At 38.4% G+C, this 72,089-nt stretch overlaps 1 protein-coding gene and 1 pseudogene across 1 annotated transcript; both read right to left on the minus strand.

Annotated features, from left to right (window-relative positions):
- Positions 1-21,136: 21,136 nt before the first annotated feature.
- LOC139716997 (carbamoyl-phosphate synthase [ammonia], mitochondrial-like) lies at positions 21,137-25,941 on the minus strand. Its single transcript, XM_071628514.1, has 4 exons — positions 25,762-25,941; positions 24,185-24,300; positions 22,694-22,823; positions 21,137-21,256 (listed from the first exon to the last, which is right to left on the minus strand). The coding sequence occupies exons 1-4, from the start codon at positions 25,939-25,941 to the stop codon at positions 21,155-21,157; spliced, it is 528 nt and encodes a 175-aa protein (XP_071484615.1). The 3' UTR covers positions 21,137-21,154.
- A 16,089-nt stretch (positions 25,942-42,030) lies between these two features.
- LOC139716998 (uncharacterized) lies at positions 42,031-47,196 on the minus strand (annotated as a pseudogene).
- Positions 47,197-72,089: the final 24,893 nt, after the last annotated feature.

Below are 72,089 nucleotides of genomic sequence, written 5' to 3' on the forward strand. Positions count from 1 at the left end.
ATCTCACCATTTAGAAGGAAATACGTGTGAATTTCCGGTTTTGGCGGCCATTTTGGCGGCCATCTTGAATATCTCAAAACCCTCAAGGATGCAAGAGTTGCATCATCCAGATTCGGATTCAGCACCCTCGAAATAGGGTAAAACCATCAATTGTTTTCAATATCTCACCATTTAGAAGGAAATACGTGTGAATTTCCGGTTTTGGCGGCCATTTTGGCGGCCATCTTGAATATCTCAAAACCCTCAAGAATGCAAGAGTTGCATCATCCAGATTCGGATTCAGCACCCCCGAAGTAGGGTAAAACCATCAAAAAACATTTGGTGGACGGTAAAACAAGGTTAGGCCCAAAAAGTGGCTTTGGCACCCAGACTAATAGCAAACGAAAATGCGCAACAGAGACACTGATCTTCGACAGAAGCGTGTCAAGAGAAACAGATGATAGTTGTGGAGAAAAAAACGTGATATTGTAGCGTCTGAAAGGAGAAAAGCAAGGAAATGAAGGGACGAGTGAACAGGAATAAGACAGAAATTCATGTCTTTGACTCTTTTGGCGAAAGCGTAGATGGCAGCAGACATCCAAAAGATTACAATTTAGTCTTCAAAGAGGAGAAAAAGTGAGTAAGTTTGTATGTGAGAAAGAAGGCCAAATGGCTAGTTGTGTACTGTAGAGTCATACGACTGCAATAGAAAGGACTTCAGTCTCCTCTTGAAAGAATGTATGGATGGGGCGTTTTTTATATCATGATTCAGAGAATTCCAATAATTTGGGCCTATTCAAATAAGTGTATTTTTAGCAAGGATCGTGCGTAAGAGGGGTAAATAAAATTCATTGGAACGCCTAGTGGGATATTCATGAAATGATTGGTTTTTTTTAGGAACATAGAATCAAAAATAGATGGAAGCAAATTGTTACAATACTTGTACATAAATTGACCTAAATGATACGAAAACAGATCTTTAATTTTTAAGAGCTTATTAGAGGCAAACAACGTGTTCAAAGATTATACATCACAATCTGGGATTAATGTACCCTAATCCTAAATAATCCTATCCCATAACCTGTTCATAATGTCCTATCACCTCTACCTATACTACATCCTATTCCCGATTGATGAAACTATATCACATTCTTTTATATTCCAGAAAAATGTTGTAATGCATGAAGACATGGTTACTAAAATGAAATCACCTTAATTAGGCCTATTAACAAATTGAAATACCTCTTCATAACACAATTTGAAATTGTGAATAACTGAACAATAACTAGGTAAGTTTGTTTTTAACACAGAAAGCTTGAACCCAGCATAAATCTTTAGATTTCGATGTCTTTTATCTATTTCCACTAGTTTTCAAATCTTGTATTTTCTTGTTTGAATATTCATAGATAAGCATGATATTCATGATCAAGAAACCAATGACGAACACGTAGCGAACCAAATAAAAAGTTTTTTAAATGTTCATTAGTCGACGTAGCAGACTTAATAAAAACGTTATGTGGACGTTTATAAAGGACGAAGACGTAACATACATAAACGAGACATGAAAACTCGTCACATTGAGGACGAGTTAGGTGATACGCTTGTGGTCATCAGATGACAGTCATCTGTGATCGACAAAGAAAAGAATGTGATATAGGCACCTTGAAGTTATATTGAGCGTGCATGCGAAACCGTTTCTGTAACCACTCGGCCACGGGTCATCCACGGAAATGGTAAGACAGAAAAACAACAACAATGTATAGATATAACGGGGGGAAAGTCAATGCCCACTCAACTAACGCGGCCGTGTGAACATCTATTGCATTGCTAGACGGAAAAGCGGCCTTGTAACGACTGAGGTCGCTATACCATTTCTGGCAACTTGGGAAAAATACGTCCCGCAGACATAAAACCTATAATCGGCTGGTTTTGATACCTTGCCTTTAATCACAATTTTCAGTGTAATGACGTCATCAAATTACAAAACAATGACATGGTCTTGAAAGAAAATTGTTCAAAGTACAACACCTCAGTCGTCGTCATTACATACTATGATCGGTTTGACAAAGTCAACCTGCAAAATTTTGCTGCAGTCGAAGCAATGTGGTCTCCAACACACAAAAAAGAGGAATATGGCGTGTGTGTGTGTCTGTGTGTGTGTATAGGTGCGTTTATATACGAACGTGATTTCTACATGGACGAATATGTAATACAAAATTGAAGAAAAAAAAACAGTAAAGTAGCTAAGTATTTTGTTTCGTGATCTTGTGAGGTTCGAACCCGCAACCTCACGTCTCTGAGACGTCGCCTTTAACCACTCGGCGACACGTCTCGACGGGAAAATATGGGGAACGTTATGGACTTGAAAGACAGTTGTTCAATATATAACACATTCATCATACGTTGTCAGTTTGCTATTGACATGACGATCTATCACATGAATATGAGGGAGGCATTAGTACCTGTATGAAATTATTATAGGCATGGTTATCAAATTGCCCTAAAATATCCTTATAATTGCCTTATTTTTACACACAGTTACGCTATCCCTTTAAACTCGTCACAGTTTAATTAGAATCATTAACATCATACATTAGTACCATATTCAGTTCCATAGCTGATCACGTTTGCTAATCAATTAAGAGTAATTGTCTAGAATGTGTCATATGGCCAACCTGTATACACACGTATATACACACACACAATGCTAAATGTATGTATCAAACATCTGTAACACAGCTTTGAACTAACTATAGGAATTATCGCTGCACTTATCATCCATACTTTTTATCACTATCTGAAACTCCACAAAAACCACTAATTGACAAATAATCATCAATACAGAAGACTGAATACCTTTTTTACAATGTATAGCTTGTTACATGTATAAATCAGCACAAAGTAACCACGACTACATTGTGTTACTGAATTGATATGAACAAATTTCATTTTGTTACAGTATACTGCATCAGTTTGAAAAGCCCAACCTGCAAAACTATAATTTTGCAGCAGACGAAGTAATGCAGTCTCCAACGCAAAACAAAGGTATACTGTGTGAGTGTGTGCGTATAGGTGTGTTTACATGCAAACGTGATTTCTACATGGACGAAGGTGTAGTACTCCATTGAAGAAAAAAAGTTTAAAAAAAATTATTATTTTCTTTCGTGCTCTTGTGAGGATCGAACCCGTACGTGTGCAACCTCACGTTTCTAAGACGACGCCTCTAACCACTCGGCCATACGTCTCGACGAGAAAATTAGAGGAACGTAAGCTTATGTACGTGAAAGATGAATCACGAATCGTTTGGTCCGCATTCCATTCTCATTTTCAGTTTTAAATTGCAAAATTGTCAACCTCATGAGGAGATTTCAAAGAATAAAATGCATGATTACTGCAGCTTATTGTCACATCTACAACATAAATAAGTTTCAGAGGAAATGAAGCAAAATCAGCTGAGATAAAGGTGCTTAAACGTTGTCAAGTCAATGCATGGTTTCTAAAAAAATCACCTCCCATAGACAATACACGTAAACTTGTCCGATTTTGCGTCTTTACCTTTAAACACAATTTAAAGCATGATGACGTCATCAAATTTCAAAACCATGACATGGACTTGAAAGGCAAATGTTCAAAGTACAACATATCTGAATTTGGGATAATATTGAGCTTAAACAACAGAGATACGAGCAAATGAATGTCAGAAACAGTACCTCAAAAAAATTAATTCCACTTTTTTGATTTCAGATGACGATATGATGACGTCATAATGTAATTATGGAAATAATGATACTTGAAACGTCAAGTCCAATTTATATGCTTTTGTAATATGCAATAAAAACATAGGGTCACCTGACGTTTTAAAGAGCTATGGCGAAATAAACAAAGACATGTTTTTTCACTATATTTGCACATAGACGCGCAGGCGAAATTTGAACTTTGACGCAAGTGCATTGCTTTGTTATTTGTAGGAATCGATTAGAAATCAATGGATATTGTTGCTCAAAGTATCAGGAATCCAAATCTGTCAAAAAAAGTGTATTTTCATGTTGCTGACGCGCTGTGCGCGCGAAAATGCGCGGACGGACGCGCACGCGCAAAATTGTTTGAAACGCATAAAATTGTCTGAAACTTCGAGATTTCCCATTGGAAAGTTGTTTTGAGCCTTTTAAAATTTTGACGCGCGCTTACGCGCACTTAATGATGTCCTAGGTAATTAGCATCAAAAGAAGTAAGATAGAACGTGACCTGAACTTTATGTCCACAAAAAATGATACAGAAATGACCTTTAGTTATGAAGTTATGATCGATCATGTAACATGGTCCAAAAATCACAAAATGGCGCCTAGACGACGTCATAGATATGTTACTGTCATGAAAACCTTATTGTGGCTAGATATTGTCATGAGACATGTTCCCTGAAAATGTCATGTTATTCCGTAATGTCATTCTTGAGATATTGATGACACAAAATTGTCCAGAAAGAAAGAAGAATAAAAAGAAACGAGACATGAAAACTCGTCACATTGAGGACGAGTTAGGTGATACGCTTGTGGTCATCAGATGACAGTCATCTGTGATCGACAAAGAAAAGAATGTGATATAGGCACCTTGAAGTTATATTGAGCGTGCATGCAAAACCGTTTCTCTAACCACTCGGCCACGGGACATCCCCGGAAATGGTAAGGCAAAAAAGAAATGTATAGATATTACAGGGGGAAAAAGTCAATGCCCACTCAACAATCGTGGCCGCGTGAACATGTATTGCATTGCTAGAGGGAAATGTGGCCTTGTAACGACTGATGTCGCTATGCCATCTCTTGCAACTTGGGAAAAATACGCGCCGTAGACATAAAGCCTATAATCGGCTGGTTTTGATACCTTGCCTTTAATCACAATTTTCAGTGTGATGACGTCATCAAAAAGTACAAAACAATGACATGGTCTTGAAAGACAATTGTTCAAAGTACAACACCTCCGTCGTCGTCATTACATACTATGATCGGTTTGACAAAGTCAGCCTGCAAAATTTTGCAGCAGTCGAAGCAATGTGGTCTCCAACACAAAAAAGAGGGATATGGCGTGTGTGTGTGTGTGTCTGTGTGTGTATAGGTGCGTTTTTATACGAACGTGATTTCTACATGGACGAATATGTAATACAAAATTGAAGAAAAAAAAGTAAAATAGCTAAGTATTTTGTTTCGTGATCTTGTGGGGTTCGAACCCGCAACCTCACGTCTCTGAGACGTCGCCTTTAACCACTCGGCCATACGTCTCGGCGAGAAAATATGAGGAACGTAAACTTATGTATGTGAAAGATGAATCGGGAATTGTTTTGTCCACATTCCATTCTCATTTTCAGTTTTAAACTGCAAAATTGTCAACCTGATGATGAGATTTCAAAAAATAAAATGCATGATTACTGAAGCTTATTGTCTCAGCTACAACATACTTAAGTCTCAGAGGAAATGAAGCAAAATCAGCTGAGATAAAGGTGCTTAAACGTTGTCAAGTCAATGCATAGTTTAAAAAAAAAATCACCTCCCATAGACATAACACGTAAACTCGTCCGATTTTGCATCTTTACCTTTAATCACAATTTAAGGTATTATGACGTCATCAAATTTCAAAACCATGACTTGGACTTAAAAGGCAAATGTTCAAAGTACAACATATCTGAATTTGGGATAATATTGAGCTTAAACAACAGAGATACGAGCAAATGAATGTCAGAAACAGTACCTCAAAAAATTAATTCCACTTTTTTGATTTCAGATGATGATATGATGACGTCATGAGTTTTCCTGGCAATATTGATACTTGAAACGTTATTTCCAATTCATATGCTTTTGTAATATGCAATAAAAACATAGGGTCACCTGACGTTTTAAAGAGCTATGGCGAAATAAACAAAGACATGTTTTTCGCTATATTTCCACATAGACGCGCACACGAAATTTCAACTTTGACGCCAGCGCATTCCTTTGTTATAGGTCGAAATTGATCGGAAATCAATGGATATTAATACTTAATGTATCAGGAATCCAAATCTGTCAAAAAATGTGCATTTTCATGTTGCTTACGCGCACTGCGCGCAGAAATGCGCGGACGGACGCGAACGCGCGGAACGCTTAAAATTGTCTGAAACTTCGAGATTTCCCATTGGGAAGTTGTTTTGAGCCTTTAAAAAGTTTGACGCGCGCGTACGCGCGCGTAAAGGTGTCCTTGGTAATTAGCTTTACAAAGTAAGATAGAGCGTGACCTGAACTTTATGTCCACCGAAAATGATACAGAAATGTCCTTTAGTTATGAAGTTATGATCGATCATTTAACATGTCCGAAAATCACAAAATGGCGCCTAGATGACGTCATAGATACGTTACTGTCATGAAAACCTTATTGTGGCTAGATATTGTCATGAGACATGTTGACTGAAAATGTCATGTTATTCCGTCATGTCAATGTTGAGATATTCACGACACAAAATGTGCCAGAAAGAAAGAAGAATAAAAAGAAAGAAAGGAAGATTTTGACAAACACAATAGGTGATACGCTAAAAGCGTATCACCTAATAAAGAGAGATTTTGACAATCACAATAGGTGATACGCTGATAGCGTATCACCTAATAAAACGTTTGTAACGTGCATTGACATTTTCAAAACGTTTTCCAAAAACATGTGCTTTGCGGTAAATGCTAATTCCCAACTTTGACGTTGTATGTACGTTTTAAAAACGTCGTTTTTATACGAAGACATACGGAACCTAAAAAAAAAAAGAATCTTCAGAAAACAATCTGAAAACGTTATGTGTTTGCGGGGAAGTCATTTCGAGCATTCAAAAATGTTGTTATGCCTGCATGTGGGTGTTAAAATAGCCTGAGTGATCATTATTATGCATGAAGATTACATATTTATGATGTGAACTTTATGCCTAAAGAAAATGATATGGTAATGATGTTTAGTTATTAAGGTATGAACAGTTATTGTCAAGAAAACACATTGTCTCCTTAATTAAAAATTGTAACCCTGCACATTTGATCTCTGAGAAGAAACATACATGTTGTGTACACATTAGCTGTTTCTGTAAAGGGTTATTTTATTTAGGGATGGAGGAATATAATTTCCATTACCAAGTAACACCACAGTTAAGCAAGAAACTATCTTTTCTTTCTCTTTCATTATAGTTATACAGGATATAACACAAAATCACTGCTTCTGACAATTCCTCGTGCTCTCAATGGTTAACCACCTTATTTTTTAAAGGTGGTCTTTGTAACATAGTTGTATTTAATTGCACAATTTTGATTTTGTAAGCTTTAAGCAAGCAATCACTTTATCTGACATCATAACTGCAGTGTACAATATGAAATTGTGACCACATGGTAAAGATCAGTTAGTTTAATATATCGTTGTATGGCAATTATACCAGCGCTTGGCACATGTGCAAAAGAAAACTGTGAGGGACTGTTTCATCAGCTTTGCTCGCCATGAAACAGGAAAATCAGTCCATCAGAAAAGAGGATAACTTCTTAAACTCTGGAAGTGTAATGAAAGAAATACACCATACAACATGTGTGTTCCAGTAATGTAATTTATTTTCTCTTATTTTTTTTTTCATGGAGGGGGATGTAGGTGCTAATTGGAACATTATTGCATTAGATATCCTGTTAATGTTTCTATTCGGTGTAAAACTTTTATCACACATTTGGATCTGTTGCAGTATGCCTGCGTGACCAACTTTTCATTACTACACTTCCAGGGTAAGCAAAGTCTAGTCCCATCATCATTGTTTTTTGTGTTTTTTTACATATATGCCTTTACTGTATGTGAAGAGATGATTGCAGGAACATGTTCAGTGTACAGTTCTTAATTTGTCATCAGTCATTGTATTATGTCAATAGTTGAAGTCAGATTATACTATTCTTTCATTTTCTTCTTCCTCTTTCCATAATCTTTTCATCTTATATTTAGGGAGCAGAAGCCACAGATAAATGTCAGCTAATGGAAGTGCTCATCTTTATTTTCTTGGAAGTGTCATTAAGATCACTGAGCTGGAGAAAAGAGGTGACCAAATTCCTGTCAACCAAATGTCCTGCACTACTAGGTGCTATATACACGGGGCTAGAGCTGCTCAAGAGAGGTGTGGCATGACGATGACTGTGATTGTACTTACCCAAACACAACATTCCCACAAAAGACACCGACAGCTGCAGAACATCGGTGATGGTTTGCCAAATGTGGAAAAGTGATTAATCAAGACCATAGAAATGAAAATCAGCAACCAGTCTCAAGCCCCATGATACATGTATTTTGGTCTGCTCCCAACATTTCATTCTAAAGGCACTGCAAATGTTTTGATGGTAAATGATATATTTCTTAAAAGGGGACCTCCGGATGATTTTCAAACTTTTACATTTGAACAGCTATAAATCAGCTAAACTGAGTACAGAGTTTCAGAATTTATAGTGATTGGGATGAGGAATGAGAATGTTTTCAAAATTTATAACAAATTGCAATGAACAAAGATGATGACATGGCAGCCTCACCATAAGAATGCACGAGTTGGGGCTCACGGGAGCAGAACAAAAGAAGAAGGCATGCACAGATTCTTTACAGGTGAACTTGTTGAGCAAGTGGTATTGTAATGGAATTGCACTGCTACAATTTATTGGTTTCTCTGCTCAAGGACCACAACAAATTCCACGAATCTATACATTGATCTGTTGATTTATGTACTACATGATGTGAAATTATGAAAATCGTCCGGAATGTCCCTTTAAAGACAAAAAAGGATGGGAAATTGAAAACTCTCTGGAGCAATAAGGTTGGCAAGTATTAGTGTTACAGAGCATAGAATAATAATTCCATGTTCAACAGAATGTAACACTAAAGAACATGTAAGAATGATGACGGTTCAATTGTGTTTTTTTTTGTGTACATATGTATGTATAGATATGTATATATTTATTTATTGAAAAAAACAAACCTCTTGTACCGCATCATGTTTTACACACACACACACACAAAAATATATATATATATATATATTTTTGCAAGTTCGTATTTTTCATACAAGAGTGTAATAGAATCAAGTGAAATAAATATACATTATATCATACTGAAGAAAATTTCATTTTATTTCATGTTGGAAGGGTAACATATAGGGAACCTGGTTCTAGATGTCTTTATGCCTAATGTGAATGGTCATGTTTTCTCTTGTAAGATTTTCGAGAAAAAAAATGCCAAAAGATTGAAAGATACAAAAGATTAAACGTAGGGCCTACACCATGGCTTTGTCTTTAAATGAGAGACAGAATCGGTGAATTAAATCGCCCAATAGAGTCTTCAAAATGTTTCGAAGGGGAACATAGATATGAGTGGCCACAAGAGTGATTAAAGATTTGCTGTGTCTCCATCAGCCCCAAATTTTCTCGATCCCATCATACTGGGGAAACCATTTTTGAACCGTATGCTGAGATTAGCTGTGTAATGATGCAATGTGAGCATGTTACAATTATTCGGGGCTAATTTCCCAAGTGAGCTGGTTTTCGAGCTAAATGAAGATGCACATTCAAAACGTCGCGCTTTTTAAAAAACAAAATTAAAAAAAAAAACTTTGGTCTGATGAAGACATATACCTCTTGGCGATAATTCATGCCCCGTGTTGTCTGTCAGTTGGCCAGCCACCAGCAAGGTACAATATGTGTGCACCGCTATGGCCCAATATATTGTAATATTATGTATTTAAATAGGAATTATGATAGCAACCATGATCCGTTAAACGCTGAGGTTGTAGTTCTTGCGGCAAAGCGCTTTGGCTAGTATTTCGCATTTTCATCATTACTCAATTAAAAACATGTCATTACATCATTATTTCACCCATTTCTTATGCGTTTGTGTATATTTTAGAGCAAAAATCAAAAGTTTTGCGGCCATAATACAAATGGTTCAGACCCTAATTTCTTTTACATCATGGCAGTTGTATTTGTGTTGTTTGTCCTTAAGGGGTTGAAATACAAAATTAATATATTTTAAAGCTAAGTTAACAAGATTTCAGAATGTCATTTTGTTGGTACAATAGATTATGTAGATCGATTTCATTATTCAAGACTTTATGCTTTTTGAACTTTTGTCAGAATTTCTATTTTTATGAAAAGTTTGATAGTTTTATATGACACTGCTTGCCCTTGGCCTTTCCAGTCATATACTTTTTGTTTGTTTGCTTTGTTTTGTTTTGTTTTCACTAAGCAGTATATATACTAAAGGTTTGATACTAGGCTTACCATGTAATGACGAGTGCAAAAAAAAGAAGAGAATAAAGTAAAGATTGTGGTGGCTACTATTTTGTCAAGCAAGGCAAACCAGTATTCATTCAATTTAGCCATGACTCATTTGTGCAATGACTAAAAAATGTAAATACTTAATTTTCTGTTGCATATTCTCCATCATATCCCCTTTTGAAACTTTAATTATGGACATGAACAGTTTGGGTATGATGCCGAAAAAATAATACAAATCTGCTGTTCAGAGTGTAATGGAAATAGCAGATAGTTCAGAGTAGCTAATCTGATTCTCCTCTCGCCCACTACGATTGTATACTAATACAGTGGACTCCCATTATAACGAAGTCCTCGGGACCGGCAGATTTTAGCTCACCTGGGCCGAAGGCTCAAGTGAGCTATTGCGATCGTTCTTCGTCCGGCGTCCGCTGTGCGTTGTGTGTCGTGCGTTGTGCGTCGTCCGTCTTGCGTCATGCGTACACTTTTTTACGTTTTCATCTTCTTGAAAACCTCAAGGCCGATTTTCACCAAACTTGGAGGAAGCATCCCTAGGGGGTTAGGATCTCTCCTTTTTTCAAATGGGCACCATGGCCCACACAAGGCCCCCCCCCCAAAAAAAAAAAAAATGAATAAGGAATCTTTAAAACTCTTCTTTTCTAGAGCAAGAAGTGGTAGAGCTAAAGTTAATATTATGAGTTAGTACATTAATGACTGTAGTTCCAAGTTTGTTCAGGGCGGATCCAGGGGTGCTCCCCTTGGGGCCAGGGGGAGGGGAGGGGAGGTTCAAATTGGGGCCTATATTGTACATTATCTCACCTTCTTCTTGAAAACTTCATGATGGATTTTTTCACCAAACTTGGCAGGTACCATCACTAGGGGGTTAGGATCTAAGTCTGTTAAAACGGGCACCATGCCCCTCCCAGGGGACCCACCAAATTTGAGGAATCCAGAAGTGATAGAGCTAAAATTGCTACTATGAGGGGCAGGGGGTCTACATTTGGGTCTTAATTGAACATGTTTATCTTCTACTTGAGAATGCCTGGTCAAGTCTTAGTAAAGCCGTAAATTACATTAGTGACTGCGTGAAAGGTGAAATTGCGATACTCATGTGAGTGCGAGACCCCCCGGGTCTCTTGTCTTTCGTTTTATCGAAATTTCGTTATAACTGTGTTCGTTATAACGGGAGTGGGCTGTAAATATGTTACGACGTAACTAGCCTTTATAATCTTATACCAGCTATCTGGACACTTTTACCCTGTAAGGTAATTCTTTATCAAGTTTTACATGGTATAATATTCATGTGGAATTCCTGTTCATTTTATTTCCACTGTTTATTTTTTTCCTATTTCTTTCTCTCTTTATTTCTTTCGTTGTTTCTTTCTTTCTTTCTTTCTTTCTTTCTTTCTTTCTTTCTTTCTTTTCTTCCCCCTCTCTCTCCCCTTCGGTTCTCACTTTATTTCTTCTATTTCTCTCGTTCTCTCGTTCTCTCCCTCTCTTTCTCATTCATGTTTACTACCTTTAAGATGTAAATATGTACCAGTTATGTAAATATCATGTTTCAGAAGTCTGTATATATGTTGTATTCTCAATTACTCTGTACATAATTATGAAGATTACTCATCATGGTGACCTACAAATTTTACAAGCTATGCTTTTAGTTGGGTCACCCCATTTCCGTTTGTATAAGTACCCTATATTCTGTCAATTCATGTTGATATATTACTGTAATATTATGTGCCAATACGTAAACAACAATGTAATGTAAAAATGGAAATGAAACGAATTAATTCAACATTAAATTCAATTCAATTCACAGGTGAGAGTGCATTTAAGTGAAGATGCAGCGCAATTGAGGGTATTTGCAATTGTGAACCATGCACGAGGCGAAGCTGAGTGCATGTTTCACTCAAAGAGATTTTAGTGTGAAATCTTGTTGGGTGCTTTGTCACAGGAAGTATACAGCTGCTGCCTTCTTTCTTCACACCACAACCTCCACCGATTATACCCAAGAGTGTGCTGCATCTCCACTACGAACTCAAACCTGCGTATTATTTGATTTATAAAATGGGTCGAAAACTAACAGAACATTTCATGTACCCTTATGGATTTATACCAGTCAGCTACTCGTAGAACCTGCTGAGAAGTCATGATGTCCAAAGATGTACAATAGTTCACTTCAGGAAACATTTAAGAGCTATCGTAAGAATGCGTGTGTACATAAAGTACTTTCTCCTGCCATGTTGTTGGCCTTTAGTCTGGATGCCAGAGGCTGAAACTTGTTTGACGGTCCACCAAACGTTTTTGATGAGTGTATCCTACTTCGGAGATGCCAAATCCGAATCTGGATGATGCAACTCTTGTGTCCTTGACAGTTTTTGAGATATTCAAGATGACCTATAAAATGGCCACCAAAAAATATGTAATAACTTAAAGCCCGTAAGGATCCTAAAGTTTCATCATCCAGATTCAGCGCCCTCAAAAAGGGAAAAACCATCAATTCATTCTTTATTTTGTCACCAGTTATAAAGGAATTATGTGTATCTTTACGTAATAATATTGGAATTTCAATTTTTGGTGGCCATCTTGGATATCTCAAAATCCTCATGGATGCAAGAATTGCTGCAACCAAATTTGGGTTCAGCACCCTCAAAATATCCTAAAAACCACTAAAATCTTTTAAACTTTTCACTATTTACAAGGAAATATAGTATGGGAATTTCAATTTTGGGGCATCCATCTATAAGATCTGAAAACTCGCATGGATGCAAGAGTTGCATCAGCCAAAGTCATATTTACATGTAGCATCCTTGAAATAGGTTAAAACATTTTTGTCTCTTAAGGAAAATGTATAAGGAAATGCATAGAATTTCAGATTTTGGCGGCCCTTTCGGGAGCCAATTCAAATATCTCAAAAAACCTCAAGGGTGTGAGAGCTGCATCCTCTAGATTTTGAAATAGGGTAAAGCCATCTAAAAACATTGGGTGGACAGTAAAACAAGGGTAGGCCCTACATCTGACCTCAGCATCCAGACTATAAGTACCGATCCATCATATCTCTGCTTCATACAGTTGTACAAACTCAACTTCAAATCACTTCAATTTTAGTACTAAGGTATTCTAAAGCATCAATGTACATAAATAATTGTAAATGTGCTTTCAAGAGATAATTCTTTTATGAAAAAAAAAATATATATTCATTTGCAATTACAGGGCAGCATGTCAATTGCTGTGAATATTCAAAATGAAATACAATGTACTTTATATTCAATAAATGCAGCTGAAGTTTGAAGTTTCAGTGGGTTTTATTTGATAATTGAATGTGAGGCTGTCAGATCCATGTTGAATTATGTATGTACTCTCCAGGTGACTGTGTGATCATCGATAACTAAGCTGCCAAGTGAACTTTAGCAAAAAAAAAATAGATAAATAAAAACAAAATTGCCGTGGGGAGGGGGTTCCCCCTCTCAAAATCTTCCCCTGCTCGCCGCTATGTGGTTAATGTAGATTCGATTAAACCATCCCTTGGCAAAACGCTAAATCTGCCCCAATATTTTGTATTCATACACTGTACATATAAATATATATATGTATATATGTATATGTGTATATGTATATATGTGTGTATATATATATATATATATATATATATATATATATATATATATGATGTTATATTTTAAGACCCTGAAGTAGCATTTAGACAGTTCAATCATATTGGGTGCTATCAATGCAAAAATTTGATTGCATTTTTTGGAGGGACATACTGTATAGCCTACTTTCAACACATTCACATTATAAATCACTCAAAATTTGTGCAAACATATGTTGTAGACAGGTATATGCTTACATTTAACCAGTTCTAATATTCTAGTTCATAAGAACTCAAAATGCTCTTAAAAACCCATTAATGTGGGGATTCATGGGTGGACCACTTCATTTGCTGCTCACCAGGGTACTACACATGTATGTATACAGAAAACACAAGTATAGTAGCAGCCAGTGAATACATGCATCAAGAGCGTACACTCGTCTATAAATGTCGACTCCAGTCAAGATTCTGTGGCTATGTGTGTGTCCTTACACAGAGATCAGTGATAAAGCTGTACACAACTCATTACAAGGATTCTCGAATATATCTGAACCGGGCCAGCCTTCCCACTCAATAAATCCCCACACCACAGGGTCTCAAACACTACAACACACTACACACTGATGACAAACCACAGTATAAAAGAGCCTCAAGAATTACAAAGTAACGTTGTTTTATTTCACATCAGCCACATAGGTCACACAGTGCATTTAAAACAAATGTGTACATATTCAGAAACAAAAAACCCTAAACCCCAAACCCAAAATTAAAAAAAAAAAAAATACCCCCACCAAATTAAGTAAGCTACTCTATTGAAAGATGAGTGCTATCAACCAAATGTGCACATCCACTTGATTCTAAGAAAACAAAAGAAAGGTCTGGAAAAACTTGAATCTGCTTTTATGACCTGTTTCTCCTTCAGCTTGAGAGATCAACATTGAGTAAAATTTTCAACCTATAAGATATCTACACTTATGAAACTTCCTGAAATATTTCTTGGTATTGTAATACAATATATTCAAAGTCCCAAAGTTTAGAGATTTGTTTAAAGGGACGCAGTCCTCACGAAAATTAAAAAAAAAAAATATGTTGTTGTTGGTACCTCCAATGAACTACTTTCATCAAAAACAAACTTTCAAATCACCAAATAAGCTCGTACATTTCGGTTAAAAAAGTGTGACTCTGCAAATGAGCAAGTCTTGGCGGAGAGTCATACGTCATCGATGCACAACTCTTTCCAGCGGTGTTCTGCTCGTCATCCCTAGTTATTTATAAATACATGTTTACTATTTATTTTTATATTAATTGTATATATAAATAAGCTTGAAATATTTTGTTTGAAATAATAAAACCACATATTGTCACATTTTATGAAAAAATCAGATATGATCATTTTGAACACTTAAATTGGTTTTCTGAGGCACGGCTGTCAACTTGAGAGTAGGGCATCAATGACGTTGCACCTTTTGGCAGGCTCTTACACGATCGCTTGCAGGAATTATTTTTTAAAAATCACGTACGGAGACAATTTTGGATGTCCACGCGTACAAATTGGTGAAAAGTTATATTTTTTACTCTTCTTAATTATCAGTACAGTGAAAATCTCAGGACTGCTTCCCTTTAAGGTCTTATTCTGTCCTTGTTAAATCCAATTTTACTGTTACAGTTAGGTTGGTTGCCTCTAAATATCAAGAATACAAAGATACTCAATTAAAAGTGACACATTAACATATAAAACACATTGATGAACAAAATAGTTGTTAAAATAGCAACAGTCATAACCTAAGAATTCAGTTATCCATTCAATTTTCCCTTGATATGGAATGTTTGTTAGTTTGTTGTTTTTTTTAAGTCTGTTTCCTTTTTCTACTGTTTTTATAGTGATATTTGACTCACACCAACAAGCTTCATCTATAACTATGTGCTTACATTTTAGACTTGTTCTTTTCAGGACAAAATAATTTTCCTCTAAAGAGAGGAAGAAAATATTTCAGCTTACAACTTTGAAACAAAAAGCAAACATTACAATAAAAAAGAATGAAAACAATACAATCAAATTGTGCAACATCATAATTTGTCAAGATGTTTGACTGACACCTGATACTGTACATAAAAACACAAAATGTGTACTAACTATGATCATATTATAATGTCACTGCTTGTACAAATTTTGACTGTGAATAGAAATGCTTACATTTGAGAAATATTGAATAATGTGTCTTTTTGAGACTTGAAACATGACATGAAATGACTGAAATATCTCTGATCAAAGTGACAAAACAAAAAAAAGTAGAATCATAGGGGATTAAAAGAAGTGCCAAGAATGTTGAACATTTCAAATCTCAAACGACTGAATTAAAAAGAAAAGATAATTTTCCCTGTGATAATCTCAATTACAGTTTTCTAAGAAAATTCATATGTTTTCTTTCTACAAAATTAAATACTGTATGCATCAATATTATTATACAATTTTCAATGAAAAAAAAAAAGATAAAAAGAAAGTTATTTGTCTTCCTAGGTAATACTCAAACAAAAAGTTATGGTTGAAGATGACAATATCATTGTGACAAATGGGAGTCCCATTGTAGTGAACAGGATTACACAAAATTTCATTAGAAAAAGAAGATTCTTCCAGGCTTGACTATCTTGCAGTGATGAGGTTCCCAAGTAGTCTATGATACCTGAACTCCACATGATCACATTCTCAATACCTTGTCAAAAAATGTAAACCTGGTAGATTGTAAATTTAACGAGGTTGTTTTTGTTTTAATTCAATCAAATTTGACTAAATTTATGCATGTATTCGAGGAGCTGACAAACTACAATGTATAAACGCATAAGACAGTAAAATTTTCCATCACAGAATGGCCTCCTCACTACAACTTCGTTTAAAGACCAGAAACATGTTATCGCACCAGGGCCCTGCTTTATCAAGAGATGAAATTGATTGTAAATTCCCTTACCTCAAAGGCTACCATAGACTTATGGTAAAAATCAACAATATAATCAATTATAACTCTTTACAAAACTATGCCTAGGAACAGCTGTAGCATTGATGGCCTTACAGACTGCTCACACACATGTTGAAATGCACTCTGTCATTTGTCATTTGCACACACTCTCACAGAAAATAAAATCCACACATCAACTTTTCAGTAAAACCTACATGTGTATCAGAGTTTGTGACCATATCTGTGAATACTCTCTGGGCTGGTCACACTAAAATAGGGCTAATCTAAAATATTTCATCTGTTTGTTTTTTTTTTTTTTGTACTTCATTCACTGATGAAAGAAGTCTTTTTCAAGTTTCTTCATTCAAGACGCAAAGGAAGGCAAGAGGGACCTGTTACAAATTCTTTTCATCCGACTACACAAAGAGATAAAAGAAAGAGTGAGAGCGAAAATGCAACACATCCTCATTTTCAAGCTCTGGACAAATGACCATCCACAGACATTTCAAATATCATGTAATGGTAGAAATAAATATAGCCGTAGATATACAATGAAGATTTATTTGGGCATACAGTGATGAACTAAAATTACCGCCATACAAATAATAACAATAAATAATGACAAGTGATTTTAAGTATGAGTGAATTTCATTGTTACCCATACTTTAGAAATTACCAGTTTGAAATGCCCGTGTATTTCCGTTGTGTCTAGATATATTGCTGATCTCTTGGGATGAAAAGTGAATGACATGCTTAACAAGGCATAGGTAAGGATTGCACATTACCACTTTGGAGGACAGTTTCTCTCCTTGTCATGCACACTAGACACAAATTTACACCTTTGCTGTATAGAAACATACTGTTTCAGGCAAGGATTGTTGGTGGCCAGATAATGTACTGCTGAATTCCTCCCTTCTGTTTTTATTAACTGACATCTTTATCAAATTGGTTTACTTTGTCTTTTATGTCAACATCATATGTATGTGTAAATGATAATCAATTTTACTTTTTTTTCATAATGATTTAATTCTGTTTACATTATGGACAACTAGAGTATGTGGATAAAGTGTAAGCACAGAAAATGTTCAATCTTTGTAATAATTTGTAATCTTTGTAATAATTCACATTATTCTCCAACTTCAGAGCAATCATCTCCTAAATAAGATAAATCATACACAACTTATTATAAAGTCAAAATCTAAAGTCTGCTTTTGCCCATATCTAGCCAGCTTACATATTTAAATTACTTCCATCACTAGCAGTGCTTTTATCTTTCAACTCTTTTTTTTTGCTTTTGATTTGCAGTGTTACAGATAGATTCCTAATTACATAATTTGTCATGTAAATCATCTCATAACATTTACCCATACACATACACTATGTTAAAGCAGACCCTGTTTACCGCAATAATTAGTCACTCATAAGCACACCTAAGAAACTTAAAAGAAAGCATATAGGGAGAAAATAAACAAAGGGAAGTCACACTCACGTCAAACAAGCTTTTACTGTTATTCAACAGGAGTTGCGACCACTCATTCAATCAAGTGAAAGGAAAAAAAAAAAGATTCTACATTCTCATACTCCAGGATGGCCGCTTGAATCACATTGTGGAAGTGCATCATAGTGAATTACTACCGCACAATGTCAAACATGCTTTTCTGTTATGCTGTTTATCACATCTCCAAATTTTCCTCCCATTTACCTTTCAAGTTTAAAGTGGATTCTAACACCTTTCTTCAGCTGACTGTGGTGAGGAGATAATATCAGATTAGATAGAATGGCTCAAGTTTCATCAAAATTGGAAACTGTCACACTTTCACCTAACACAGAGATATTACACTAAGTGATTATGTCTTCATCTCACAAGCCTACCATTGTCATACATATCATACATAGAAAAATATATACATATATATGTAATCAAAAATGTGTTTTTGCTTGATAATACGGACACACTAACTTCTTACATCCTCTATTAAAGAGTTATTGTAGCAAAGTCATAAGATTAAGACTGTTCCATTCCAGGATACATCCTACTCTCAGTGATTTTATGGCTGGAAAAAAAAATACTCTTAGTAGCAACGATCAATTTATAATTCAATGAAAACATTTGCAGCACAATTACAAATGTATATCATTATTTCAAGCAATTTAAGTATACAAGTATGTTTGCGACTGATATCAGGGATTTCTAAAGTCTTTGGGGAAACTTTAACATTTCATAACTGTCTTAATTCAGATCCAATTTTGATGAAACTTCACCATTCTGTTCAGTGTCTGAGTACACTCCACCTACAAAAGCTGACTTACATGTACATGTACATCTTTTAGCTGTCTTTAATGCGAGGGAACACTTGTGAATACAGTTTGCTGTCAGTGTCTTTACAAGGCATCAAACATTTCATCAGAAACCAACTGTGCACGTGCAAGAACTGATCAGTTTCTATTACTAAATATCAGCCATCACTGTGAAAAATAAACTGCTTTATCGACTAGAGGAAAGATGGACATTTGCCCCGTTCTGTTTGCCTGAAAAAAAACTTCCCAAAATAACATGGATGTACAGGTGGTTACCCCATTATCATATTTCAATTCATTACATGTATCACAATACTTATCACTTTTTTCAAAGAGCTTCCTGATCTTTCATTTTATTCATTCTATAATCAGACTTTCATCTCATGCAAGAAGCACCTGAAAGGAAGAGCCCCCGTGAAAAAAAAAAAGAGAAAAGAAAATGAATATTCTGATAAAATCAAAGTTAACATTGGAGACATGGCAGCAAAGTTTACTTCACTTAAACTTTGTGTTTCTTTAAAGATAAAACAAAAACAAAAAGTACACCACTGACATACACGTAAGGACTGAGCAATGAAATAGGTTAGCAACCAACAGTTTGACCTCCAATATTTACATCTTATAACTGCTATAAAAATACATTGTTATAACCACACACACATGCATACACACTCACCCACACACACACATAAACACCATTCATGTAACAGCCTCCACAGTGATCTTTTGGTTTTTTTCAGTCTCACATACCAATACCAATTTTGGCGATGTTATTATGATACTCAGGAACATATATTGTTTGGTTGTTTCGGGGCTTGCTTTTTTTTGGGGGGGGGGGGGGGTTGGAAGGGAGGGGTTCCAGTCAAGAAGAAACTAGAATTGTATAATTTCAGACATCAGTCTTTGGTGACCAAATTCAGCCTTTTTTTTCTTCATTATCTTCTTTTTCAAAGATGAAATTTGTTATACTTAAAGCTATCTTAAAGCTCTAATAAAGGCAAGGAACACTTGACAAAAAGAGACGACTCTGCATAGATTCCTGACACCATTGTCCTCCGTCCAGTCCATTTCTAGCACCTCTAGTCCCAAACCTTCTCACTCTGAACTACAAATCCACATCTATGTACTCAGCCTCAACCTCCATCAATCCTTTATAAGAAACCATATGGGAGATACGTAGACCAATATCAGATCACTCCTCTTAGATAAACCCTGCATGATGCTATTTCAGAACAAATACTGTGAGAAGAATGACACATTATAATTAATGTGATAATTCACATCAGCCATTTCATCAACTTGTCGCCTTAAAGTCCCATTATAGAATGCAGCATTAATACACAAACATTTCACCATGACCATGGATACCAGAATACCCTAGGCCATGCATGGGAGGCATTGCACACATTCTCCAAGAAGTCACATGATCAGGTAGACATATATCACCTGACAATTGCAGGTTGTCTTCCTCAAGACTACACAGAATAATGCACACTGAATACCTGCCTACCATTTTGCAGAGAATACCATACACATGCAGGGTATTGATAAATCATTTTGTTTTCTCAGTATGAGTTTGAATACAGCCAGCTTTTTTGTGCAACCTTGTAAAATAATGTAGGATACATTCAAGACTGATTTTATCTAACATAAATATGGTATGAGCAAACTATAAAATGAATGAAATCTACAAGCACAAAATGGCAGGTTTGGCATCTCTGCACACGGCATTCAGTGACTCAGTTGCAGCATCTTAGAAGTCACTATTGCGTAATTCCTTGTATGGTTTGCGAAACTTTCACTGAATATTTGTGATTTCAGTGCGTAGACTTTTACTGAATCGTGGTGTGAAAACTATCAAGCATTTATAGTAATTCCTAACCGTTTGTAAAATCAAGGTGTCACATACTTATAGAAAAACTCCAGAAACATACATGGAATATACCATTTCTCACTCGAAATATTTCACTGTACTATTTAAGAATACAGTCAAACATTGCTGGTACATGAGGTGTGAACACAACCCATTGTTAACCCTATGGGGCATTCACACAGAAAGTTTAATGGTGTGCTTCAGCGGCAGAAGGGCGGGTGTAGTGGAAAAGCGAAGTGGCGTCAAGACTTCCAACATGGTCCAAGGCTTCTGCAAAGAGCTTGACAACCTGTTTTGTTGGAAGAGAATGAAGATGTGGGTATGAATTTTGCCCAACTCTTTTGTGTGAATTCAAACTACAAGGTGTACATTGACGACAACGATGGCAAATTTGGGCAAAGTGCTCAATTTCAGTACAAGGTGAATGTGGGTATCACGTATTATTCCCTATACTTTGTATGTGTACTTCTTTATATATAAGACAGGGCTCAGCACAAGTGAAGGCCTGGTGGCCCAGGGCCACTAAAAATTGATGTCGGGCCACCAAAAGAAAAATCTGATGGCCCACTCTGCCTACTAAAATCAAAAATACATTTTGATCTCTTTTACATTATGTTCACTTGTTAATTTTAAATTTCAAATTGATTTTCAGCAAATTGCTCAAAATCAAAACCAAAAGGGTCTTACTGTACCTGTTATTTGGAAGAATGCTTATAAATCTACCCACTTTTGATAAACAAGCTTTTTATGTAATGAAAATTGATTGGTTTTGTTTTTATTTACACTCAAATCTTCTACTTCTCAGCCAACGATTTCATGCCCTCTTGAGAAACACTAACAATGAAGAGTAAATATTAATGAAGGAACAGAAAGAAATAAGATACAGCCACAAAACCAGATATCAGGTTTATAGGAATTTAAAGGGAAATGAATACCAAATAGAGTCTGTGCTTAATTATGTAATTTGAGGTTAATGCAGCAATATTAGTAGAACACATCAGGGAAGTTTGGGGAAAATTGGACAATCCATTCAAGTTTTATGAATTGTTAAGTTCTGGTGCAGCCATTGCGGGATGAGAAGACTACACCTTGTGATGTCAGGTATGTACAATGATATCAAGAAAATAAAGAGAAAATTCAACATATTTCCATTTTTCTAGCATAATGAATGAGCACTTGACTTACCTATTACAAAAAGCAGGGGGAATAATACATTACCCACAACATATGTCAGTAACAAATACACATAATGGGAGTGTGTACTTTTCCATCAAAAAATAAATTTTGCGGAAGTTTCCTCACATTCTTTTTATATCTTCTCTCCCAATAATGACTGCACTGAAACTTTAAAACTTCATAACTTTTTACAGATGGTTCAATCTTCCTCAAACTTTACTGATGTGTTCTACTAATATTGCTACATTCACGCAATCCATTCACTCAATCCTTATGTATATTTGGGTTTCATTCCCTTTTTAAAGGTTAAAATTAGTCATTTCTCTTTCAATGTACTACCTAATGTCTTGGTCGAGTTTCCCCACCACCACCATCATCAACATTATGCCTTTGCCATGTAGTTACAATTTGGAAAGCAAACACCGTTGAAAAATAGCATACCCCATGAATTAGAAATGGCGCCCTCTACTGCCATACTTCACAGATGAGAAAAGCAGAATGCTATGCTTGTTAAACTTAAGATGGCCTAGCTCTCAATCAGAAACCATACCTCAAAGTTTGTCATGAGGGGCACGGCGGAGTCGATGGCAGCTCTGCGGATCAGGTAGTTATCCTTCACATACTTTGTGTTGTGATTTGGCAGGTTGATCACTAGATCAATATCGCCCTCGTAGATCAGTCTGGGAAAGGAAAGTGTTTTGAGAGGGATAGATACAAGCAAAGACATGAAATATATGTGTACAACTGTATATACAGCAAGAAAGAAGAAGATGGGATACTTCCAAGTCTAATAAGAATTTGAATTGAAGCCTCAGTCTTTTCGATCAATGGCTTTAATTAATTTCAAATTGTTTCTCTCACAGTTAACAATATGGTTTGCCAAAACCAATATAGTTTTATGGGTCCCCCCCCCCCCTGCATAAAAACACACAAATGAACAAAGAAATACACACACATTGACTTACAATGTACACGCACAAACACAAAAGACTGCTATGTGAGGCATAATTTCCCAGGCAGGAAAAAATAATAAGTAACAAGCAGGCACAGAGATACAACTTTATTATCTGGAGTCTGCAGCCTGCTAGATGCAGTGAATCACTATTGCTGATGGATGACAAATTAGGAGGCCACTGACCACAATAGACAGGTGACCATTATGTGCAAGATCTCTGACATATACATGTACTTTCTCTCTTACTAAAGTTGTAGAGCCAATGTGAAGTCCCTATTAAAGACAGGATAAACTTTATTTGCGAACCTGAAATACATACATCAATTTGCACTAACACAATGAAAATCAAATTTTCAGTGCAGTTTCCAACCCCAAGCATATTCAATGGGAGATTCTCCCGTTATGTTCCCCTGGCAATTAAACTAGAGACTCTGATCGCCGAATTATGTGCAGAATATCATGGGTTCACAGCACACAATATCATGAGTTTGAAGCATAACATGCTTTGCAGTTAGGGCTTAGGGCCCACTTCCGAGAGACCTGGAAGCTCTAGAGTTATAGACGGACTCTGGTGCTTTCTCAGCCTTCAGTTTGAACACTGTATGTGACAAAACTACAGCTGGGAAGGAGAGTTAAGCTAGATTTTATGCAGAAGAAGACAAATCCATGGAAGATATTGAAGTTTCTTGAAAAAATTGGACATCAACATTTTCAGGTGATTTTCATACATGAAAACAGCAAAATGTGTACAGACTTGTGAAAAAAAAAATCTGAAATCAGATTTAAATCTACAGAATATCATGCCTGCGACATCTTGAGCAGAGGGCACACAGCTCTAGCTGGAGAAATTTAACCTCGTGAGGGAGAGTGGAAAATTTGTAAAAATGGCATCAAAACAGAAGAGCTCCCACCAAAAGTGGAAGAGTTGGGGCCTCTGCCACTGTTCAGTTGTACTTGCTGCTGTTTGTGAGGCACCAAGACAAAAAATAGAAATAAAAAAAATAAAAAATAAATAAGTGGGGGTACTCCGATGTCTATGCCTGTCTGTGCCTAGGTCATTTGTTCACAGTCCCACACCAGACTTACTTGGTGGCCATTGGAGCATCGCTCTCCTCGTGCAAATCCACCAGGGGCCAGCCGACAGTTGTTGCCGGGATGTTGTGAGCATTGAGGTACTCGGCAGTTGCTTCTGTTGCATACAACTGGATGATGAAAGATGGCGTACATGTGGAATAAGACAGGACATTTATAGATCAATAACATACAATAGTGGATGACACTTGCTAAAATAACAGAATACAGCTGTTTAAATTTGGCAGCCATTTTTAACCACCTAATTCTTTTTGCAAACTTTGGGAATGGTTTAACCCTAATCAGGCTGAGCTCTTTGGCTATGCCATAAGGCAAGGAGGAGGCAGATTCCGCCAAACTCACAAGGCCTTCTCGCATTGCAGAATCATTGCGTGAAAGGTTAAAGGGGAGCAGATTCCCCCCCCCCCCGTAATCATGAAAAATATGCCCATGCATACAACTGTACTATGTCTTACAGCATGAGCACTTAAAAATATAAAACGGTGATACACATCATATGTCTAGTCATATTGAGCCAGGTATCCTGTGCAAAAATATACCTAAAGAAGTTTACAGACACATGCTAATGCTCAGATTCACCACAATAATTTAACTTTGAGAAATTACTGATGCATGAGTCGGTTTTACTAATCGCATGATGGGGCAAGCAAGAATGTCAACAAATGTTATTACTAGGGAGGTCACTGAAAAATACTCTGACAATTCTGGTAACCAGCCGATCAGACTGCCAAGATTCCGAAGGAAAAAAAATGAAAACAAACAAGCAAACAAAATATGACTGCCCAGTTCAAAACCACAAAAAGGAAACCAATATTAGTTTACACTTTTCTATGCAGTTTGAAAGAGCAAGCTCTACGCTTTGAAATGATATAAAAATTGTTAAAATTGGACCGTCCTGGCATTTAAAAAAACAAAAAATAATTGAAATAATAAAGAGAGAGGAGGTGCAGTTTCAAAGAAAAGGGAGAAAAGGGAATTTAAAGATTATGGTCACTCAGATGTGCTGTGCAGAAATATCAGTTTTCCACCACTGAAGTAGCACTTACTGAAAAACGAGGAATGTTCACATGCATTCTAATTTTGCGAATTTCGCGAGCGCCAAGATTCGCGAAATTAAAACGCACGCGAAATTTTTTGTCTGCACTTTATCCATTGAACGCCAGTGGCAATTTGCAAAAACTTCATGCCACGAAAAAGGCCGTCGGCTCCAATTCGCTAAAATTTCGTGACGCGAATATATCATGTTTTACAGTAGCTGTCCCAAAATATATAGTCCAGAAAAACTGCCGGAAAAACATACCTCATTCCGGTCAGTTTCCTTCTGTTTGCATTTCAAAAATACTTCAGTTACAATTTTGTTTTAAGATGCCAAATTTTGACAGTAGATAGAAAAAAATTACTCTGCCAAGTAAGACAAAATTAATAAATTTGGGTCAGACAAACTTAAGAAATTTGAGTCAGTCAACTCAAATGACACAGTTTGGTCAATTAAAAAGAATCCTAATCTGCGGTTTTTTGTGAATTTTGAGCTGGGTGACCACAGAGGTCTCATCCAGGACTTGCTGACTCACATCGTATCCCATCTGGTGGAAGCGCATGGCGGTCGGGAGGAACTCTGCCTGGAAGGTCTTTTGGATGCCAATCATGACACCCTTCTTTGGGATCTTGAACCCAGTGGAGAGGAGGGCCTTGAGGAAAGCCGTCTGGACGTTGGGTCCGAAGCACGCCACCTGTTGACAAAAAAAAGGCATTTTATTCAGGCACTAAGCCAAAATGTTTTCCCCTTGGCAATGATTGAAATGCTAACACAGATTGATATTGTGTGTTGTTTCTCGCATCTTCACCAGTGTACCTTCAACCTCCAGCTCACTGCCGCCCTTATACTGTCACTATATGCATTCCTTATACTGTCCTTACATTGTATGTTGCTTCTCTCCTTTTGCTCTTCTCTTTCTAGGGTCTTCTTTACAACAAACAACAGGCCTTTTAAGTACTGCATACACTTGGTGCTTCTGCAAACCTCTTTCCCTCTATAGTCTCATATTGTGGAAAATTACGGTTGCAAAATAGATGCTACAAGTATGCGCTTATAGTAAAAGGGAGGCAATCTGTGACCCGATTTACCTTTAGAGTCAGTTGATACCATACACAGCAGTATTGGAATAAATCACGATTCAGTAAATATTGCATTGCTACATTGAAACTTATCCTAAGATTTCTCTGATAGTGACAGATTGATTCTAAAAACTTTTGTATGCTGGAGTGTTTCATTATTCATTTGAACATTATCATACAGCTAAGACAGCAAAGTTCAACAATTTCTGAAACTGTGCCACCACATCATTCAAGGATTTCCTTTTAAGTGTCTGCATGTCTTCCTAATCTAGAATATCAATGAGACCCCTACCCCTCTTTCTATGAGAAGATAATGAACATAGAGATTTAATGAAAAACTGAAAGCCAGAAATTACTTTCCTGATCAATTCATGATAATGCCTCCAGTCACAAAAACTTCTCATCTATTCATAGCAGTCACTGAGAGACTTTTGAACAACAGCATCATTATTGATTGATATCATATTGCATCAAACATAATTGAATGATTTCTAATAAATATTGAATTAGCGGGGAAAAATAGAAATATAAAATATCTGACTCACTTCTCCGGTTGAGGCCATTTCACACCTGAGCAAAGGGTCCACATCCCTCAACCTTGGCCAGGAGAACATGGGCGCCTGGAAAAGTAATCAACATGTACGGAGAAAATGAAAATATCATCACACTGATATCTCCCTTCAGCATGCTAAGTACTAGATGTACATTTGTACCTGGCATCAATGTCTCCCCTATCTAAATACTTTTACACATTAAAGCCCTTCTTGTTGGCAAACACTCAACAAAATAATGTGAAAGTACAACTATTTACAAATGTACAGTAATGCCAGAAACCTTGAGAAAGACTTTGTGTATAAATTGCTCCCTCTGAGTACGTAAAGCACAATTTTGCACCATGTTTTTTACTCTAAGAAATTGAGTAAAAGCAGATGAACAGAAAGACTGAAGTTTCATCAAAATCATATGCAAAACAAGACATATACAGAATTTTACATGGTACATTTTTACCAAACAGTGTACTATATCCTCCCCAAGGTGACAAGACCTCATATCACAAAATAATTACTTTTCAGAGCAAGAAACAAAAAAAAAAATTATAATAATAATGTTTGCACCATTAAAAAAAAAATATAAGCAAATATTACAGGTGCATATAAACACACACAAGCACACGCATACACACAATCAAAGCCACCCATCTGCACACATAAATAACTTGCATTGACAACATATGTATACACACACACACACACAAATCACATACAAGCTGCATGGACACATTTGAACAATGACTGTGATGATGTTCAGACTTTTATATCACTTTTTATATCCCTCATGTAAAGCTTCTTGCCATAGGATTGTACAGAGCACGAACATGGTGTAGTTTTACTAGCTAGCTACGAGCAGCTGGATGCGGTGCAATTGGTTACTAGCCAGCGGGATATACTAGTAGTACTTTTGAGAATCCACGATCTGCACCCAATCGTGATCGTGTGATCGATATCTACATTTCTCACTTAAGAATGTACGCAGTGCGCGTAGTAGCGATACTTTTGAGCGACAGTCCTGTGCGTGGCTTGTAGCTAGCGCTAGCAGCGCTTATTACAGAAATCTGTGGTGCGATGGCGGCGTGTGTGTGTGTGTATTCGTTAGTGTGATCAATGCAGTTCAGCTCATTATTGACAAAGTGACTGCGCTTCAAGTAACGGAGGAATGATTGCAGCATAAGGACACCATATCAGATCAGGTACGAATTAGGAATAAACTAAAAGCAATTTTGAAGCTGATGTGGGTAACCAAGCCGCTTTAGACCTACTTCTAACGTAGTCCTGGACCTCCTCGATCTTTCGGAGTTCTGCACGCTGTAGTGTAGCTCGTGTGTAGAACCAACGGTGTCGTTCGCTACGCGCTGCACGCACTGCTGCTGCTGTACTGCTACGGCCTTACGTTAGATTTAACGTCAGGAAACCTGCACATTTTTCCAAAAGGGAACCATCATCACTCTAGTAAAATGCTCGAGAGGGATATAAAACAAATATCGACTGCTTTCTTTCGGGCCATGGTAAAACTATTTGACCTCGGTGATTTCTCAACAGTGCCATGTCCCTCGACTTCGTCTCGGGACATAGCACTGTTGAGAAATCACCTCGGTGCAAATAGTTTTACCATCTCCCTCTGCAGCAGTCGCTATTTGTATACTATTCCCCTATCTCCTTAGATGTCTGGATACTTGCGGTTAGACGCCCATATCATACACCGTATATATGGGTCAGAATTTTGAACGATGTACAATTGAGCCAGAACAAGGCAAAATTTAAAAAGTAGGAAATTTTCCAAATTATTCATCTTACCTGAAAGAGTATAACTCAAGCTTTAATATGAACCCAATTATACTAGGATTTTCCCAGAGGAACAAGATTTTATTCACCGCTGAAGTTAACCATGTCCAGAGCAGCGAACGTCCGTAAGGAATAGTACAGCACATACACTTGAATACCATTTAACATAGTTTGCAACGATCTGATTCAGTTTAAAATCGTAACAAAATATCTTAAGGGACATGTGTACGTGCTTGCAGAATATTAAGCTTGTACTCTTAACCTGTACGTAATGGTAGACAACTGATGATTTAACTAAATTCGTCGTTTCTGTTGAAATATTGCTCTTCCGCTAAACACTTTCTCCACTTTACGCGAATTTTACAGAAACTCAATATTTTGACCTCTTATTTCACTATCCCATACTTCAATCCCCACTCCCAAATAATAACATACCTTTTTAAGATGTATCTGATCTAGGCTTAGGCAGTCTGTATAACCCAACGAACATAGCATAGTTTTCATCACGGAGGTTCGCATGTAGCTCACGGACGTTCGGAACAAACAAGATGCAGCTCTCTTGAGTTGGAAACGCATTCTACTTAACTCACAACAAACAGCAATTCCATGTCGAGAACAAACTCCTTTGCAAAATCCTGAACAGATATTACCAATTCTCAATTATATAAGCTTGTTTATCTTCTCATACTGAGGAATCAAAGAAAACAATTTTTCCCTCTCTCGTAAATGAACGTACAAACGTACGTGTAATCTCAGTGACGTAGTCCATCCTTGAGAACGAATATATTTATCAAAATTTCGTTATCATGAAGTAAAGATTCAGGTCCTAAATTTGTTATCTAAAGTCTACAATGCAAAATTTGCTTATAACGAACATGGTCACAGCTAAAATTATGAAAAAGAATTAACATAGAAAGACAAAAGAAATGTGCTCCGTTATAGAAATACGAAGTTTAGCTGGGGAGGGCAAACGAATACGTTGGGAAGAAATCCCTCTATGTTTGCTCCTTGTGTTACACACAGTTACCGAGGAGAATTTGTATTATTATATTAGTCAGAAATGATGATAGGTTCGATACTGCGAAGTTTCGTCATAACAAGACACAATAAGTCCATATTACTTGGATGGACGTTTGTGACTTCGATATTATACAATATGGTTTGTTATAACAAACATTTTGTAGCGCGTCATTTCGGAGGCTCGTTATTCATACAGTTTGTCAATACGAAAATTGATAGAGGTCGTATAATTATGAAGCTTTTTTATTCGGTAAATGATAGGAATCTCCGAAGGTTAATCGAAAGGTTTATTAATTGGAACATGAAAAATCACGTTCGCTTATCCAAATGTGGAGAAACAAGTTAACAACTAAAATCCTCCAAATTTCAAAACCTCATAACCGCTTTCACCTAAACGAATATCAGGCCCTTTCCACTTTTAGAAGAACGGACCTAAAATAATGATCCTTAATATTTATTTTTCGGACTAACAAACTTTCGGAATAAGAAACACACAAGAAAATTTTTAATAACAAACCTCCTTAATTAACTACAAACTTTTTTTTTCATTTTCGGAATAACAAACCTTTGGACATCGGAGTAACGAATCTTAGGAAGAGCGAACGTATCAAAGTGCAACTTTAAACCTATTCTTAATCATTACTTTTTTTAACATGTGTTTTCAAAGTAAGCACAAAAGCACAAACAAATTGACGATCTCTCTGTCTCTTAAAATGAAAAAAAAATCTTGGAAAGAATTACAAATGAACATTGCTTTTCATTGATGAGTATAAAACAACACCATGTGATGATAAGCGGAGGATTTGTTTGTTTTCATCAGACAATCATTGTATACTGCATTATTTTCGTTCGCTTGTGACGGCATTTCGATGAATAAAAAACATAAACAAACAAAAACTTCTCCAGAGGAATTTGGTACAACGGGAGTGCACTGGCAATTCTTTTCTCTGTGTGTTGGAGCTCGATCCCTTCTCTGTTTCTCAGTCATTTTTATTCAACTGCTTCCACGTCCTTTTGAAGCTTTTCCATTTTTTATTCAACACATGCCCATTACAGACTTCTTCCGTCATTATCCTGCATCTGATTACGTAGCACTTTTCGGATTTGTTTTGGTTTGTTTTGTTTTGTTTTCTGTTTTCTGTTTGGTCGCAGCATGTCCAGGCTATTGAGGGAATGAGAAAAAAATCGTCATGAAGAGAAAAATAAGAATGAATTAAGGCATTTCATATCACGACAATTACAGCGAACATCCGTTATGGAGGCCAAAACTGGATGTGTTCTGTCTGAGACGGCAGCTACCATACTCAAAAGATAAACTCTTGGCGCACCTGTCACTAAAAAGTGGCACTGATCCTCTTTCTCCTACTATGTAATCCATTGACTTATTCTACCAACGAACATCCGTGACCGAAACGTTTTCCTTTTGTTATTTCAAGTAAATTGAGTGCTGAACATTATTCACTTTTGGGTATGAGCGGCTCGGTGATTTGGTAATATTTTCAACTAACATTAACTTTATGTGCAGTGATATATTTGTAATTATCAGCAATTTCCTTTCTCGGACAGAACGTCCGTGAACGAAACTTTCAGAACCTGTAACAGTACAAATTGTCTCCAGATCCTCATTAGAAAGAAATTTAAATGCACAGAAATTACAGATTACGCAAAATTCCATTTTCCTATAACTTTGTTTTCAGTGTTTAGCTGTTTTTGTATAATTAGAGGGAAAACAAGCGTAAAATTGTGAGTAAATTTTCAACGTTTTCTTCATCATGATCACATAACGCCTTAAAAATTCTGAAACTACTGCCCTAAACTCATTGTTTACTTTGTAAAACTTTATTTGTGGCCATTGGAGCTAAAAATTTTAAAGAATACAGGACACTTTCGGGACAAGTTATCCCTATCGAAGGGATTGCATACGTCACGGACGTTCGCTGGAATTGTCACGGACGTTCGTTCTACTGATAGGGTCATGTTCCCGGACGGATAACTAATCGGCAGAGAGTACTTAGCCTTCCTAACTCTTTCAAAAATTTGAAAAGGTATTGTCAATGCAACTTATAAGAAATTTGACATCCTTACAACATATGTATTGCTCAGAGGGGGATCAGGAGGTGAATTTTCAGAGAAAATATTAATTATTTGCTTGGTTTTCGGTGAATTGCATGGTCCAAAAACTGCGGACAAGCCTCAGTCCGCTCCAAAAATAACATACAGCTCCTCGGCTAGAGAGCCAAAGGTAAAATGTACCTTCGTCATCAAAGCAAGATGGTGTCCCATTCGAAAACGTTTTAATCATTACGGACGTTCTTTTTTTCTCGGAGGTTCGTCTAAAAATATAATTTCGGTTCCTATTTGACAAAGGATGGACAGAAACTCAAAACAAACATATTATCGTGTGGCTAGATCTTAGTTGATTACGACTCAGAACAATATCACCAATAGCGTTTAATGGGATACGATCTTTATTAGAAAATAGCGGAAGCACGTCCGTGACGAAAACTGAGTATAATTTTGCATAAAAGAATATTACGTCCCATGTGCAGCCAGCAGACGTACAATTTTTGCAGGATATGTTCATTAGGTGGAACACCAAATTTTCGTATACATTACAGTTGGGACAACAAAGTAGAATTTGCAGCAGCGATAGAAATAAAAGCACCACGGACGTTCGTCTGTTTAGGACTTTGATATTTCAATTGTTCTCTGTGATTATATACGTGCTCATAAAGTTCTTATAATTTTGTGGTTCATACCTATAATATGTCAGATCCAGAACATGGTCAGATATTAGATGCCACGTACGCTTAAAAATGCACATCATTAGTTTGAAAAACAAAAATTATTGTGAAAATAGCGTTTTTACCGTATTTTACGCTTAAAGTCCTTGTCAAATGAAAAATATCAGGCAAAAGTCAACCAAACCATATATTTCCTGAAAGGAAATTTACCAATCTTTGAGATGACATGAAAAAATCTGGTTTCTTAGATCATCCTGGCGTGTTCTAAGGGAAAGAATGTCATAAGGTGCGAAAATTGGCAATTGTACATGGTTCAAAATTCTCACCCATATACATACACACATATATACATGTATACAATATATATATATATATATATAATTTCCCTTAATTAGGTCTCCCTCAAGTTTAGATAGCTGACCAACTAATTATAAAAGGTCTACTACATATTTGTTTCTCGTTAGTTGTAATTCTATCACTCCCCTGCTTTTGTTTTCCTGTAAAGATTATATGACATGAAGTCTTTCACTAATGAATTGATTTATGATGCTGTAGGATAACGCTTTGTAATATTCCTTCTTCATTTACATGTACTTATCAAACGCTACATCTTTCCATGTTCGCTTGTTGGAAAGGATGCAGAAATCATATTAAATCTTGTCACAACTTCCTGGTATATCTGGGGGGGGGGGGGCAAGGGGACACGTGCCCCACGCGCCACTCCCCGGGGGTGCCAAAAACGAAAAAAACGGGAAGAAAACGAAGAAGAAGAAAAAAAATAGAAGAAAAAGAAAAAGAAAGAAAAAGAAAAAGAAAAAGATAAAGAAGAAGAAAAAAAAAAACCTCGCCCTGACCGGGGGACGTTTTTTTTAAGACGGCACAGATTGGGGCATGGCGCGTGTTAAACCTATGGGAAAAACGTTGGGTTAGGGTTTTTGGTTATGGTTATGGTTAGGGTTAGGGTTAGGGTTGGGGTTAGGGTTAGGGTTAGGGTTAGGGTTAGGGTTTGATGGTTAGGGTTAGGATTAGGATTAGGGTTAGGTTTAGGGATAGGGTCCCCGATAGATTTTTAGTTTCCCCAATCTGTGCCGTCTAAAAAAAACACGCGACCGGGGGGGGGGGGGGGACAAAGTGACAATGTTTATTGTGTTCACACAAGAATTCCATATTTTTAAAGCTGAAATACAAAAATATTTGGCTCGTTCGCTGCGCTCGCTCGCCAAAGTTTATATAAAAAAAGAATATCAGAACAAAACGTGATGATGCCACGGACAAAATGACAATGTCTATTGTGTTCACACATGTCATTTTATAATATTTAGCAGGCAAAATGTTACACGGAGCAGCGACTGCATTTTTTTCGTTCTGAAGCGAAGGGGAGGGGGCGCAAAAAAAACAACAAATCAAACAAGATAAGAACAAAACGTAATGATGACGCGGAAATATACAAATTTCGGCTCACTCGCTCGTACTAATCTAGAGTATTTTTTCAAGTCCCCAGTTAGTATAAATCGTTATCTATAAGGTAGTCACTGTATCTTGATTTGAAGAAATGACAAAAATTCCATGTTTTGTAAGGTGAAATACAAAAATTTTCGGCTCGCTCGCTGCGCTCGCTCGCCAAAATTTATATATAATAAAAAACTAAAGAACAAAACGTGCTGATGACGCGGAAATATACAAATTTCGGCTCACTCATGCGTACTTATTCAGAGTATTTTTTTAAGTCCTCGGTTTGTTGGAATAAACCGTTATCTATAAGGCCGTCACTATATCTAATTGTAAGATTGAATAACCAAAAAATGACAAGAATTCCATGTTTTGTAGGTTGAAATACAAAAATTTTCGGCTTGCTCGCTGCGCTCGCTCGCCAAAATTTATATAAAAGAAAAAGAAGATAAGAACAAAACGTGATAATGACGCGAAAAAATGACAATGTATACCGTGGTATTGTGTTCACACATGTCACTTTATATTTAGCAGGCAAAATGTTGCACAGAGCAGCGACTGCAATTTCTTTCGTTCTGAAAAAAATCGCCGAATCAAACGAGGACGCCAACGGTTTCGAACGCACGGGGGGGGGGGGGGAATCAAACAAGATAAGAACAAAACGTAATGATGACGCGGAAATATACACATTTCGGCTCACTTGCTCGTATTAATTTAGAGTATTCTTTTAAGTCCTCGGTTTGTTGGTATAAATCGTTATCTATAAGGCCGTCACTATCTTGATTGTAAGATTTAATAACCAAAAAATTGACAAGAATTCAATTTTCTGTAAGCTGAAAAACAAAAATTTTCGCTGCGCTCGCTCACCAAAATTTGTACAAATTTATCATATTTAAATCACCCTCAAAAGACAACTTTTAAATGCTTGAAAAGGCATATAATGTGGACTTTTTTAAAAAAGACCCTAGCGGGATGGGGTTGGAGTTGAACACTTTATCAGAAATTAGGGGCGCAATTTTCGCACTTGCCCCGTGCGCCGTTTCCCCTAGATACGCCACTGTATAATCCCCCTATAGTTTGTACATATACACACATGCACAAGACAAAAATGAAAATCATGATTGAGGTCTTTAATCTAGCAACTACAACCCTTTCACTCAAGAAAATCATTTTTGCTGGGTTTTTGCAACACAATCAAAATTTGATGCAAAGAATGAACCCAAAAAATTTGTCAACTGAAATCATGTGAGGTCATGACATCAAGTTATTTTCATTTGTTTATCTAAATGCCCTAACTACGTATAAGGATTTCCTGTCAGATATAAAACTTTAAAATCTCGCTACTTTTTATTTCAAACTTACAAGTTGTAGGTCCAGTTTTGATAAAGTTCTGTATTTCCAATTGTTTGATTTTCAATCAATCTATCAATGCAAACTTGGATAATATGTGATGTTACACCTCACACAAGATAAAATCTTCCTTTCATCATGTGATTATACTTGCATACTTGAAAAAAGGAGTTTGAAAGTAATAAGCGCATGCAAATCTGTATGACTGATCCATAAGACTGAAAGAAGATGACTTTAAAGGATAAGTCTGTCACAGGGGACTCTCCTCTGAATGTGGGGAACGAAAGTCCTCCCTGCGACTGGGATCTTTTCTTATATAGTCAAAGGTTGACTTTCTCAAAATGCAGCAGATTGTTAGCAGAACATTCATTCAATCAACTCTTTCGACTTGCGCAACTAAAGTGCCTCGAAATAAGTAGCCAATCACACAGTATTCTTACAATATAACAATCAATGAGATTTATTATACTAGTCCGAAGCTGTGATGGTTTACAATAATAACGTATTACAAACTTGAGTACAGATATCCAATTCCACTTGGTCTTGAGCTTGGTTGCTCTGCTCGTTGGTTTATTCTATAGAAGCTCCTGTGCTTGGTTGCTCTAGGTAGTCGACGACGCCCTGCCTGAAGTAGCGGGTCGTCTCCCCTTTCTGGTTGTTGGCTTCCCAACTTTGGTCCTTGTCTGAACCCTGAACTGTGGTCCTCTCTGGAACCCTAAACCGTGGCTCTCTCTCTCTCTCTCTCTGGAACCCTAAACTTGGTCCTCGCTGGAACCCTAAACACCCTGTTGATTTAATAACATGAGACCTGGTGTATCCCTTATGATTTGTGGTCTTTGGTTATTCCTGATTTTATTCATGTAACTTAAACAAAACACATTTATATTCCATCCTATTAACCACACATAATTTCCATTAAAACATCTCACAATGTATCATTATCTTGAACGTTGAGTAGGGGATGATTAATCAGCCTATTAAAATCTAAGCGTTGTTCTAGGTCTCTATTTCTTTCACAATGCAATTAAAATTAGGTTTGACATACAAACATCACATATACATGCCATATCGGGAATTACATAGAAACTTACAATGCACAACATACTTTCAAAGAAATGGTCAGGTACTTACAACAGTTGTTGGTGTTTAAACTCGAATCCTCCTAGATTCTCTTCTGGACGATCAGGCTGTCCAAGCCAAAATGCAACAATCCCTGAATCACACTGTGCTACTCTCTAACTTCGCAATCTTGAAGTACTGTAGCCTGGTCCTGAGTGTTCCGCAAATTATATGGCATCTGAATTTTGTGCCTAAACATTGCATATTTATACATTTGTTGGACTATAGGTCTCCATGTAAAACAATTTAAATGAAGTGACTTCCTGGAAAGATTTTACAGAAGTCCTGCCCCCTTTTCTTATTGGTTGGCGTTTTCTGCCTATCAAAACTTTCCTGAGTATCTCATTTTGCACTGGTCAAGCCTCCGCTTGATGTCATCTCTTCCTGTCCACGGAAACCAAAATTCTTTGAAATGGTCCTGTTTTGACCTAGCTAGAAACTTGTGTTTGAATGACGTCCACATTCCAGATAGTATATGAGACATACTATCAGGGATACCCTTTCCTCGTATTTCGACGTCACATAGGGTCTACTCATCCTAAAGACATTTAACTCAAAATCACTGGCTTTTACTTCCATTGTTTATCGCAAAATCTCCTTATTTGTTCATGTTGATGCAGGCTTTTGTTTTTAAAGTTTTACTGCATTTCTATTCTGACAATCACAGTAATATCGGTTTCTTACATGATCTACATGATGAACATTGATAAAATGAGACAAGTTATTACGTGACAAATACAAAATATGTCATATCATGACAAAGTTCACCCTTCATATACATGTGGATCGAGTGAATGCAACAATATTACTGGAACAAATTAGTGAATGTTTGGGGAAAATCAGACAAACTTCAAAAGTTTTGAATCTTTAAAGTATCTGCTCAGTCACTTCTGGATGAGGAGACTATACAACAATTGATAATGTCACATGCGTAGAACGAAAATAAGAAAATCATAGTACAAAGAGAATTTCACAAAATTCTATTTTTTTTTTTTTGGTTGTTGAAATAAGTGTAAATTTCCTTGACTTGTCATTGACATACACTGTATGTTAAGGATAATATTATATTGCTGCATTCACTCAATTCACATGTCTATGAAGGTGGACTTGTCATAAGTCTTCGAGTCATACCTTGATTCCCACGTAACCCTTGGATCCGCCCCTGCCGAAAAACCACAAAATCGTAAAGATTAGACAATCAGACAATCCAAGTCACGTGACTCCGAACCCAAACCCAAATGCAACTGCCGCCAAAAAGACCAATGCCCGTTGAGATCGAGGAAGATGCATGGAAACGGCTCTTGTATTTAAGGCAAAACCGTCAAGCATGACAACGAGGAAAAGTGCTACTGCGGACTGGCGGGGGGGGGGTACCTTCAAAGACAGATATAGGAACCATGTTAAATCCATCAAGAACGAGAAATACGAAAACGAAACCCAACTCTCAAAATACATCTGGAGCCTGAAGGATGAAGGCACTCCCTACTCACTCACATGGAGGATCGTCAGGCACGCCCAACCGTACTCGCCCAAAACAAACCGCTGCAACCTGTGTCTATGGGAGAAATACCACATCATCACGGCCAAGAAACCAGCAATCCTGAACTCAAGAACAGAACTCATTTCAACATGTAAACATAACAAAAAGTTTTCCCTCGCAGAGCTTGGTTAGCTCCCCCCCCCCCCCCCGGCTTCCACATGTAACAATTTAAGCCATACAAGTGTATTACCCCTGCCTTAAGCCCAGTGTCATTATCAACTTTATTGTGCTGTTAAGTAGCCACGTGCATGTATTTTTTTGTATCTTTTGTATCTTTTGTTTGCTTGCTTGAGTGCACCAGAGCCGTATGTCTTACACTGTACTTTAACAAGAAACTGATTTAGTTGCTGACGAGGCTTCGGCCGAAACAGACTGTCCAGCTAAGTCACTAATAAAGCAACGCCTTCCATCCTACTATATATTGTACTACATGGGCTCCTATATAGTTGAGCACTGTCAGCCATATTGCAGTTCACACTCTACTTACGTATAACCGCTCCCTCCGTCGAGCACTCTAATCTGCAACCTGAGGATGGAAAAGTTTTGCTTCAAGTACAGCACGAAGAACATGCCAGTGCCGCCTGATAGCGAATACATCAAGAGACTAATACAGAAAGTCGAAGACTTCATAAAACGACTACGATGACGAGCATTCTTCTTCTTAAACCAAGACTCAAAGCCCGACTACAGAGAAACTTACGGATTCAGAAGCCAAAAGTCCCCTCCTTCTGTCCCTCAGCTGAAACCCTTCGAAGATGACTTGCTCAAACTGATTGAAGATGTCAAATTCCGCAACGCCAACTCACCATTCCAGAACAAACTAAAGGAGGACCTGAGAAGGATACGCAGCGAGAAAAACATCTTGGTGCCTGCCGACAAAACAAACAATTACTACTCAGTCACTCCCAGAGAATACAAGTTGATGAGAGATAATGTCACAACCACATACAGGAGGTCAAACCACCAAACAGAGCACAGCACGAATGTAGAGGCCAAAAGGATCGCCGACAATCTAGAGCTTTCCGACAGGATCCAGGTTCTAGCCCCGAAGCAAGCATACATCACACTGAAAGACCACAAAGACAATTTCCGGAATCACCCCACATGCAGGCTCATCAACCCAAGCAAGAGTGAAATCGGCATCATATCGAAGAGAGTGCTGGAGAGAATCAATGGCAAGGTCCTGGAAGCGACGAAGGTCAACCAATGGAAAAACACCACCGCAGTCATCAACTGGTTCAAGGGTACCCCGACAAGGCAAAACTCCACATTCCTTTCGTTCGACGTCGTCAATTTCTACCCGTCCATTGACAGGAAACTGCTCAATAAAGCCATCAAATACGCAAAAACATTCACCACGATCACGCCAGCCGAAGAAGAGATCATCTTCCACGCCAAGAACACCCTCCTTTTCCATGACAACGAGCCTTGGCAAAAAGCAAACGCAGACGACCTCTTCGATGTCACGATGGGCTCATACGATGGAGCTGAAATATGCGAACTTGTGGGTGCATACATACTAGGAGAAATCGGCACCATAATCCCCAAAGAAAACATCGGGCTCTACCGAGACGATGGTCTTGCCATTATCCACAAACCCCGCAGAGCAGCCGAGAACACCAAAAAGATGCTCTGCGAAAAATTCAAAGAGTTCGGGCTACAGATAACGGCCAGTGCAAATGACACCATCGTCGACTTCCTCGATGTCACATTCGACCTCACCAAGAAGGAATCCAAACCGTACTCGAAGCCAGGGGACTCACACCTATACGTACATACAGAATCGAATCATCCACCCACCGTCACCAAGAGAATACTACAGTCCATCCAGACCCGCTTATCCAACATCTCCAGCAACGAGGAAATCTTCAACAGCACCAAACCAGACTACGAGAACGCACTCCACGAGGCGGGACACCAAACAACATTGACGTACACCCCCAAAGAGACCAACAGCTGCAGAAAAGAAAGACAACACCAAAGGAAACGAAACATAACATGGTTCAACCCCCCGTTCAGCGGACATGTTAAAACAAACATCGGGAGGAAGTTCCTAGCCCTCGTCGAGCACCACTTCCCTAAAGGACACCAGCTCAGCAAGATATGCAACAGGAACACTCTGAAAGTAAGCTACAGCTGCATGGACAATATGCATACTATAACAAAGGCACACAGCAGCAAAATAATCAACAACAGTCAAGAGCAAGCCAGGGACTCCTGCAACTGCAGAAAGAAGGAAGAATGCCCGATCCCTGGGAAATGCACAGCCAGGAACATCATATACGAAGCGAAGGTAGCAACCCCAGACGATGAGAAAATATACATCGGCCTCACCTCAACCTCCTTCAAATCCAGATATGCCACACACAAGGCAAGCTTCACAAACAGGGAAAAGCGACACCAGACAGAACTGAGTAAATACATTTGGGGACTGAAGGATGAAGGCACTCCCTACTCACTCACATGGAGGATCGTCAGGCACGCCCAACCGTACTCGCCCAAAACAAACCGCTGCAACCTGTGTCTATGGGAGAAATACCACATCATCACGGCCAAGAAATCAGCAATCCTGAAATCAAGAACAGAACTCATTTCAACATGCAAACTCACAGAGCTTGGTTAGCTCCCCCCCCCCCCCCCCCGGCTTCCACATGTAACAATTTAAGCCATACAAGTGTATTACCCCTGCCTTAAGCCCAGTGTCATTATCAACTTTATTGTGCTGTTACAAGTAGCCACGTGCATGTATTTTTTGTATCTTTTGTATCTTTTGTTCGCTTGCTTGAGTGCACCAGAGCCGTATTGATTTAGTTGCTGACGAGGCTTCGGCCGAAACAGACTGTCCAGCTAAGTCACTAATAAAGCAACGCCTTCCATCCTACTATATATTGTACTACATGGGCTCCTATATAGTTGAGCACTGTCAGCCATATTGCAGTTCACACTCTACTTACGTATATATATATATATATATATATATATATATATGTAACGCCCGTATTTCGTTGCAAGCGCGACAGCTAACAGCGCACTTGCTCTCCTATGTGTATAGTCGTAGCCTGCTTGTGGGTAAGGGGATTCAGGGGGCGTTCACTCAACAAAAAAGGGGGTGACGATGCAAGAACAGGTCCCTAACCTTGCGAGATATGACACCTGTATAGAGAGCAGGGGGAGAACACATCTGGCTTGATCAACACAGTTCTGCAAAGTGAAGAACTTGTGCTGACCCACGCCAGATGATGTTCATTCAGCTCTCAGGTAAGAAAGGGATTTATTCCCTAATTCGCTACTCAAACGTGAATAAATTATTTTCAATCCCGCCTCCCTTCCCTAACGCATAACCTGCAAAAGAACATAATATATACATAATACCTGAACCCTAGGGGAGCACCAAGCTTCGACGGCAAGACAGGGCTATTCCTATGCCCTCCCCTCTAGGGGAGCACCAAGCTTCGACGGCAAGACAGAACGGACGGAGAGAACTGATGACTTACGTACGCGCCTGGAAACCACCCTCACGAACTGCTTCTTGACATGCCGGAACCAATACCGCCTCCCGATGCTCTTATCCCGACAGCTGTTTCGTCCTGGTCATATGGTCCTCTATCTTGAGCTTGCAGGCCGTCCCGACAATACCAGTGATGGACGTCGCAATTCCGTCTCTGAATGACGTCCGTTCTGCTGCGTGTCGAACTAGGTCAGTGAGCTCCACACAGCTCTCTCCGCCTGCGAAAGCTTCGAACCCGGCACCTGTCAACATTCTTATGCTAATAGGTTAGCTCAGCTAACAATTGAAAATATATTTATTCCCTAATTCGCTACTCAAACGTGAATAAATTATTTTCAATCCCGCCTCCCTTCCCTAACGCATAACCTGCAAAAGAACATAATATATACATAATACCTGAATCCTAGGGGAGCACCAAGCTTCGACGGCAAGACAGGGCTATTCCTATGCCCTCCCCTCTCAGTCAATTAAAGAACGGGTAACAAGGAAACAAAACGCATACAATTTCATTTAGGAGATTTTAATCCAAGTTTCATTCCATAAACAATGTGTCAGTAATATCTCACATGCTTCATAATAGCGCAGAATAAACAAGGCAGTTTATTTGCTTACTAACGTTGTCATATACAATCAACGTTATATCCATACGCAATGTTTTAGAGGCCCAATTTCAAAGATACCGAGAGACGATCATTCATACTATCTTTAATGTATCCATCCTTGGCAGTTTCTGAACGCCATCTACCATGCTTCTTAAACAGTCTATCTGGGACTCCAAATTTTGCGGCCGCTGTAGCACCGCCGCTTCGAAGGCTGTGCATGCCGAACTTTTTCGGTTCTAAACCCACTGCTGACAGGGCATCCCGTAACAGATCCAAACACCTAGTGTATGACAATTGCCCATCCCTTAATTTGTAGGATTCTTTGGACTTACCATAATTGACGGGTCTGAAAAGAAATTTCTCATCAGCTGGATTATCTAACTCCGCAGCCAACAAATACTTCCGCAAAGCCGAAACCGGACAATCAGGTTGGTGTATTAGCAGCACCTATGAGGACCCATGCTCCTTGTCTATAAATATCAGTTTTACTTTTCATAATGAAAATGTTCACATGGGAAACATACATATCAAGATCGCACCTACGAATATTTATCAGTTCGTCATATCGTAGAAATCCAGCATATGCAATCAGTATCATGGCACATAAACGAATATCCACTAAACTAGTGGAAGAACTATATTTCTCTACAACTGCCTTCAAAATTTCTGGTGTAATAGGTTCCTTTTTTACAATTGGTTTATACAGCAGCTTCTTCAATCCTTGAAGTACAATGTGTAGAAACTTCCGATCACACGGGTTAATGTGTACCTTGGGATTACAGTCAAAATGCCATTTTATAGTGTAAAAGGCCGACTCCATCCTGGAGTAAGGAGCACCACTTTGGTATAAATGAATGAGGTATCGACTAATGTCTTCTGGTTCAGTCAGAGCTGAATTTACCTTAAATTGCGTACACCATTCTTCCCAGGCTAACCAAGCTCTCTTGTATTTATAAACCGTGTTATCAGCTCTTGAAGCTGCCAAAATCTTGGTCAATGTTTTACCATATTCGTCCTGTGGCGAAAATCTGGGGGGAATATAAAAATAAGAATAGCACAACTTACACCTATCCTGTGTGGTCATTACAAGACATGCTATACATTCGACACCTAAACAACATGGTGTATAGACCCCAAAGGCTAAAATTTTAGATGAATTTCATTCGCCGCTGCCAAGCGCAGCATAAAAATTCATCAAACCGCGGAAAGAAAGCTACATAGCTTTCATTCAGCCCTGTGGCAGATTCCACAGCCATGCAGCTGATTCCATAGCCAGGCGGCTGATGCCATAATATAGTCCTACGACTGATACGTTATGAAATTATGCAGAATTTTCATTTGCCGCTCGCCACCCCATTCAATCGTACACATAACACTGGACTTTGGAATTTCTTTGTCCCAAATATAGAATTCCTATTTCTGCCTTGAACGAAAACTCCTTCAGGATTATCAATCTTTACTACAGGCGATATTAATAAACGAGATTCTCTATTCTCCGAAAACAAAAGGGGCCAAAATGGGGCAGAAGGCCAATATGGCACAACTAGAGTTCCCATAGCGGAACACACTCTAACGTGATTCAAAACTTGCCCAATACTATCGATAGGGGGCACCAGCCAATTATTCTCGCCCACCCAATCGCACGAAAACGCGTCTACTGCATCCGTATTAGGACACCAATATTTAGAATTAAACTTTGGTAATTTGAAATTTGAATCATCTGCGAACCTGTCAACAGTATGGGGCCCCCACAACTCATCCAAAAATTTAAAGAATTCAACAGAAACTCCCCAGTCATCGAAATCAATAATCCGACTAAGTGCATCTGCACAACGGTTCTCCTCTCTGGGAACCCAGTGAACCTGTAAAGTGATCCTACTTTTTCTGCAAAAATTAAAAATGTCCAAGCTAAGCTCGTGCAATTCTGCAATCATGCTACCCTTCTCCACGATAGAGACTACACCTCTATTGTCTGTAATTATTTTCGCAACCTTACTTCGCAAGTAGGGTGCAAATGATTTCAAAGCCAAACTTAGCGCCATAAGTTCTCTCCAAGTGGAGCTTTTCGACATTTCTACTTTAGTCCAGTTTCTTGCCATTTTCATGCCAGCACACTCACCAATCCAGGCTCCACAGCCTGACTTACTGGCATCAGAGTATACAATGGTCTGTGGAATAGAATACTCAAACAACATGCGTTCATTAAGGATGACAAGATTTTCCTTCCAGAAAAATAACTCGGCAATCAAGTTATTGTCACTGTCTATATTGTACTCTTTATCCCAATGATCTCTGCGAATGATTTCATAATGCATAAATCTAGTTTTTAACTGAGTTAAAGCACCCACTACTGGGTAAAGAGAATTGATCTTTCCAGCGATAGCCGCTATTTTTCTTGCTGAAACATTTGGTAAACGTGTCTGAAAAGTGTCCAAACATGACTCCAGGTCCTTCATCCTCCTCTTGGTAATCTTTAGACAACCAATACTGCTATCCCATGTTAACCCAAGCCAATCCAAACATTGGACTGGGATCCACTGCGATTTCTCGACATTAGGTACCAAACCTGCTTTTAATATGTCATCTTTCACTGCCTTGGCCACGGCTTCGCATGTATCAAACGAAGCAGCACGACCCCAACCATCATCTAAATACAAAACAATGAATATCCCTTTACTTCGCCAATGGTTAACAATCGGTTTGAGGCATTTTGTAAAGACGTACGGAGCTGTGGACAAGCCAAACGGCAATACTTGAAAAGTATAATATCTAGGACCATTACCAAAATCCCAACTAAATCCTAAAAAGCGAGTATGGTCCTGAAAAATATCAAAATGATGATAACCTGACTTAAGGTCAAATGAAAACATAAAATCTCCCTTTTTAAAATAAGTAAGTGCTATATTCCAATCCTCACATTTAACTTTGTCCTTCCACAAATATTTATTAACTAAACGTAAATCAAGAATCAGTCTCTTTTTACCAGAGCTTTGAATTGACACTGAAAGGGGGTTAACAACATGAGGTGCAACAAAAGACTCAACAATTAGTTTTTTCTTTAATAGATCAAGAACAGCTTCATTGACAAATTCAGGGTGAGACAAGGCAGATTTATTGTTTCTTGATTCTAGTCGGGGAGGAGTCTGCAATAACGGTAACATATAACCGTGTTCAATGGTATCCAACACAAATTGAGATGCACCAATGTCTTTCCAAAATTGTATTGACGCCTTTAGTCTTCCTTTGACTATCGGTTCTGAGCTACCTTGCTCATATTCAAAGTAATTGTTTAAGTAAAATTCTTCTTCGTACCGTTCACTTTCAGCAAAAGCGATACTGCTAGCTCCGCTAGGGCAGTTAAAGTCTGTCTCCGAAATATCTCGAGAAGTACCGGAAGCTGTTTCCAACTCATCTTTCAGGGAAGACTGGATTAACTTGGCGCCATCGCCATGCAGCGTGTCATACCGAACGCCTGTACGTGGTAAAATCACAAGAGAACTCAGATCAGAAGTACTAGCTCACGAATTGGTTATGCCCGCTTCCAACAAGAAGTAGACTACATTATCCATTCATTATTGATGACAACATTCTTAATTATTCCTCTGACCTCTCTCATACACTATCATCTCATTGTTCTTCATCGCAATCATGTTGAGAACACAGTTATCCCGTTGCTTACGGTCTAGTTGAATACGCAAGTCTCGCTCGATACAGCCGCATTAACAGGGCGGACTTGGCTGTTTGATTTTCCACCCCATTTTCACTTCTAATATCTAAGGTGTTACCCCAAGGAGGTCTATGTCAGTTCCCTTGATTCATTAATTATTGAATGTTATTTTCAGTCAGATTAACATACCACTATATGTGAATTTCTAGGTTTTAAAGTGTGCATTCAAGGGCTCCTTTTTCCACGAGATAACTCATGCTTAGTATCTGAGTGGAGAACGGCTATCACGAGATAACTCGTGCATCGTAGTCAACGGATTAAACGATCAAACTAATTTACCTTGCTCATTTTGTTCCATAGAAGCAGGACCATTAGCGTTGCTGCGCGATGTTATCCCTGATCGGGGGACCTTGGTTACCGGCCCCTGGACACCCCCTTCTCCAGTGCCCTTGCTTTCCGCACGCGAAGCAGAAATCTGTCGACTTTGGCCCACTGCTGGCCCCTCGCCAACCAAGGGTGGGGGAGTTACCGGTACCCCCATAAGCGTATCTACTTTTTCCGCTAAAGCCGCGAAAAAAGTGGCCAGAAGAAGGGCTTGCAGTCCTATATCCATCACTCTTCGGAGGTTTGCCCTTAGCGGCTGGGATGTTCCGAGACGATTTGCGTTTTCTCGCCGCCCTTGCCTGTGCCTGCCTGATACGTTTTTCATCCTCAGAATCGCTTGCAAGGTCATCGCTCAGATATTCGTCAACTGCTGACCACCCTATAAAATAAGATAGTGCTACTTGCATAACAATTAATAATTGTAGAGAATCACATATTCAAGAATTCACCGAAGCTGACAGACTGAAACTTATTTACATAATAGCAGCAGCCTGCTCAATGTAATGCATATTTCTGTCACGGTACAATTTGCAGGTTGTATATATATATATAATATATCATGGAATTTCCATAACGAGTGTTCAGCCCTTATCGCCATGGCCTTACGGCGTACCCAGCAGGGGGGGGGGGGCATTTGCCCCCCCCCCCCCCACATTTTTTTTTCATACTGTATTTCCATACATAATCATACAATTTTTCAATTTTTCACTGTGTGCAACAATCACTCAATTTCACTTCTAAAAATACATACATTCTAGCCCAGGCACTGATCCGCGTCCTCGCTTTCCTCATTATCACACCAACGATTAGAACCTCTCACAAAGAATGTTTACAATTCTTTTAAAACACTAACCTGCATCAGATTTGTCAGCAAGCCTGATTAACTTCTTTCTTTCCCTGATGTCGGCTATGCCCTCTTTCAACTTGTAAAGGGCAGCAACGTGCTTGCCTTCCTCCTGTAAGGCCACGCCCTTCTCTAGCTTTTCCTGCAAACTAGAGTTGAATTCGAATTGAACTCTGTTGCCCTTGAAACGAAATGACAATCCCAACGCCCTTTTTAGTTGTTGAAGTTCCGTGGAAGCGGCAGAGAGCTTTTTCTCGCTTTCCTCTTTCACTTGGGCGATAGAAGAGTCAAAATACTGCTTAAAGGAACCGAAAGCCTCTTTCATGGCGTTGCTCACATATTAATGACGGGGTCAGTGTTGCGGGTTGAGAAACTGTGGGGACTTCAGAACCCAGGGTGTGGTCTTGCTCTCTGCTGAATTCCTGATCCGACATTTTGATTTCGGAGAGCAGAGTCACATTGCCGCTAGTGCACGATAATTATAGAAGCGAGAAGGAATAAGACGTCCGTTCTGCTGCGTGTCGAACTAGGTCAGTGAGCTCCACAGCTCTCTCCGCCTGCGAAAGCTTCGAACCCGGCACCTGTCAACATTCTTATGCTAATAGGTTAGCTCAGCTAACAATTGAAAATATATTTGTTTACAAAACAAACGCCGGGTGCTAAGGTGATCGCCTGGTGGCCTTTGCATCAGGAAACAAAAGAGTTTACCAAGGAGGGAACTTGAACTCCGACTAGAGCAATTGTATGTTCTCCAACATACCCGTGTTACATATATATATATATATATATATATATATATATATATATATATATATATAAACATGTTGTGAATTCACGTAATGGCTCCAATGTAACGAAGAATAAACCGGTAACGCAATATTTCGCCAATATAAAGAAAGAATGAGTTTATTGAGCAACTCAAATTTTCGGTGGCTTCCATCCACCTTCTTCAGGAGTCTCGCTTTATATTGGCGAAATATTGCATTACTGGTTTATTCTTCGTTATAATATATATATATATATATATATATATATATATATATATATATACATATATATATTGCAATGAAATGAGGTTAGAGCACTGGAGTTGGTTCTCTGGTACGTCTGGTTAGGACGTAGGGGCTTGCGGCGACCCCATGGCCGTATGAGTTTCGGTGGGGGGTCACGGGTCGGACGTGGTTTTACCCTCCCTCGGGTAGAAGGAGCGAGGAGTGGTGAGCTGATGACGCTCGTCGGGGGCGGACATGTCCGGGGAGTCTACCCGTGGTTTTGTAGTGGATTGTACACTAAAGTCTTAAACGCTGTGTGTATTGGCCATTCGTGCGGCGATACAGAGGTGCATCGTGTCAGGCGACCGGTCCTTATGGGACATCCAAAAAAAGTCAAACTAAAATCTAAGAAGGAGTTGCCTGTGCAATAATAAAGTTCTTCTTCGCACGCACTTCGATTGTCATACCGGTGAATTATTGATGCTTTCTCTACGTGGTGATGCGATATGACCGGTGATGCGATATGAGTCTGAGTGAGGTGTCCGCGAACTTACCCAAAAAAGATCCCACACAATAACTGGAGAAATCCGGTTATATTACAACATACATACAAAAATTAGGTCAGTTATTTCGATGACGGTCTAAAAGATCGAAATTTACCACCCCTTCATCACAGAGTCATGGGCACAAAAATATTTCAGTTAGGAAACCAATTATATTGTAATTCAAGTCAACTTTGAAATGATGCCCTCCCATATATCAGAGGAAATAACAAATTTGACACCTCTGCAAGACACGCGTTTGGAAAAAGTAACGCAAACGAAATGATAGTCCTTTCAGCATGAGCGAAGGGAATAACATTGTACATGACAACATCATGAAAAAAGTGATAAACAAAGAGGGAAAACCCTCGCAAAAAGGTGTAAGATTTTTGTTCCAAATACATCATGAAGCCTATCCTTAAAAGTCATTTTGTACTGCTGGAGGGACGAGAATATGCTCTATAGAAGTTGCGAGTATGAAGTTGTTTATTGAATATCAATCTTTTCATTAGTTAAACATGACGTAAATGGCAAAATGTTCTTAGTGTGGTTATGTCTGAAACAGTACAATTATTTTCTATAAGAATGTTACCTGTATAATGGATTAGGAATCGGCTAACTGTAGCAAAACAACCTTGGAGAAAGCACCCTATAAGCATACATGTAGTAGGGCCTAAGTCTATACTCATCAACAAAAATACATTCGTTTTTGCCAATTGCAGGTTGGACCGATAAATTCTGGATATCGTAGCTTCTCAGGTAATCTCACTAGCTGCATACACAAATTAGATAGCATATATTTTCGATCACTAAGAACCTATGATATAATGTATATATATAATTATTATGATAAGGTGAACATGAGAGCCAAAGGGGTCTGTTTCATATTTAACATTACATCAAAAGTTTGTTGCCTTGTTGAAATTCAGATAAGTTTTATATATAAACTGCATCAACCAACAATCAACAACGGCCAATTAGATCTAAAATGTACTAAGTTTCGAACGTATTAAGGGTATCTATAGGCCTAATCAAAAACTTTGAGCCGTGGAAACACCGGGGAACACATTTGTTTTGTTTTGTTTTGTTTTTCTTCTGAAAAACACATATATGTTCTTTAAATCCTTGCATCTGATTGGCCGAGAGCAAATTTACCCGACAAATTTGCCGGACGAACCGCTTCAGGAGATGCCCCCCCCCCCCCCCCCATGTGCAAGATACCTATCACCAAAGAGGATAGAAGAGGTATAGCTTCTGTACTCTTTGCTTATCACTGAGACAGACTGACACAGCTGGGAAAAAAATCTGGGATCTGGAGTGCCTCAAGGGTCGGTTCTTGGGCCTTGCCTCTTTCTGCTTTATATCAATGACTTACCTGATGGTCTCGCGTCAAAGGTTCGCCTTTTAGCCGATGATGCAATTTCCTACATGACCATCGACAATCAACATCATACGAAAAATCTTCAAGAGGACTTAAACAAAATTGGTGACTGGGCGAAAAAAATGGATGATGGATTTGAACACAGATAAGTGTAAGGTTTTGACAATATCCAGGAAAAGAAGAAAGGTGCAACACGTGTATCATCTAAATAACGCCCCTCTTGAATCTGTTGAATCCGTGAAGTACTTGGGTGTAACTATCACTTCTGATCGAAGTGGACCCAGCAAATCCAGTATAATCCAGTATAAAATTTAAAATCCAGTATAAAATCCAGTATAAATCCAGTATAAAATCCAGTATTAAATTTTTAGGGCTTTTTATTAATAGTGATTTATATTGGAAATCCCACGTTAGTTATTTAAGTAATATTCTTTCTAAAAATACGGGTGTTCTTAATAAACTTAAGAGTGTTTTTCCAAGTCAAATTCTGCTTAATCTTTATTCTACTTTGATTACTCCGTACCTTAATTATGGTATTCTTGTGTGGGGGAATGCAACTAGTAATCTTCTTGATATACTGTTCCGTATTCAAAAACGTGCCATCAGAAATATCAACCATGTCGGATATTTGTCCCACACGAATGATTTATTTTTGAAAAATAAAATACTGAAAATATCAGATCTGTTCAGTTACAACGTCGGCATATTTATGTACAAATTTTCTGCCAACGAGTTACCGGATGTTTTTACTAGCATGTTCAGAAAAAACTATTTGATTCATAATTATCCTACCCGCCAAAGTGACGCATTTCACCTTCCACGTACTCGAACAATTTTCGCTAAAAAAACGATAATGTATACGGGCCCTAGATACTGGAATGACCTCTCCCCCGAAATAACAAGCTGCTCGTCGTTATATTCCTTTAAACGTAAATTAAAAGAGTTTTTATTGAGTGCATATTTTGCAGACACTGAACAGTCGTAATGTCTTATGTAATACTGTGGTATGTTATTGTCCAATCAAACATTTTGTCAACACGTTGCAGATTCCATTTAGGGTCTTGCCATCGGGCTCTCTGAATTCATCATTAGCAATTCCACATTCTACTTCGTTTCCGTCTCTTCCTCTTTCCCTCTGCCCCTCTCTAACCTTCTATGCAGATCGAGCTTGACGGCAGGCACATGTTACTTTTTGTGTCTTACTGATCATATCCTGGTGAAAGTTTTACTGCAACAATAGTTTTATACCAAAGTAGGCTGTATAATAATGATGGCTCGGTCACAGTAAGTTCATATTAATGTATAGTTTGTTTGTTTTTCTTCTTCTTTTTCTTCTTCTTTTTTATTACATAAAATTTGGCAATCTTACATCATCATTCTGGTCTTATCTTCTATCCGTTCTCCGTTTCTTTTTCACAAACACTGATTACTCGGGGCTTACAGCCAAACAAGCTAGCTTTCATGTAGGTCCCGTCATACTTCTCTTCTCTCTCTTTGATCAAATCAACAATACTGTCAATAAAGCAAATAACGTGCTTGCATTTCTAAGACGCAATCTTCGCATAAAATCTTCTGATGTTAAAGCCACAGCTTACAAAACGTTGGTTCGACCAATTGTTGAGTATGCTTCCACAGTTTGGGATCCATCTACCAAGAACCTAATCCACCAAGTGGAAAAGGTCCAGAGAAGAGCTGCGCGATTCACTTTAAATCGCTATCATAACACCTCGAGTGTCACCAAAATGCTGCAAGAACTTAATTGGACCACTCTGGAACAGCGCAGAGAAAATGACAGGCTAATTATGATGTACAAAATACACAATAATCTTACACCTCTTTCAGCACAGGACTATATTATCAAACAGGCTACTCAGTTGACGAGAGCCTCGCAACCACACTCCTATCAGGTTCCATATTCGAGAACTGAATCGCATCGCCATTCGTTCTTCCCAAGAACTGTAAGGAACTGGAATTCCCTGTCGTCAGAAGTTGTTTCACCGCCATCTGTGGGATCATTTCGAAACCGTCTAACGGTTGATCACAGTGGCTAGTTATTTTCGTCATATTTTCTATGTGCTTGTAAATATCTGTATATAAATTGTATTATAATGTAAATAGCACCAGTCTGCAAGAATCTTCAGTCTATTGAAGGAGGCAGACTTATTCAGAAGAAGAAGAAGAAGAAGAAACTTGAGCGAGCGCCATCAGGATCACACATAAGTTCGTCGTGTGACCGCGCAGCACGTACATTTACTGTACCTTGAGACAAAAAGGTAATACAAATTATTCTGTAAAGGATTCTGAGAGTGGTAAAGATCAAATAGTGCCATGAGTAAAACGCACTTTGGACCAAAGAGCATACCGTTTCTACGCTCTTTCCTTTGGACCAATACTGAGCAGTATTTGGACCTTGGACGGACGACGCGACGACTGAATACATGTACAGTATTAGTCCAGATTCTGGACGTTTTCTTATCATTATAGTAGAGGCTACTATGTAATCCCGTGAGATTTTTGTGCCAAAATTGATTTTTTTGGCTAACTTTGTCAATTTGGGGGTGCTGAATCCAAAAAACTTTGGTTCCATTTTTTCCAACCACGTCTTCAGCCGCCATTTTGAATTTCAAAATGGCCGCCAGAGCAAACTGTATGTTGACCCATATTTCATAAAGTGAGCATTGTTGAAGCTTCAAATTTGGTGCAAAATGCATGAGTGTGATGTCAGACACTCTAATATATCTCTTTCTGATATTGTGAATTGTTTTGATACAATTTGTAGGCTGCCATCTTGAATTTCAAAATGGCCGCCATGGGAAACTGTAATTTGACCCATATCTCACAGAGTTAGCATTGTAGAAGCTTCAAATTTGGATCAAAATGCCTCGTTCTGATGTCAGACACTCTGATATATCTTTTTCTAATATTGTGGATTGTTTTGTACAGTTTGTAGGCTGCCATCTTGAATTTCAAAATGGCCGCCATAGCGTTTTCACCCATATCTTAGGTTGCAATTATTGTAGAAGCATCAAATTTTCAAGAATGCGCATGCTTGTGGTGTCCAACGTTCCAGTACAGCTGTTTCCTAATTGTGGATCATTAGACAGGTAAACATGTTGAAATTCAAGATGGCTGCTATACAGAAAACATATAATACTGTTGTAAGCGCCTTAGATGAATATACCAAAATAGTTCTAGTTGGACCGAATTCATTTCCAGGTCAAGCAGAGTGACAGCCATCTCTCAATTCAAAATGACAGCCATCTCTCAAAATGGTCGCCATAGATTCAAAATGTAAGGACGAGGTTCCAATGACGTCATCAAGCCATGCTGAGGGGCAAAAACTGAGCATGGGGGGGGGGGCATACCCTGTCCCATACATGTGGGCAAGCAAGCATGTAAGCGTTACATCCCATATAGTCAGGCGGGTATATGCTGTTCCCGAATTGCGCGCTAAAGCGGTTTGTTTTTGCCTCTCAGGGAACACATCACTTTGCATCGTGGAACCTCGTTAATGATTACATTTAATCCCAGTCAGTAAAATATTTGTACAAAAGCAACCATTGATGCAATTGAAGGGGATCTTCAAAAACTTGATGCTGCCTCGAGAGATTGAAGACAAACAAGGAAAAGTCTTGCAATGGCAAGAAATGCCACGGTCACCCTACCAGGCATCCCATTCACAAGCTTGTTTGTTGGCCACAAACTGAAACAAGATTTGCTAGACACTAGATATATTTCTGGAATAATGCAGAATGAATAAGGAATGAGTAGCCTCTTTCCTGATTGCCCTTGAGTGGGTCATCTTCAATTATTAAGACTTCCAAGATGCTTACTGCTGTACAGCCTATGATTCTAAAACAACAAAGGAGCAAAAATAGCTCAGTTCTGTGGCACTTTGCATGCATCAGAATTCCTCCGCAATTTAGAAGACCATCACCATCACATGAGGGTAATCTGAAAAATTGTCACTGCCTTGAAGCTGATGAATGTGGTGTTTGGCATTCAGCTATCGGAAAAATGCAAGGGGAATATTCTAGAAAGAGATGAAAAGGGCAGTTTTCATCTTCTGTACTAAGAATTTGTATCTAAGAGAATGAAAATATATTCATTTCTCGGATAGTATGAAAAGGCCAGACATTCAGCTCGTGCAATCAAAGTACACCATGTAAGATTGGATCCAAAGTCATTAAGCATAAGAGGATCACCAACTTCTCAAAACATTTCTACTGGTTCTACAGTCTAATAGACCTGTCATTATCCAGTCATTGCTGGACGATACAATTATCGGAAGGTATAAGTTCTAAGCAATTTCACAATCACTCTTCATCTCATAATTTCGTGGCCTTCTCCTCATTCTCACTAACAAAGGTTCATTTTTCATACCCATGCCTTAGAAATCCACAAAACTGAGCCAAATAATCAGCCTAAAAGTTGAAATATGAGCAGTCATTTCTATCTGACACAGAGACCACATCACGGAAAGAAAAGAAACAAAGGGTTCATCAAAGATGCCATGGGAGCTGTCACCCGTCACTCACTACGAGGAAACAGATATCCTCATTCCATTGTATGTATTAGATGCTACTTCAAGAGCAACGGGAAAATCAGAGATATTGATGATTATTACGTATACACTGACATTTCAATTCTCCCGATGGATCTTGAAAGTTTGCTTTACTTACTGCATTGCATGATGTCTGCTCCATCACTGGAAAATTGTTAAAATGATAAAAGTACAATTGACATTATTGAGAGATCATGTTCTGCAGTTCGTTGTGAAAAAAACCCCAAACAACTATAAAGGTCTGCTTTTTCATGCCTTTCATGGTGCTGGCTGAAGTTGAAAATTTGAGAATGTCTCAAAAAGCAGATGGACCAAGAAGTATCTGAACCTGGAATCATGTAGAATGTGAAATGACACAGTCCATGCCTTCCAGAAGTTTGGCATGGATGACTTCAACCAAGACAATCTCCCGCTTTACCCTAGTAGAGTCTTTATACAACACATCGATAGAGCAAACCTCGTCAACTCTCACAACCTAATTTGTGCCTCTACTACAGGGAAATATGATATATTACATTGTAGCTATTTCCAGAGGGTATCCATAAACTGTTAAATTAAATACTTGGAGCTTCCTACACCAACGGTGGCCACAGAATTCATTATCACGCTCATAGCAAGAAATGCAAAAGTCATTGTTTCTGGAAGAATTTTATAGAACCAATCCTCCCCGTGTACAGCCTTAAAGTGCTGTGACTTCAAAATAAGCCTAGAAGACATTATATCTATTAAAGTGACTATCCCACAATTTTTTAGAATATAGGGCTGATATTGGAAACTCTACAACCAAATCGTCTAAATGGGGCATTTAGTCACTCAGACACAGTTATTAAGAGGTTCTTTTGAAAGTCATTGTTTTGACGTCAGAATCACATGATTTCCCATTCACAATTTTTACCTAAACGCTACGCTTTTAAAGGAATGTATCCCATGGCAGCCATTTTGCATTTCAATATGGCAGTGTACCTACGGGACAGGAAGCAGTCCCGCCTACTCAATTCACTGAAGTGATCGACTTACACATGAGTGTTCCAGCATGCTTGGGTTTGCAGTTTAATGATCTTACAGCACCAAATATGGTCGAAATCCATCTTGAAGTTCAAGAGTGGCGGCCAATGCGAATAATCCATTATTACAGAATGTATAGGCCCTATGTGTGTGTTTTTAAAAGAATGTACACTGTACGCCACCATAGACATTCATTGCTTGTAACCAGAGATATTAGCTGAAAAGCAGCCATTTTGAATGTTAAGATGGTCGCCTTGAAAGTGATCTGCAATTTCAGGGAGGGGAAAAGTGCATCTGAATGTTCAACATTATAAGCCTGGTTTATGACCGAAATGTGAATGTTAGCAACATGAGATATTGGTCAAAATATACGTTTTGGTATGGCGGCCATTTTGAATTTCAAGATGGCCACCTTCAATATCAAAATGAACCATCGTTTCAGAAAAAGATGTTTCAGGATGTCTGATAGAATACGCATGCCCTTTGCCCCGAATTACAACCTTACTCAATGTATACGATATGAGATACAGGCCCAATTACATTCGTTATGGTGGCCATTTTGGATTTCAAGATGGCGGTCAATGAAATGATCCATCATTAAAAAAAAAATGTATATGTTAGTATGCCTGACATCACAAGCATGCTTTTTATCCCGAATGTATACTTTCCATAATGCTTACAATCTTAGATATGGGTAAAATGTATTTAGCTATGGCGGCCATTTTGAATTTCAAGATGGCTGCCTAAAAATTGTATTAATACTATCTACAGTATCAGAAAATGGTGTACCAGAATGTGTGACATCATTAACATGCTTTTTTCATCAAATTTTAGCCTTCTATGATGGTCACATTATGAGAATTGGGTCAAAATACAGTTTGCTATGGCGGCCATTTTGAAATTCAAAATGGCGGCTGAAGACGTGGTCGGAAAAAATGGAACCAAAGTTTTTTGGATTCAGCACCCCCAAATTGACCAAGTTAGCGAAAAAAAATCAATTTTGGCACGAAAATCTCACGGGACCCAATATTTCGACATAGCAGACTGTACTATTACGCATCCACGCGCGCTCCACAGCTTATCGCGCTATCCCCTGTAACCGCTCGATATCGATGAGGGCGCCAACAAACCTGTCCCAGAGCGAGTTGATAGATATCTATCAACCCGCTCTGACCTGTCCGAAAGGAGGTCGAGATGCGTGCGTGCGCGGCAAATTAATACAAGAGCGTACGGTGGGGCATACGCGTGCTGTAGCGGTGTGTGCGCGCGGTAAAGTTGATCACGCAAAACAGTCCAGGCAGTGGACTAGTAGTACAGTATGTGATAAATCGCCCTTCAACCTTCTCAGTGGGATAACCCTGCGGCAGCACTGTCAATCGTGATACGGATTCTCCTGTACTTTGCGGACTCAGATGCCATTATTTTCCAAATTTCGCGATCCCTTTCGTGGTTTTTCTTTTCTCTTCTTTTTTTTTTTTGCTTGGACCTGAAAACGTTGCTCGTTTCCGAGTGCTTTTGGCAGGAGAACTACTCAGACTCATCTCTCAGACTCATCAGAGAGAATTCACGACGTCGATTCTACTGCCATCCCTATATTCTACCTAGGCTACGGCATCTTTGATCTGTGGACGACAGATAGCAATCAATTACCATGATAGACTACAAGTATAAGCCGTCTTTCCGTCGTACCGGATTTGCCTTTTTCCCATTGCTTCTGATAATTACAGGTAATATGTCTAAAGCATTTTACTTGATGATTGAGCTTGACAATCTGCTAACTGCCAACTGCGTAAAATACCATCATAAATGTATTCCAGTCCACTTCATAAAGTAGAGTAACTTTAAGGCTGCAGAAATAATCTATATAACAGGCCTAGCTTCTCTGATATGTTTTCGCTACTCTGATCATGCTTGTAGAAAACTGCATTATTTGCAAACTTTCACATAAACAAATAAAAAAAAATGTAAATGCGTTTGATAAAGACTTTGGAGTTCTTTGTAAGCAAGAAAATTAACAATAATACAACACTAACAGTACGCTTTGAACAGAGATATGAAATATACGTAATTGTTCTGTTATCATTTACAAGCCACAATCATTTGTCTTAAGGCTTATATAGACATTAATTTGCTTGTATCTCTGCGAGTCTGATCACATCATAAAACTCTGCCTGTAATAGACTTCAACAACATTCAAATTTTTAGTAGATGCAGTGCATCTGTACTACTAATACAATGCATTATTAGATCACATCAGCAAACGTTTTCATCAATTAGTTTACAAATTGCTACTAAAAAAAAAAACAGTTTGCCTTCGGTAACGTGCCACGATTTAAAGGGGGATTACAATGCCTGTAGTTGATGGCTGTACTTGCTAATCTCTTACGTACGATTAAATTTTCCCATTTATTTTCTGCAGGATGTTCTGCGATAGAAGTGGTTCAGGCCCCTGTTGGAGAGGACGTCACGCTGCCCTGTCCATTCATCCACGGACCCGAGGATGTGGATTTGTTGCAGTGGAGGAGAATCATTGATAGAGAAACTAAACACCTCGCAGAATTGAATGGACAGGGAAAAATAAGCGCTGAATTCCCGCAATACAACATATCTTTTAATCTGGACTTATTGATCAGAAATGTTTCCCTCAAGGACGCGGGCATATATCGCTGTCACGTGTCACATAAGGACATCATGGTTTCATCAACAGAAAATGATGTTGCCCTTATTACTTATGGTAAGAGCAAAGCGTGGTCACCAATGTCCTTTGAATCCCCTCTTGATTTGCATGCTCTGTTATTTAGTCATTCATCATTTTTCTTGTCGATCTGTACATATTATTTCTTTTCCTGACACTGTGCCACAAGACTATCAATAAGTACATTGTAACTATCTTTCAGAGGGGAGATTCACAGCTTTACAATGATACGTAGTAGTAATAATAGTACAGTGCACTCCCGTTACAACGAACACGGTTATAACGAAATTTCGTTATAACGAAGTAAATCTTCTGGTCCCAAAATTATCACCATTAAAGTCTATGGTACAAAATTCGCTTATAACGAACACGGTTATAGCGAAATTTCCGTTATAACGAAGTCTTTTCCGAGCGCCACATACAAAGAAAAACAAAAGAAAAGTGCTCCGTTATAACGAAATGCGAATTGCTTTCGAAAATATGTAGCGGAACAAGCATTTATAGCGTCTGCATGGGTGTTCGGTCCTTGTGTCACGCACAGTTTCTGAGGGGAACTTGCGTTTATTATTGTATTACAGTTATCCCATCACACTTCACATAGCTTTCCAGTGTATGATGAGTATTCAGCAAACATACGTGGTTCCTTGTTTTCGTTAGATATTGTTTTTGTTCGGTTATAACGAAATTTCGTTATAACGAAAGAAAACTGCCGGTCCCGAGCATTTCGTTATAACGGGAGTGCACTGTAGTAGTAGTATGGCTTTGCTTCGCGACCGAAGATTTAAGGAAGTCCACGTCTGCTGCAAGCCCGAAAGTGACTGATGAGTCCGATGCGGGACAGGCAGACAAGGTTGCAGCGGTTGCACAGGAAAATTTGTTGGTTAGGGTTGGGCGTTGCGTTTTTCATCCTTTGCGTTTTTCTATTGAGGTGGGCCCTGCGATCATTTCCAAAGGTGCCAAGATGTGCGATTAGAGGCGATAGCAGCCCACTGTCGGTGGTCGATATGCGGTAGGTGCTCAAGGTTCTCTTCAAGCAGCCCTTATATCTTGTCCTGTATGGATCCACCTCTGTCTCGGTGTGCAGAAGAGAGTTCGACAGCGTACAGCATGACCTTAGGAAGGCGATGATCTTCCATTCTCGAGACGTGACCAGGCCAGCGCAGTTGGGTTTTCATCAGCGTAGCTTCGGTGCTTGTGATCTTTGTCAGCTCAAGTACTTCGATGTTGATGACAAAGTCGCTCGAGTCGATGTTTAGGATGGAGCTGAGACATCGCCGGTGGAAGCGTTCAAGGAGACATAGATGGTGCCGGTAGAGCCTATAGGGCGTATGACTTAGAGCTGCACAGGAGAGTTGGTATGATATCGGCTCTGTACACGCTGATCTTTGTCTGTTTCTTCAAGTGATTTTTTTTTCCAGACTCTGTCGAGCAGTCTAACCAAATGCGCAGCTAACCTCAGCATGCCCAAGTTTGTTGTCTATACTTCTTTGTCGATCCTTGCGATGGTGCTGCCGAGGTTATGTAAATTGATCAACCGTTGGAGTTCTGTTTGCCCAATGGTGATGTGGGGGGGGGGGGGCCGCTGGCAATCCTGTCAAGGAGCCAGCTGATGAAGAACATCAGCGCTGGAGAGCTGGCTCTGAATGAGCAACAAGAGCGGCATCATCTGCGAAGAGTAGCTCACAGACGAGTAGCTCATGTGTCTTGGTGCGAGCTCGCAGACTTCCGATATTGAGTAGACTGTCATCTGTGCGGTACCGGATGTTAACGCATCTTCGTTATTGAAGTCTTCCATGGCTTAGATAGTAAGATAGTAAGATAGTAAACAGGGTTGATGCAAGAACGCAGCCTTGCTACACCGTTGTCAATTGGGAAGATGCAATGATATGTAACTCAAAATATGATTTGATTATAGATATGTAACTCAGTCAAGATTACATGCTTCCCAATCCACTAACGTATTTGATTTACATTGTGTAATCCGGCCAATGGGAATGTTCCATGCCTAGTCAACTAGTGCACTGCGTCATGGCTATTGTCAGTCGTTTCAAGTGTTTCCTGCCCAAAGGTGCCATGATGGGACACATACATATTATGCATAAGGTTGTATTAGTACAAAATAACCATGTAAAACAAGATATGGAAAGCATCATGAAGAATTGTTGAAATCAACAGATAAAGAGATTTATATGTATTTTGGGGGAAGAAAGATGATAAGTTGATTGTTTAAAGAAATTCACTTAAGTTCTGTTCATAATGTGGATCTTCTCATGACAGAACTTAAATTAGCGGACAAAGGAGTGATGGTCAAGGTTTAGGATGTGTATGTTGTCTTGGATCCTTTTAATAGTTGCACTTTTTTTGCCAGGCTAAGTACAAGCAGGAATGTTTGCAAAGGAAAAGCAGGAAAAGGGAAAAAATATGTAGGGGAATCTAGAAAGCTTATAACCTTCTGTCTTTTATTGTTTGATGTGAAAAAAAGGTAGCCTAGTAGTCTAGTAGCCTTAATACTTGTAGCCTGTAGTATTTCTTGTTTCACGAAAGATGGCTTCCACATGAAAATCTCACTCACAGTCAATATTACTACAAAATAAAATGCAGATATCATTCAATATTATAACGTGTTTTGCAAGGCATATCACTGTACAATTATGATCAGTGTTGAATTGTCCGATAGGAACCTGGATGTAAACCTACACTAATTTGACCAAAGTAACTTTCACAAAGTCAGGCAATCAAAGTTGTCTCCACATGTCTTCCATTGGACTACCCCCCCCCCCCCCTAGAAAAATGGGGTTAGAATACTATCAACAATGTTCTTGAAAAATATGGACTCATCAAACAATGGAACCTGTGTATATTGAGTCATGTTATTTACTTTGTATGATCGTCCGAGGTACAGTAATAGCTTGCACCGATTCTGTTCGCGTGTTAACATCATTAATCTATACGATGTAAATGTATATATCTATTCATCTATATCTTATTTCTTTAATTTTTGTATAGCTGAAGATTCAAGGGAAGTACAGCTCGGAGAAGATGTCATCATACCCTGCCAGCATCCAACCCTGAATGTTGAGGATTACTCCTTATCCTGGGCAAGGCAAAGTCAAATTCTGTCAACAGAGTATAGTCTGACCATAAGCAGTTTCTCCGTTGAAGATGTTGGACGATACCAGTGCAACATCACTTCAGAGTCAGGTGTCACGTACATCGCCCATCAGACTGTTCTCACCACCACAGGTAAATATTTAAGTCACATAGGGATGAACTCGTGAATTCAAAGTTGATATCTCTTGGTTTCGAGAATGATCAGTGAATGACCTATGTTACAAGGGTCAAGTCGCCTGCAGTAATGAAGGACACTCTCAGTCTGTAATTAATGGTGAACTCTTAATAGTTTGATACCAAAGTTGTAAGTATATTGAGGCATGTGAAGCACAATAAAAGGGAACTTGCTGTTAAGCATGGTATTTATCATTATTACACCCAGGCAATGTTAACAAAATGAAAAAAAAGAGAGATCATAAACATGTCTATGTTGTGATTGTTTATTGTTGAAACTTGTTACAGTGCACTCCCGTTATAACGAACACAGTTATAACGAAATTTCGTTATAACGAAGTAAATCTTCTGGTCCCCAAATTATCACCATTTAAGTCTATGGTAAAAAATTCGCTTATAACGAACACGGTTATAGCGAAATTTCCGTTATAACGAAGTCTTTTCCGAGCGCCACAGACAAAGAAAAACAAAAGAAATGTGCTCCGTTATAACGAAATGCGAATTGCTTTCGAAAATACGTAGCGGAACAAGCATTTATAGCGTCTCTGCATGGGTGAACGCTTCACACCACTGTGTGTTCGCTCTTTGTGTCACGCAAAGTTTCTGAGGGGAACTTGCGTTTATTATTGTGATACAGTTATCCCATCACATTTTACATATAGCTTTCCAGTGTATGATGAGTATTCAGCAAACAGAATATGATATATATACGTGGTTTCCTTGTTTTCGTTATATATTGTATTTGTTCGGTTATAACGAAATTTCGTTATAACGAAAGAAAACTGCCGGTCCCGAGCATTTCGTTATAACGGGAGTGCACTGCATTAGTTGGTTGCTTTCACTCGTGAGTCAAAGGCAATTATCCTACTAATTAAGCAAAAAAGAAGAAGAAGAACAAGAACAAGAACAAGAAAGAAATGGGGAGGAGGAGCTTCTCTTTCTCCATTCTTGAATTCTCTGCAAATGAAATCATTTCCCACATTATGATCACAATTTTGTGGCACTAAATAGAACAATTAAAGGGTAGTCATGATATTTAACAGGTTTGAAAAGAAAACTTCTTACAAACACTGTACTCCGCCCCCTCCTTCTCTTCTTCTTTTTTCTCACAGTTGTAACTAATGAGGATGTAAGGGGACATATTGGGGAGAGTGCAACATTATCCTGTCTGGTAGGAAGTGAACTCCCTGTTGCTGCCTACTGGAAAAGATACTCAGAGGACTTTCCCGAAGGCAGACTAATAGGCAGCTTCCCCGGTAACATGACAGCTGCTGGTTACACAGTCAGATCTGATTTCTCCCTGGTAGTTGAGGAAGTAGCACCATATCATGAAGTCTACGAATGCTACCGACCTCCTACTCAAGAAACAGCAGGAGTCTTGCACCAAGTGCGACTTTATGCTTTTGGTATTAAGACCTCTGATTTTCCTGTCTTTTGTCTGTTTATTTTGATAACCACAGTTTTTGCTATGAGCTTTGTGTTTGAAGGGTTAGCTCTGATTTGTTATCACTATAGCTGTGATGATATTCTGTATGGCTGCATTGAATCCTTCAAAACTACATACACCTAATTGTACATGTACTTTAAGTGATCCTGCCTTATTACTGCCATGTTGATAAGTCACTAGTGCAGTTACAATGCAAGGCCCTCACAGTTGAAGTTGACAGTCTCTTTTGTATGCAAAATAGATTTATTGTTAAAATTCACATAGAAGGCCCATAAAATCTCTTAATTTTTCTTACTGTTGCATGAATCTTTAAAACTTATACGTGGTAATCCCATATTCCTTCTGTTCTGAAATTGCCATTGCATACATGGGTAACACAAGGGTAATTCCTGGGTATAATAAACATTGGTGTAGGCCTACAATGTTAAGATCGTTTTATACCTATGTGGGTTTAGAATTTCTTGATATCAGTACTTGCGATTTAGTATAACTAATAAGTCACAAGAGTTGAGTTCACCGTGTTTACAGACTGAGAGTGAAAAATGTCCTTCATCTAGGTTGAACAGATAATCTTATACATGTACTCTGTATATTCATGTGATTGTTCTCTCTTTTACCCTGATGAGGCAAAGTAGTATTTAGTTTTGCCTTTGCTATGTGTGTGTGCGTTTGTGTGTGCATGCCTACCTATACTGAGATGAAAAGTACTACGGCTGCCCCAGGGATTGACACCTAGTACTAGTAGTGGATTGGATGTCTGTTGGAAGAAGCTCAAGATGTGTCTGGCAAAGTTGCTGCAAGTAGGCCCTACAGAGTTTTGCATGAAGTCTCGCGAGAAGTTTTTGGGAAGTTTGTGGTCACACTGTACTTTCGGAGCAGAAACTGGCAAAGGTTTGCCAGTGTGACCGTTACCACTGAGATATCAAGGAGGGTAGACAACTTGAACATTTCTGAGCAGATTACCAGAACAGCGAGGCATGACGCCAAAGCACACCATGATGCTGGATTTCTTCAGGAAAATTGAGCTTCACATGATAAACCCAAAGGCCCTTTTCAGGGCCAACCATTACCACAATGGCTCTTCGTAGAGCCAGCATGACACCGAGTGAGATACGTCCCCGTCGTGGTGTCGGTAATGCGTTGGCCCTGGCTCAGCGTAGCTGAATCTCACACAAACGGCCCTTGTTAGGGCCATGCAACCGTAATGCCTCCCCCCCCCAAAAAAAAAAAAAAAAAAAAAAACAGAAAAAAAAGAAAACAAATTAAAACATACTTCAGAAAATAATACAAATAGTATGCTGAATGCTTGTAAAATTTTATGATGCATTGCTCTAAGCTGAGTTCCTTTATGCACATGACTTTCGCCTAAAAAATAAGAAAGGAAGAAAACTGAATGGTGAAATCAAATAAAGCTGTATAAAGGCATGATTTGGACACTAAGGTACTCAGATGAGAGTTTGGATTTTTTTTTTGACAGAGTTGACTCTCTGAATCAGGTTATTCCAGGAGCCAGGTGCTGCTGACTAAAAAGAACAAAATTATGTGCACTAAAAACAAATTCCTTAACTGATTGGACCATTACCTGAATAGACATTTCCTTCTCGGCTGCCGCGTGATAAAGATCTTGTGCAATGTTAGGTTGAAACAGCATCTGACCAGCATTTTATCAGTTAACAGCAGAAATCTTAATTTAAAAGTTAAATGTAGTCTGGCAGCCGATGGGGCTAAGTACTTTTTCTCTGATATAGTTTATTTCTTTGTTGATTATTCATCTTTGGGGTCTCTACAATGATATTCAGGTGGGTGTGGAGCTCTCACCCTTGGGCAATTTTAATCATTATTCAAAATGGCGTCCAAAATGGCCGCCATGAAGCCTGAAAGCCAGAAAGAATGGATATACAGTGTATCTCTTTTTTTTTTTTTTCACTGAAGCAGTAGTATTTCAATTGGAACACTTATCTAAAAGACCAGTAACATCAGTATCATGTCTTAAGTTGCCAAGCAGAATCTGGTTGCCGTGGTAACCATCAACTTATTGGAACAAACCTTGAAGAATTAGAAAATTATGCAGAATACACGCAAAAATGCTTGTTATTCGTGCGACGTGCACAAAATATCAATAACCTGCATACCCCTTACAAAGAAAATCTTAATGAAATTATCTTTAATCTAGCCTACTTTATTTATCGTTGCCATAGCAACCTAGACTTAAATCAAATTGTAAATGAATGCCTAAGGATTGAACTGTAGTATATAGCAATGATGTGAAAATGTGACATATCATATTTTAGGTCTTTACTCCACATGTGCCTACATGGGTAGCACGTACTTGTACCCCCTTCCAAGAACGCAAAACGAGTTTTTGCCCCCCCCCCCCCTGCCCCCTGTAACAAATAATCAATCAATTATCTAAAGACCAAAATGAACAATAACGACACTTTTCTTGTCTAAGATTGCCAATTTCATAACTGAAAATTATATTACACTAATTAATACATTATAATATCTATACACTAATATTTACTTATGAGTAACTTTAGTGTATGTTATAGATGGTAGCTTCGCGTCCTCGAGTTGCCCCCTGAAACACACTTTTAGTAAACCTTTCATTTTTCCTTTTTTCTATGCTTTCTAGCAATATAAGAATAATTTCATTGCTCGAACAGTGCGATGAATACATTTCAGACAAATGACAAAGTGAAAGTGGCTCGCTCGCCCTACCGGTACTTAGGCCTATAGTTATGACCATAGTCCTTCACAACTATTTTTTTACTATGTTTAATTCCCTAAAAATTTGATTTAAAATGCTCTTTAACCGCGACTTTTATTCTCTGCTTTTGCAAAAAGTCCGTACCGTGGGAGGGGGAAAAACCCCCTCCAACACCCTCCCCCACTCGGTCGCTTTGCTCCATCGCCAAGGATCTCACACCGTCACATCAGTGTACCCCCGTTATGTTGAAATCATAGTCCTTCGCAGTGATTGTTTTTAACTATGTTTAATTCCTTAGAAATTTGGTGTAAAAATACTTTATAAATGCGACTTTTATACTCTGTTTTTTTTTCTTCAAAAAATCCCTACGGTGGGAGGAGGGTATCCCCCCTCCTACACCCTCGCCCGCTCGGTTGTTTCGCTCCCACGCAGAGGATCTCACATCCTCAGTAATGTGCCCTCCGAGAGATTTTGCCCCCCCCCCCAAAAAAAAAACAAAACAAAACAAAACAAAACAAAACACAAAAAAACACAAAAAAACACAAAAACACAAAAAACACAAAACCACAACAACAAACAAACTAACAAACAAACAAAACAAAACAAAACAAACAAACAAAAACCAATACAATACAATACAAAACAAAGCAAAACCATGAGTGTTCCGGCGCGCTTGCCTCCCTCTGTTATATGAAGATGATATGTCCTGGTTGCCATGGTAACTGCTCAATGTCACTTTCAAGGACAGTCCTATAATATGCATACATGTACATTGCAACAAAATTGTTTGACATAAAAAAAGTTACATGGCACAAGATCAACACCTTTGTGTAATACTTTTGGGTGACATAAACCGACTGTTATGCTCAGGATTTATTTCTATATCCCGATGATGAATACCACATTCATTCCGATGATCAATATAAAACAATGTGCAACCATTTCTGAATGGTATTTTACTTTTTCGATGTGGAAATGCTTGCATACAGTATAAATGTATTAATCTACTGTTGTTGACTTTGATCAATAAAATCTGCTGGAATAATTTGATCTATTGCTGATCTGATCTATTTCTTCTAACACACAGTGTTAACCGCATCCAACCACAATTAAATGACGAAGCCTGGGTATAGTATTAATACAATTTTTTCTTGATTCTTTAAATCTTGGTCGAGCTAGAAAACATAATAACTAGATTATAAAACAACGGAATCATTTTGAGAAATTATGTGATTCAAAATTGTACTTATCCAAACATGTACCTTCGAGATCAGTACTACATAATGAATACTAACTCAGCTGCTGCTACTAGGTGAAAGAAGTTACCTTAATTCAGGCCCTGGGTCACACACTTTAAAACAAAAGCTGAAGCGTGGACCAAAACTGACACTGTCTACTGTTGTTCCGGAGCAAAGAGGAAACTTTTCAGCATTGTTTGGATGTTTCCAAATACCAATTCTTGTGTGTAATATAATACATTATGGACTGTATGGTGCCACTTTATACGTTCATGATTAAGTACCTTGCTACAGCTGTTTAAAAATCACATTTTCATGATAATTACTTCAATTTTCAAGTGACCCTGACATTTTCATCTTGAATATTTGGATGGAAAATCAATATCCATCGCAGCTGAGAGTACTTTATTTGGCAGGATTTTCTTTATGTTCTTAGGTACCAGTAAATGTATAGAATTTACTATATTTCAAGACATTCCAGGCAATTATAACTTCAGATGATACTCTAGCTCATGGTAACATGTATTAAAAAAAATGTTCCCAAGGCAACCATGTACTCAGTTTCTTTTACAAATTGATGATTCCTATATACACAGGTTACTCACATACAGCCCAGGACTATTTACATTACATTCGTATGTTACATATTATAATGTCTGCAACCAGCGAAAGAGCAAGTATCCATGGCAACCATGTACTCGGGTCTTTAAAATAAAATAGTTACGATGATTTTCTGCCAAATTCGGGTCAGCATATCTATCATGCAGCAATCACACACACAAACCCGATTCCGTGTCATTTTTGTGCTGATTTGTGTATTTTAGGATTTTAAGCTAATTATTTAACTTTTACCATAGCAACTGTCCTGCAACAATTGTCAAAAAATATGTTATTAAAGTTGTTGGCCCTTTCGACAAATGCTCCAATCCAAACATTGGCATATTAGCACTTAAAACACACGATTACATGCATTTTCCTTGTTTTAGGGCTGCGTGGCGGCCATGTTGGACGCCATTTTTAATAATTAAACTTGCCCAAGGGTGAGAGCTCCACACCCACCTGAATATCATTGTAGAGACCCCAAAGATGAATAATCAACAGAGAAAAAAACTATGTCAGAGAAAAAGTACTTCGGCCAAAAAACAGCTTTTGGCTGCCGGACTAATGAAGGGTATTGGTGTTGAGTAGGCATCTTCTTGGCTTGGAGACTACAAATAGGTGGTGACCTGTTGGTGACTGGAGTCTAAATTGCATTTATTTAGATTTCAATTCCAACGAATTTAAGGAAAAATTCAAACTTTCAACTGTATTATATTGTGTATTGTATGATTTTCATATTATTATTTGTCCTCACAGTTTCAACAAAGGACACCATTAAGGGCCAGGTCGGGGAGAATGTGACAGTGTCATGTCCGTTGTCAGGTGAACTTAGAAATCATGACGACCTGCATTGGAAGAAATATCCACGTGACTCTTCACAAGGCATGCCGATTGCCTCCCGTAGACGTGGTATCATGGCTCCTGGTTACACAGTCAACTCCGACTTTTCCCTGATCATTGAGAACGTATTACCAGCTGATGAAGGCATCTATGAATGTTACCAACATGCCACTCGGGAAACAGCAGGTGTCTTGCACACTGTTACCTTCCATGCCTTTGGTAAGATTAGCTACACTCTTAAAACATCCGAGTCAGAACTGACCCAGAACTGGGTCCGTTGGGGTCATACACCATTCCGGGTCAAAAATGACTTGGAATTTGGTCATGAAGACCCTGAATGGGGTCACCCTGACCCAATTCATGACTCTGAATGGGTCATATCTGACCCCATTCCTTGTCATTTCTGACCCGGAACGGTGTATGACCCGAACGGACCCAGTTCCGGGTCAATTCTGACTCGGATGTTTTTAGAGTGTACATATATATCATAATTTCCTTTTTCTTTTTGTGTGTATCACAACCGTATACTATCAACAACTTGAATATACCCTCGATCCGAGGCCGTTAGATCTCAAGATTTTTATCTAATTTGCATAAAAGCCCTCCCTTTTGTTTCCCCTGTGAACACAGAACCAATGCGAAATAGCTTGGATATGCACACCTACGTCGGGTGATATCAAGTTTATTGGTGCTAGTGCTATATCTTCCATCCAACTGGTTTTTTTTTTTCTCAAGCTCAAACACAGACGGTCAGATTAACAAAGCGATTCTGATCACAACTAGACTTGGAATTTCTCAACACTGACAAATTAGGCGATCCGATCTATTCGGAAATCAATGATTTGAGTCCTGATATCAATAGGCATGACCATACAGGTTTCATCTGTGTTTAAGGACATTGGCCGTGTGATATTTGGATTCTCATTTACAAAAGGGAGTCAGATCTGCCATCTTTGGTACCAAATTCCGTATACACTATAGGGCTCACACCCATAAATATTTCCCCATAGGATTGTGTGTTAAAAATCAAATTTCAAAAAATTCTGTAAAATAGCTGGGAGAAATGAGGTGTTTCAGCTTCACTAACTTGGATAAGTTAGATATAGCCTTTCATCCATCAAATTCTCAGGGTAGATAATTCAGTTCAAATTCTGTCCAGGGGTCCGCAAAGCCAGACTACGAGTTCTTGTCACTCAAAAAATCACCCATTTTCCGTACACGTATCCAATGAAATATAGTCCCCTCAAATTCCACCAGAAAAGCTTTCATCTTCCAACCAAAATGCAATTTGTAGAGGAATTCATACTTAATATCTACAGCTATTCAGTTTTTTGCCAAACTACATCATTGATTTTAATTAATTTTTTTCTTCATTTATTTTGGTATCTTTGGTACGAATTTGTGAAGGGGTCTGGGACATTCCATTGTATTTACGGGTGTGAGCCCTATAACGAAGATACAAAAGGAAGTATATTTGACCTTCGACCACTTTGCACACCCAAGATGGCATCTGAGCAAACAGTGGTTATTTTGTGAAATGACTCTTGCGACACTGTCTATGATGCGTGTGCAAAACATGGTAAAGGTAGGACAGGTATTTACCATGATACAGGATGAAACATTTGACCTTTGACCCAAATGTACCTACAAAAGACGGTGCCTGATGAATCAATTGTTATTTTATGAAATAGTGTGCATGACATGGACTAAGCATGTGCAAAATGTGGGGATGAAAGGGCGTGTTTTTCTTGATCTATTTCAAAGAGAGTCAGAGACAGAAAGACATATCTCCCGACATTGAAGCTAACCAAAAGCGTCAATTTCGACGTTTTTCGATGTAATCCCGACGTTCAATGAAAAATTGGAGGGTGCCTTAAAGATAGCCCAAAGTCTCAGCTACAACGTATTAAAATCTGGGAGAAATTCACTGAATACCTTAAAGATAGCCCAAAGTCTCAGCTACAGCGTATTAAAATCTGGGAGAAATTCACTGAATGATAAATTAGCTATAGTGCTCGATAAAGACAGTCATGTCATCGTTCATTCCCAGAAGAAAAAATGTACTCCCATAGAGATAATACCTCATTTGCACAGCCAAATAAGAGTGATTCTCTTTTCTCCCCCCCCCCCCCCCCCCCCCATGGTAAACAGCATTGCCTACCAAAACTCCGTACATCGATGGCTGTAGCAGTGATGGAAAACAGTGTGAACGGAGGATTGCTGCCGGGACACAAGAATTGGTTACCTGCTGGATAGAAAATGTCTTCCCTGAAAGATACCCTACGTGGGAAGTACACTATGAATATAGAGGCAAACGCATCAACAGTGATGGAACTTTCACTACATGGTGTTCATTCTTCATCGATGGTACTGACACTCCAGCAGAGAGACACTGTACCTTTGCAATGGAGACATTTCATGAATCTTCCCACCTGATAGTCAAAGGTATGTATACTCTGCATCATGTTTGATGTGAATTGAATATAAACTCATAATCTGTGGCATGCACACAAGGTGTGATGTAGGTGGGTATTTCCAAAAAGTTGGGATCCAAATGTGTGACATAAGGGCCCAAAATTCAACATGAAAAATACTAAATGTAATCTGCATTTACCTTAACAACTAGTTATACTGTAATTAATACCACATAGGGTTTACTTGTAATTCCTTGATTTAAATATTTTCGGGGAAGGAAGGAGATTGGTAAATACTGGTGATACTCGGATACCATTTTTTCGAATGTACCTTATCTTTTTTTGTTCTCGGTAAGAAATTGCATGAGAATTGTAGTTTAAAAGCAGTAATGTCACCATTGGTCAGCACCTGTACAATGAACCAAGAATCAAGTTCACATCCCTAATGTATTTGTTCAGGGGAATAGGTACCTGTTACTCAAAGTTAACTTTTTGTTAACTGTTAGCAACTTAACAAGACCCCCCCCCCCCCCAACTTTTGATTTGTTATGTGACAAATATATACAATAAAACCTCTCAAAATACTGGGAGCCTTTTAGCAGGAATTTATGGAGTTCCATGCAATATCGCCATTACAAGGCAATGCCATTGTTACATTTCACACCATCACATGAATCAGTGCCAGACAAAAAGTGTTCAAGTTCAATGCCGTAATAACTGCATCCAAATAACTTGTAATAAACATATTGATTGATATTATCAACAGCTGATTTTGGTGAAGCTGCTTCACATTGGCGGCTTAATAATTATCAAGCTGAATACCAAGGTTACATTTTTTTTTTTTTTTGTGGTGGTGGACAGCCTCCGGACACAGCAAATTTTGACCAAGAACAAACGAAGAAATGTGGAAATGACGAAACTTTCCTGCTTTTATGCTGTGTGTTTTTAGTATCATTAATAAAAAGGCTATTTCAACCCATACCAATGTTGCCCCTTCTTAGCACTGAAATAAAAATCTGAAGCAGAATATCAATGTTACGTCATTTCTATTGTGAGAACACTGCATGCAACATGGTAATAACTTTGTGACCTATCTTTAAGAAATATGAGTTTAGTTGGTACATTTTTTTTTTTAGTGAGAACTTGGCAAAGTACAATTGTACTAGTGTTTGCTTGATAACTCACGTCTTATGATCAGTACTCGTATTACTGAGATAACCTGTTTCAATGTCACATATAATAGGAAGATGGCGAAATGACAGTGGACACCAACAAATGAGTACATTATTGCCCAAACTTGCTATTGAAAATTTTTCCCGACGGAAAAAATATTTTTTTAACGTATTTTCTGGATTTTTTGGAGTATTTTCTTTAGAAATGCATATTTTGTGGGGTTTTTTTTGGAAAAATACTTTTAAAATAGCGTATTTTATTCATATATTTTTTTAAAAATACTCTGAAAATAGCATATTTTTGGGGTATTTTTTTGAGTCTTTAGATGAAAT

The sequence above is a fragment of the Diadema antillarum genome, unplaced genomic scaffold (genome assembly GCF_040938485.1).
Source record: "Diadema antillarum isolate AM-2024a unplaced genomic scaffold, OU_Dant_1.0 scf00000071, whole genome shotgun sequence".
In the NCBI taxonomy this organism is placed as follows: Eukaryota; Metazoa; Echinodermata; class Echinoidea; order Diadematoida; family Diadematidae; genus Diadema; species Diadema antillarum.

Bases quoted from the DNA above. Each gene is read 5' to 3' on its own strand.
- LOC139716997 (XM_071628514.1), bottom strand. From the start codon at position 25,941: ATGCCTTTTTTTTGTCAACAGGTGGCGTGCTTCGGACCCAACGTCCAG. The intron at 24,301-25,761 runs GTGAGTCAGCAA...TTCATCATCCAG, and splicing joins TCCACCAGATGGGATACGAT to TTGTATGCAACAGAAGCAAC. The intron at 22,824-24,184 runs GTAAGTCTGGTG...TTCCTTTCCCAG, and splicing joins GATGCTCCAATGGCCACCAA to ACTGATCTACGAGGGCGATA.